The 71,304-nt window shown below is 44.2% G+C and overlaps 1 protein-coding gene across 5 annotated transcripts; it reads left to right on the top strand.

Annotated features, from left to right (window-relative positions):
- The first annotated feature begins 17,871 nt into the window (after nucleotides 1–17,871).
- Nucleotides 17,872–70,835, top strand: TP53BP2 (tumor protein p53 binding protein 2). Of its 5 annotated transcripts, none has more exons than XM_066380896.1 (19): nucleotides 34,869–34,989; nucleotides 35,549–35,611; nucleotides 37,737–37,884; nucleotides 41,780–41,893; nucleotides 45,463–45,545; nucleotides 47,186–47,287; nucleotides 49,156–49,330; nucleotides 50,452–50,633; nucleotides 50,976–51,140; nucleotides 51,760–51,988; nucleotides 53,208–53,315; nucleotides 53,647–53,795; nucleotides 54,517–54,979; nucleotides 56,315–57,066; nucleotides 59,638–59,775; nucleotides 60,457–60,590; nucleotides 63,507–63,673; nucleotides 66,723–66,922; nucleotides 70,043–70,835. In XM_066380896.1, the coding sequence occupies exons 3-19, from the start codon at nucleotides 37,737–37,739 to the stop codon at nucleotides 70,082–70,084; spliced, it is 3,351 nt and encodes a 1,116-aa protein (XP_066236993.1). In that variant the 5' UTR covers nucleotides 34,869–34,989; nucleotides 35,549–35,611; the 3' UTR covers nucleotides 70,085–70,835. The 5 variants fall into 5 exon arrangements, with proteins under 5 accessions (XP_066236972.1, XP_066237013.1, XP_066236993.1 ...); XM_066380885.1 differs by lacking the exon at nucleotides 34,869–34,989 and adding an exon at nucleotides 35,104–35,179; XM_066380875.1 differs by lacking the exons at nucleotides 34,869–34,989; nucleotides 35,549–35,611 and adding an exon at nucleotides 17,872–18,194.
- Nucleotides 70,836–71,304: the final 469 nt, after the last annotated feature.

Genomic DNA, 71,304 nt, shown 5'->3' with positions numbered 1-71,304 from the left:
GGTTAAAACTATTATTATTATTGCTATTAATGATCAATAAAGTTTTAGATTTAGATGTATTACCATATATCACCAATTTCTTTGTTCACTCTTATTTCTCATATTTTATATTTTCCTTTGTTCTTTTCTACTCTTGGGTAAGTGAGAGTACCTGAGCAATAAACTTTCTAAGACATTATATATTTAAAAGAATTTACTTTAAGAAATTGTTTTGTTTTTACTTTTTTCTTTTTTTACAGTGACAGAGTCAGAGAGAGGAATAGATAGGGACAGACAGACAGGAATGGAGAAAGATGAGAAGCATCAATCATTAGTTTTTTGTTGCGACACCTTAGTTGTTCATTGATTGCTTTCCCATATGTGCCTTGACTGCGGGCCTTCAGCAGACCGAGTAACCCCTTGCTGGAGCCAGCAACCTTGGGTCCAAGCTGGTGAGCTTTTGCTCAAACCAGATGAGCCTGCGCTCAAGCTGGCGACCTCGGGGTCTCGAACCTGGGTCCTCCGCATCCCAGTCCAATGCTTTATCCACTGCGCCACCACCTGGTCAGTAGTTTTTACATTTTTCATAACATAAAATTTCAAATATATACAAAAGTAGAGAGATTCTCATATGCCATGATCTCTTCCAGCTTCAACAACTACCTATGAGTGGCCAACATCATTTCATCTGTATCCTCACCCATTTTCTCTTACTTCCAGTGTCCATTGACTATTTGGGGGCAAATTTCACATTATTATCACACTGAAAACAAATAATAATTCTTAAGTATTATCAAATATCCAAGAAGCATTTACATTTCCCAATTCTTTCTCTCAATTCATAGTTTAATAAATTTTAATCATTGCAGTTGGTTATAATAAAATTTACAATAGGCTTATGATATCATAATCTATCCAAAGGACTTATTCTACTTATTATTATTTTTTTTTGACAGAGACTGCGAGAGAGTCAGAGAGAGGGACAGATAGGGACAGACAGACAGGAAGGGAGAGCGATGAGAAGCATCAATTTTTTGTTGCAGCACCTTAGTTGTTCACTGATTGCTTTCTCATATGTGCCTTGACCAGGGGGCTACAGTAGAGCAAGTGACCCCTTGCTCAAGCCAAAGAGCTTGGGCTTCAAGCTAGCGACCTTTGGGCTCAAGCCAGCGACCATGGAGTTATGTGTATGATCTCACGCTTTAGCCAGCGACTTGTGCTCAAGTTGGTGAGCCTATACTCAAGCCGGATGAGCCCGTGCTCAAGCCGGCAACTTCTGGGCTTCAAACCAGGTTCCTCTGCATCCCAATCCAATACTCTATCCACTGAGCCACCACCTGGTCAGGCCAAAGGCCTTATTCTTTTTTGTATTTTTCTGAAGTTGGAAACAGGAAGGCAGTCAGACAGACTCCCGCATGCACCCTACCGGGAACCACCTGGCACACCCACCAGGGGGTGATGCTCTGCCCATCTGGGGCATTGCTCTGTTGTGACCAGAACCACTCTAGTGCCTGAGGCAAAGGCCACAGAGCCATCCCCAGCGCCCGGGCCATCTTTGCTCCAATGGAGCCTCAGCTGCGGGAGGGGAAGAGAGAGACAGAGAAGAAGGAGAGGGGGAGGGGTGGAGAAGCAGATGGGCGCCTCTCCTGTGTGCCCTGGCTGGGAATCGAACCCGGGACTTCCGCACGCCAGGCCGACGCTCTACCACTGAGCCAACCGGCCAGGGCCAAAGGCCTTATTCTTAAGTGATAGTTTGGTTGGGTATATGAACAATTTTTTTGAAATAGTACATGTAGAGACTTTTCTGAGATTTTTTTCTAACTTCAGACACTTAGAAGTAGGCTATAAAGCAGGGCTCAGGAACCTGTGGCTCGCGAGCCAGATGTGGCTCTTTTTTTTCTTTCATTTTTCCGAAGCTGGAAACGGGAGGCAGTCAGACAGACTCCTGCATGCGCCCGACCGGGATCCACCCAGCATACCCACCAGGGGGCGATGCTCTGCCCCTCTGGGGCATCGCTCTGTTGCATCCAGAGCCATTCTAGTGCCTGAGGCAGAGGCCATAGAGCCATCTTCAGCGCCTGGGCAGTCTTTGCTCCAATGGAGCCTTGGCTGCGGGAAGGGAAGAGAGAGACAGAGAGGAAGGAGAGGGGGAAGGGTGGAGAAGCAGATGGGTGCTTCTCCTGTGTGCCCTGGCTGGGAATCGAACCCGGGACTCCCGCACGCCAGGCTGACACTCTACCGCTGAGCCAACCGGCCAGGGCCCAGATGTGGCTCTTTTGATGGCTGCATCTGTCTCGCAGACAAATCTTTAATAAAAAAATAATAACATTAAAAATATAAAATATTCTCATGTATTACAATCCATTCATTTCCTACCGCTCATGTTCACAGTTGCAGTTGGCTGGAGCCAATTACAGCTGTCCTCCAGGACAACATCAAATTTTTTATTTTTAATTTTTATATTTTTTGCATTTTTCTGAAGCTGGAAACAGGGAGAGACAGTCAGACAGACTCCCGCATGCGCCCGACCGGGATCCACCTGGCACACCCACCAGGGGGCGATGCTCTGCCCACCAGGGGGCGATGCTCTGCCCATCCTGGGCATCGCCATGTTGCAACCAGAGCCACTCTAGTGCCTGAGGCAGAGGCCACAGAGCCATCCCCAGCGCCCGGGCCATCTTTGTTCCAATGGAGCCTCAGCTGCGGGAGGGGAAGAGAGAGACAGAGAGGAAGGCGCGGTGGAGGGGTGGAGAAGCAAATGGGCGCTTCTCCTGTGTGCCCTGGCCTGGAATCGAACCTGGGTCCTCCGCACACTAGGGACAACATCAAATTTTTATTGGATAATCCCTAATGTACACGGGTCGTTGTATGGCTCTCATGGAATTGCTTTTTAAAATATGTGGCATTCATGGCTCTCTCAGCCAAAAAGGTTCCCAACCCCTGCTATATAGTTTCACCTCCAAGTTGCATATGTGACAAGTTTTGTGCATATAATTATTGAAACAGGTTCACGTGGCAAGCTGAGGAGTCACGTGTACTTTGGCATCAGATAGAAAACTATATTCAGACTTGCAAAACAATAATGTTAGCATTTAACTCTAATACCTTGATGGAGCTCATAATCGCATAAGATTTTTAATCCAACAGATGTTTATTTTTGCAAATGTTTTATTAAATTATAACTTTGTTTAACTTCTTATAACCAAATGGAAACTATTTGTACGATCGATCTTCCACTCTTTGTGAAGTGTGTTCACACCTGTAGCGGGCATTCCCCTGAGTTCTTCAGTCTCCAGAGGCACTCACACTGTGATATGATAGAAAGGCTGTTATTCCCTGGGGCTGTGTTGTGAGCCACCGGAGTCCTACACATCCCAACCTGCCTCTCGGCTGCCAGGTCTCTGTGGGTTTCTCTGCTTGCCCCAGGTGATTTCAGTATGCAGTTCTGCTAATATTGCTGAGTTGTCTGGGTTGCAAAACCATTTGCCGTTATAACATCTACACCCTGGGATTGTGCCAGCCTTCTCCACGGTCCCTCTGGTGTGGAGGGTACCTGTGCTCTGAGATTCAGGGACTGAGCGCTGGGTGATCTCGTTCCGCAACCTTGTTCACTGCTTGGGTCCTGGTACAGAAGGCCCTATCTTAGCCTTGGGTCATTTTGATCCTTAGGAAACAGGTTCTGTTTCCTTCCTTTGGCCAGTTCTATGGCAGGTGGCCACTTCCTCACGGAATGTGTTCTCTTGCTTGCTCTTTCCAGAAAAGCGTACTTTCATTCCTTCCCGCCTCTTCCAAGAGGCTGGGTCTAGAGCTCAGTTGGTCATTCCAACTGAAGTTTCTCTGTGAGTCCTCACTATACGTATGTAAAAGTATCCAATCCCCATGTGAAGTGAGGAAAGCAGGCATTATTATCCCTATTTAAAGACAAAAACGAAGCTCAGGAAGAGTCTGATAGGGCTTTGAGAAAGCATAAAGTGGTGAGTGAACGACTTGAATCAAAGGTTGCAGTAAGACAAGAGAGCTGCTTTGTGGAATGAAGGACCTTACGTAGACGGTCATGGGGACTTGGGCGTCTGAGTCTGGGGACACTTGGCACCCAGAGAGACATTCAGACTTTCCCAGAGGGCTTGCTCTATATAATCAACAGCAACAGCCCATGGTCCTCAGGGAGGGGTGGTCTGACATTGATACTATGTAATTTTTTTTATTTTTTTTTTACAGAGGCAGAGATAGACAGGGACAGACAGACAGGAATGGAGAGAGATGAGAAGCATCAATCATTAGTTTTTCGTTGCGTGTTGCAACTTCTTAGTTGTTCATCGATTGCTTTCTCATATGTGCCTTGACCGCGGGCCTTCAGCAGACCGAGTAACCCCTCGCTGGAGCCAGCAACCTTGGGTCCAAGCTGGTGAGCTTTTTGCTCAAGCCAGATGAGCCCGCGCTCAAGCTGGCAACCTCGGGGTCTCGAACCTGGGTCCTTCCGCATCCCAGTCCGACGCTCTATCCACTGCGCCATGACCTGGTCAGGTGATACTATGTAAAATTAACTGTAGATTTCCTTCTTAAATGCTTACTAGGGGCCAGGCTCTGACCTAATGTTTTATATAAACCATCTCCCTTAATTCTCACAGTAAGCTGAGAACTAAGTGTTGGTTTTCTTATTTTACAGGTGGAGAAACTGAGGCTTCCAGCGATGTAAATAAATTGTCTAATGCCCCACAACTATTGAGTGGCAGGGGTGACTTCCAGTGGGGTTCCGTGTGATACTGACTCCATACAGTGTAGCCACTTGGCTTCATTTCCTTTCAGACTGAAGTTCTTATATACCAAGTAGGTTTTATTTCAGGGGCAGAGTTAGACAGGTGGACTCGGGCTGTCTCTGGTCAAAGGGACTAATTTTCCCTACTGATGTCTGAGAAGCTATTAGTGACAGAGACTCAGCAGCTCTTTGATCTCAAATCAGTCTGTCATTGCCCTGTAGTTCTTGGTACCCAAGAATGAACATACTCGGGGAGGTTTTCTTCCATCTTGTTGAAAATTCCTTCTATTTATTATTGCCCTCTACCTTAAAAAAATTTTTTTTTAAACTTATTCTCAGACAGATTAATGACTTAGACTGCTAGTATTATCTGGAAGAAGACACTTGTATTATCACAGCCCACCAAGACCTGCAGACATCTCTTGCCATCCTTAGGTTTAACCTAAGAATGGGTTCGCTGGTCCAGCTTGCCACCTGGTGTAGTGTTTAGATTCTGCACATCTCTCCAGCATCCTGTTCTCATAGGCTGTCATCTCTGAATCCACACATGTCTCCAAAGATGATAATGTCAACTTGCGTGCTGCTTCTCAGGGTAGCTGCGAGACTCCACCTCAGTCTCAGCCTTGCCGCCAGAGAGGAGCCAGGCTGTCTCCTGGCTCAGCAGGTTCCATCGGTTCTTCCCAGCCTGGGAAGTCCTGCTTGCTGGGTGCATGGGTGTCCCTGCCAGGATTGCTCAGGCCCACAAGGTATACTCAGGCCCCGCATCACGATGTTATGGTTTATAACCCTCTTCATGGTCACCAAGAACATTGGGTAGACTTAAATTTGAGAGGAAACTTTCTAGTTAGTGGACACCTATGCATTTGTGTCCATATGAAGAATCAGAAAAGCTGACCAAACCTTGTCCAGTCCTCGTGTCATTCTGGGAGATGATGAAACCCTTCTTCTTTAAAATTTTAATTTATTTATTGATTTTAGAGAGAGGAACCGAGAGAGAGACAGAAACATTGATCTGTTTCTGTATGTTTCCTGACTGGGGACCAAACCAGCAACCTTTGAGTATCAGGGTGATGCTCCAACCAACCGAGCTATCCGACCAGGACTGATGAAACCCTTCTTGATGCTTTAATGCATCAACCCTGTCCTAATGGCACACTTCAATTTTCTCAGCCTTGATCACACTGACGAAAGTGACAGACTTCTGTATTGTTGGGAAACCTACAGAGTTGTAGCGGCTACTGTTACTGCCACCATGGTTGCCACTCAGGTGTGTCTCCAAGTTTTCTTTCACTTACGCTTAGAAGCGTAAGAGAAGAACACAGACCTGTCACTACGTTTCACTAATATGTGACCTTACTAGTTACTCATCTCTCCAAGTGAAATTTCTTTATCCATAAACTGGGACTGTTAATAGCATCCACTTCTTAAATTTGCTCTGAGGGTTTTGTTTTTTTTTGTATTTTTCTGAAGCTAGAAACAGGGAGAGACAGTCAGACAGACTCCCACATGCGCCCGACCGGGATCCACCCGGCACGCCCACCAGGGGCGAAGCTCTGCCCACCAGGGGGCGACGCTCTGCCCACCAGGAGGTGATGCTCTGCCCCTCTGGGGCGTCGCTCTGTTGCGACCAGAGCCACTCTAGCGCCTGGGGCAGAGGCCAAGGAGCCATCCCCAGCGCCCGGGCCATCTTTGCTCCAATGGAGCCTTGGCTGCGGGAGGGGAAGAGAGAGACAGAGAGGAAGGAGGGGGGAGGGGTGGAGAAGCAGATGGGCGCTTCTCCTGTGTGCCCTGGCCGGGAATCGAACCCGGGGCTTCTGCACGCCAGGCCGACGCTCTACCACTGAGCCAACTGGCCAGGGAGCTCTGAGGGTTTAATAAGATGTGCTATGTTGTTTCAGGGTCCGGCATGGAGCAGAAAATCAAAGGTAGTTCCTAGTACTGCTCTTCACGGAGTTTTCCTAATCAGATCATTAAAGGATGAGGCTCATGACTCATCTCATTTGTAGAAGAGCTGCCTCTACAGGTCTCAGGTGCACATGCACCTTGGCTCCCCACCCAAAGATCATGCAGGCAGAACATACAAATCACACTCCAAAAAAGCACCTTCATTTATGCCAACTTTGAGTGAGGACATTTAGCTGAACACTTCCTCCCAGAGCTGAGTGGGAGTCTAACACTGTGTGCCTGGAGACAGAGAAGAGGCCCAGCCCTTGAAGATGAAATGAAGTTTCTTTGGGACAGGACTGTGCAGTTCAGTCCAGGCCGACCTGACTTAAAATGGGCTCATCTGACCCAGCGAGGTGTCAGAACAACACGTCTCTCTTAGATTCATGGGTGGTGTTAGGTTTCGCTAAAGTTTTCTGCCCTTCTTGTCTGTGACAGCTTGCCTGGCAACCTGAGCCTGCCCTGCCCACATTTTGGCCCTTTGCCACTTACCTTATGAGTACTAACTCAGTAACAATTCCTCTCTGAGCCTACACCCTCTGCCATATGCACACCATTTAATCACACCTGACCAGCCAACCCTGCACGATCGGTCTCCTGCAGAGCACCTGTCTAGATGCTCCTGCTTGCAGACTGTCTCCCCTGGGAACCTTCAGAAGGAGGGACCGTGCAGTCCAAGTAGTTCTCTGCTGGCACCTGGGAGAAGCTAGCAGCATTTTTTGACATTAAGCTTATCTGAACTCCTCATCTGAAGTATCAGAGCTGCCTTCCATCAGCCCACAAGGGATTTCAGTTGGAGATAAGAATTGAGAATGCCTAATGGGTTGAGGTTGAGGCCAGGGTTAGATGAAGCTGGGTTTGATATGGCTTGTGCAAGACAATGCTTTATTTGTCTTTGTAGTGCCTGTCTTAGGAAAGCTTTTCTGCTTACCAGTCTTTTCTCTGTTTTGACTTTTGGTTCCATGAATCCCTTTTCTTTGGATTTGGCTCAAGTGAATTTAAAAACACAGGAGGTGGTGTTGACATGCAGAATGTTCTCTGTCGCTTAAGGCAGTTTGCTGGGTGGTGGAGCGGGAAGTGGCTGTCAGCTCTGCTGTTAGCTGGGCAATTTGGGGCAAGGGTCCCTGCTCCAGCCACTCCGGCCTCTATCCTGCTCATTGCACATGCCCAGCGACTTCTCCCCTCAGGGTCTTTGAGTGGGTTGTTCCCCCTGCCTGGACCCTCTTTATCCAGATATTCTGAGGATAGTGTCTTCTTGTCATTCAAATCTCAGTTCAAAGGTCCTCTCAGATAGAACCTTCCTGTCCACCATTCTCAATTGCCTACCCACTCCAGTCACTATTGCATCGTCTTTTAAAAATTTCTTCATAAGCATTTGTCCTATTTACTAATCACCTGTCATCCTCAAGTAGAGCCAAAAGCTTCTGGGCAGCAGAGCAGGACCTTTCCCGTCTCTTTGTTCCACTGTATTTATGGAGCGCACTGTCATGCCCAGCATACACAGAGTAAGTTCTTAGGCTTCATTGAATGAATCAATGGGTGAGCATTGCTAAGAATGAGTTTCTCCATCTATAAAGCAGAGATGATGATACCACCCTATTGGGTTAGTGAAGATTTTATGAGAAAATGTTTGTAAAGTGCTTAGCATGATGCTGGGGATATGGCAAGTGTGCTATAAATGGTGGTCTCAGTTATTATTATTTCTACCTGCATCCCTCCCCCTGAATTTATAAGCTCCTTTAGGTTATAGATTATGTCTTTTTTTGTATATTTCATATTGCTGTGCCTGTAGCAATATGAGGATAACAAGAGTACCAACCTCACAATTATTGTGGCAATTATATGTAAGGTTCTTAAAATAGTGTCTTCAATTCTGTGTATGCAGCTCATTTCACATAGATGTGCACAGGAAACTCATAATGGGCATTCATAGTGTTTATTGAATTAAACTGTAAATTGAGATTTTTTTTTTGTAAATAAAAGCATATTTTAAAGGACAGGAAGAACTTGCTAGAGTGGGCATGCTTATCCATGTCTTCAGTGATTGTTTTTTTCCAAGTTTATATTTATTCTATTAGATCTGGTAAATGTGAAGTCTGTTTGAAAATAGATTTTCTCACAAATCAATTTTTAAATACTGTCAGAGAACAAATTACTTAAAGAGGAAAAAAAACTTCAGTGGTCACATCTTGGGGACTCAGTTTGAAGTGAAAATTCTCTCCAACCAGATCATACTCTCCTTTTTCAGTGTCCTAGTTTTCTAAGTTTATTTTCTCTGTGGACCTTTTTAAAGCTTCCTCTGGGTCTTAACTAGAACAGTAAAAACCAAATTCAGCCAAGACTTTTAGAATTGTTATCCTTCCTTAGTCTACCTTGGGCAGCAGTAGGGATGTGATAGACTGTTCTCCCCTATCGGTTAGTAACTAACTTACGTGTTATACGTAATTGTTTCTAGAAGCGCCCTATGGACTCTGAATGGGGTTTAAATGAGGGGGTGGGAAACCTTCTGGTTATATTTTCCTTTTCTACCTGGGAAAACAATTTTTTATAGTTGTAAAATGATTGAATTCATTTAATACTAAATTGACAGAGAAACATTGTATGCTGAGATAAATGGAACATAAGGACCTTTAAGAGCTGGTCCTTTCCCCAAAGGAACTTTGGCTGCATGTCTCTAAAACCCGTGTGTTTCTCACAGTTACTCTTAGAAAATATTTGACTAGATCCCAAATTTAAAGATGGTTTTAAAATTACTAGAGCCCAGTTCATTCTGCTCTAACACGATGTATTTGCACAGAAACCAGGAAGAAATACACGTACAGTCCTCACAGAGGAATATAGTCCCTGTGCAGCTGGAGAACAGGAGCCACAGCAGTGTCTGTGATGGTCGATGACCTTTGTGACATTTCAGGTTTTGAAAATGCCTATTTTAGTATTTTAGGCTAGATTCCTCTCGCTAATAGTAAAACCTCAAGTTAACTTTCAGAAATCTTACCAAGGAGATTTTCTTTCTAAAATGCTGCATAGTAATGCTCAGTCTAGTTCTTTATGGATGGGGACTCATGGGCCAATCATCAGAAGGGCCCTCTTTAGGTTAGTACTCCTGTAGTGGGTTTGAGTTCCATAGAGCCCTTCACCCTGATTCAACAAGAACTTTGTGTAGCCATTTGTGAGGTGGTTTTGGAGGGTAATGAATATAATCTATGGTCATAGGTTTGGGAAAATACACAAAATACTGGCTATTATGAACTGAACCGTGTCCTCCCCACTCCCAAATCCATATGTTGATGCGCTAACCCCTTCCTTCCCGTGCCACGTGATGGTAATTGAAGTTGGGGCCTTTGGGAAATAACTAGGCTTAGATGAGGTCATGAAGGTGGGGCACTCATGATGAGATTAGCACACTTATATGAAGAAACCCCAGAGAGCTTACTTCCTTTTCCCCTCTCTGACACATGAGAATACAATGCAAAGAATGGCAGTCTGCAAGCTAGGAAGACAGTCCTCACTGGGGGACAAAACTGGCTGGCACCTTGATCTTGGACTTACCAGTTCTAGAACTATAAGAAAAATAAATTCCTGCAGCACACACCACCTATTCTATGATGTTTTGTTATGGCAGACCGAGCTGACTAAAGGCACTGTCTTTAACCATATGAGCTACAGAGAAGTGAATAACTCATTTATTTAGTCACTTTTTGTTAATTCATTCTACTACTATGTGCCGGGTCCTAGTTAAGGTACTGAAGGATCAGTGATAAACAAGGATGAGCAGAAGTCCTTACCCTATGGTTTACAGTCTTGCGGGAGAGACAGATATTTATTGATTAACACTAGTAATACGAACTGGTCTAAATATTCAGTGGTGACGTGTGGTGTGAAGGTGAGGACCTTGCAGCAGAGGAGGGATGCATAGAGGGCAAAAAGGATGGAAAAAAAAATGGTATGTCTGAGTGTCAGAAGGAGAATGTAGTACCTGAGGAAGACTAGAGGATGGGCAGGGGCAGATATTCAGGGGCTTGGATGCAGTGTTAGGGGGGACTTTAAGCAAGGACGTCTGTGATCAGACTTGTGAGAGTCAATGGCAGCTTGAACAGGGTGGTTGTGGTGATAGAAGAAGGGGTCTTTAAAGAAATAGTTAAGACAGGAAGCACAGAACTTGAGTAGATGTCAGAGATGAAGGAAAAATAAAGTCAAGCATGATTCCTAGATTTCTGGCTTGAGAACAAGGATGAACACTTGTGCCTTTCATTGAGCTAGGAAATACTGGAAGAAGACCAGGGCTTGGAAGAAAGACTATGTATTTGGTTTTATACAAGTTGAGTTTGTAATACTTTGAGACAGCCAAGAGGAATGTAAAACAGGCAGTTGGACGTGACCAGATATGGATGTCTAACACTGTTCAACAGAACTTTCTGTGATGATGGAAATATTTAATATTTTAGCCTCTATTCACATGTGGCCATTTACATTTAAATTAATTCAATTACATTTTTAGTTTGTCAGTTGCACTAGCCACATTTCAAATGCTTGGTAGCTATACGTGGCTAGTGACTTTTGCATGAGATGGTGCAGTTCTAGAGCCCAGAAAAGCATCTGGGTTGGAAATATAAAAATTTCAGCCCTGTGTTATGATATTTAAGACTGTGGATAAGACCATCAAGGAAGAAGGTTGTCATGAGGAGAGGAGATGGTTAGAATGGAGCCTGAGGACCCAGTGTGTACAGGCTGGTGAGGAAGAGGAGGGGCATTCGGAGAGGTAGTGAGGTAGGAGAACCCGGCAGCATCATCTGCAACATCAGGGGAAAGGAGTGTTTTGAGAAGGAGGAAATAGGCAACAGTTCAGTGCCACTGGGAGGTCAGAGAAGATGAGGACTGAGCCTGTTGATTGCATCAGTGAAGGAGAGGTTACTGGTGACTTTAGTCAGGACTCTTTTGGGGGGGAGTTGGGCTGAAAGGCAGCCCGGATAGGTCAGAGGGAGGTGAGGTAATGGAGAGAGAACTGGCGACAGAAGACAGGAACTCATGAGCTGCTTGTTTCAGTAAATCGGGGAACGGCTTAAACCAAATCAAGGTATAGCCAAGAGCATACATAGATGTCTTCAAAGCCCTAGATTTATCCTGCGATGTCACCACTTTTAGATCTTTTGTCATGAATATGGGGAGGTCCACATCACTGTTGCCCTTCCTATCTATCTTGGAAAGTAGATATCAACTGGACCAAGTGGGGGCTTGGAGGCCATGTCAACAGCATGGTATCCTAACATAAATAGAAAGAAGTTGAAAGCATTTCTTTTTATTTTAGTTCTTTTAAAAACATTAACTAGAATTAGAGCAAACACAAGGAGACCGAAAAGTATAATAAAACCTCCAGGTACTACTCATCACCGGGCCCCTATGCGCTTCAACCTCCAAGCTGGCCCATGGCTGTGCCCACCCACTTTCACCAAAGAGTTCTCAGCATGGGTTTGCTTCTATTTCTTCGAAGACTATCTGCTGCTAAGCAGAGCAGGAGTCAGCAAACTTCCTCTTTAAAGGGCCAGAGAGTAGGCTTTGCAGGCCATACAGTCTCTATTACAGCTACTCAACCCTGCTGCTATTGTGTGAAAGCGCCAGAGACCACAGGTACACAGGCGTGTCTGTGTTCCAATAAAACTTTACTTACAGACACTGAAATTTAAATTTCACATAATTTTTATGTGTTTCCAAAATAGTCTTTTTCTTCAGGTTTTTCTTCTCCCCAACCATTAAAAAGTGTAAACATTATTTTTGTTCATAGGCAATACAAAAACAGGATAAGAGCCCCATTTGGCCAGGAGTTCCCCAACCTGTAGGTGGAAAAAAATCAGGAGGAGCAAAGGAAGAAGCACTGAGCCCTGCCTGAGGCTGTTACCTAAACCTCCCTGGACTAGCAAAGAGAAAAGAGAGCATGCTCAGCATTTGTGAGTACCATCAAGTCTACATTTCTTGGGATCCTACTATGTCCTAGGCATGATGTTAAGGCTGAAGATACACAAATAATGAATAACACCTAGGTTTTGGCATAGGGTCCAGTTGGGGAGACAGAATTTTTTTTTTCTGTATTGTATGCTAAGTGGAACAATAATTAAGTTATATATATGACTGTGGAATATAGATATTAATATTCTTTGAGGAACATGAAACAAGACTTCTAAGAATGACAATTAGGTAGTGTTGGGGAACAGCTGTGTTAGGCTTGCTCACTTGTACTTTGCCTGATTAAGTTCATGAGCACAGGGCAGCGCCACGTGTGTCTAGTCTGTGTAAGGCTATGGGTGCTTGCTCTCAGGGCAGAGGGCCAATGGCGGATTGCCTGCCTGCCACTGTGAGGGGCCATTTTTGCTGAGAAGTGGTTTTCGCTGCCTGTTCGCTCATCTGCCGTTGGGAGGCTCTATTAAACAGGAACAGCCCAACACTTTCTGGCTCCATAGTTCTTCGACCATTTTCCTGAATCCAATGTGGGCCTGCCTAACCTTGGCCACCGGCATTACAGGTAGGCACTTTAAAAATGAGTAGAAGCTTATCATTCAGGGGAAGTGGGAAGGTATTCAAGGCAAACTCTAGTTTCTGCCCAGTTTCTCTTTCTTTGATTACTGCTCACTGGGGGGTGATGCAGGAGAGAACTCAATGAGTTTGTAGGCTAAGAGACCTGTGAAAATGGAGTAGCTGAGGTTTCCAGGGGCGGGATAATTGGTGGAACATTAAATGGTCCTATGTGATGCAGGTCCTGGCTATATCTCTCATCCCTCTTACACATCCCCTCCTTATTCACTCAGCTGCAGCCACACTGGCTCTGCTGTTATTTTTAAAATGTCCTTGCTGTTCCCCCAGCCTACAGTCTAGAGTCCAGAGTCTGTTCCTGACTTTACTTCAGTGCTCTGGCACCTTCTCTGTCCACTCTATCTTACACAGACATTACTCTCTTAGGTTTTCCTAGTTGTCTCCCCACCACTCCATCGTATTTATTATTATCTCATACATTTGTTTGTTTTCTAGCTCCCCCGCACTAGAATACAGATTACATGGAAGCAGAGTCTTTGTTTTGTTGTATTTTCTAGAGCAGGGGTCTCAAACTCAACTCAGCATGTGGGCCGCAGAGCAAGATCACAGCCGGGCTGCACTAGGTCTACAAAAGGCAACTGTTACGCAACACTTTTCTCACTGCAGTTGAAAACAAAAAAAATCAGTACAACAAGCACAATCGTACATGCAGTTTACTCAATGTCACAAAATGACCAGAAACTGTAGTTCGCATCACAACTGCTGTTAACTAAGCTAATATCTAGCTAGGATGCTAGAGAAATGAAAAATACAAGTAGGCCCCTAGGCTTACTTAATTTTATCCAAAATATTTTGAACTTCGTGGATTAGTCTGCGGGCCGCACAAAATTGTTCAGCGGGCCGCATGCGGGGGCCGTGAGTTTGAGACCCCTGTTCTAGAGTCTAGAACAGTGCCTGGCAAAATATAGACATATAAGAGCAGAGGCAGATTAAGGTCAGTTGAGGCCCCGGGCGGGCACAGAAGAACACATTGGGCCCCTTGTCATTAGAAAAAGGTGTAATGTTGGGGTTTTGCGGGGCCCTTCAGAAGTCAGGGCCCAGGGTGCGCACCCAGTGCACCTGCCGTTAAATCCGCCTCTGTACAAGAGGATTAGTGAAATAGGTCCGTGGGAAGAAAGTAGAGAAGGAGGCATGGCGGGCTGGAGGTGGGGGGAATAAGCTGCAGGAGTGTAAGCCCCCTCAGCCTCTATTTATTGTCTAAGGAAGGTAGGAGTTGATCTTTTGGAAGGGGAGAGGGTCACGGGGTTTGGAACATCTGTGGGAAATGGAGAGAAAGTTGGGAATGTAAACGTCTGAACTCAAGCTAAACAGATAATTGTATGTGCCCAGGGGTGAGGTGAGGTCCAAAGAGAAGACAGCTCCGCACCCAGCTGGTGGTAATTTGACTTCTCTTTCTTGGGGTTGGATACAGAATTATAGAGAGTAGGGAGAAGCAAGAAGAGGCTCTAGACAGACTAGGCCGTTGGGGTGGGGGGAGTGAAGGAGGAGAGTGAAGCTTGGAAGAGAGAAACAACCTATCTGAGAGCCTTTTGTGAATGGCACATTTAAGAAATGAAACCAGAGCTTAGGGTCTGTTGTGTGTGTGGTTTTTTTGTTTGTTTGTTTCATACTTCTATGATTTAAAAAAGAAAAGGGAGAAGAAAAGAAAACAAAAGCCTCAACATAAACATATCTGCAATTTGGCAGCAGGGAATTCTCAATTGGCCGGAAGTGGGTTTCGGGACAGAGTGCCAGCTGTTGTCCTTTTCCCTTCCCTCTTCTCCGGCAGGTCATTTGTGATACAGGAAGTAAAGAAATAGAATGGGACCATCTTATTCCAGTTCCTCCCTCCTTGCTTCTATTTCCATCATACTTGTTTTATTAATAAGCCAGGGCTGCCAACACTCATGCTAGATTTCATTTACTATTGTGTGTGATGATTTCAGTCCTCGGGTGGTAAAGAGATATGTTTTTTTCATTGTTGAGAATTGGGGGCTTAGTGACCAATATCCAGAATTCTTTTTCTGGATGAATGTAGATCATGATATTTAAGTTTCTGAGATTTCCTTGTATGCAAGAAAATAATGAAAACCAGTGGAATACGAAGTTTGTTTTTGGTGCTCAATAGTCCCTTGATGAGCTGCAGTTTGTTGAAAAAAGATTTTTGCTTTCTGCAAATGTGCTAAATTTTAGGATAAGAGTTTCTTTGATTTTTATTAAGATTCTCCAATTTAACACGATCTCCTTATCCCAGCACTTTGCTTCACTCCTTATAACTATACTTGGTAGTTTATGTAATTATTAGTTATTAATATACCTAGTTATTGGTTTTATTGTCCATCTGGTTTTTGTTTGGTTCAGGACTGTATCTCCAACACTTAGAGGAACATCCAGCATAGGGTAGGTATTTGATGAATAGTTACTGAACCAATGAAGGGATAAATTCCCTTTACTTAACTCAGGACAATTCTCTTAAACTAGCTAGACTTTATTTTTATTTTTTATTTTTATTTATTTATTTATTTATTTAGTATTTTTCTGAAGTTGGAAACGGGGAGGCAGTCAGACAGACTCCCGCATGCGCCCGACTGGGATCCACCCGGCATGCCCACCAGGGGGCGACGCTCTGCCCATCTGGGGCATCGCTCTGCCGCAATCAGAGCCATTCTAGCTCCTGAGGCAGAGCCCACAGAGTCATCCTCAGCGCCCGGGCAAACTTTGCTCCAATGGCTGCGGGAGGGGAAGAGAGAGACAGAAAGGAAGGAGAGGGGGAGAGGTGGAGAAGCAGATGGGTGCTCCTCCTGTGTGCCCTGGCCTGGGAATTGAACCCGGGACTCCTGCACGCCAGGCCGACGCTCTACCACTGAGTCAACCGGCCAGGGCCTTTATTATTTTTTTTAAAGATTGTATTTATTCATTTGAGAGAGGAGAGAGAGCAAGAGAAGGGGGGAGAAGCAGGGAGCATCAACTCTCATATGTGCCTTGACCCAGCAAGCTCGAGGTTTTGAACCAGTGACCTCAGCATTTCAGGTTGATACTTTACCCACTATGCCACTACAGGTCAGGCATAACTAGACTTTAAACTAGAGTTTTGGAGAACTTTGAAGCCTAAGTGATTTAGCCATAGATGCATATTTCCAGATATGTAGCTGGGAAGGTACAGTATTGAGTTTGATGGAGATTCTGTTGAGGGGTTTGTTGATCTAAGAAAAGCATTGTTCCTTCTTGAAGCTAGATCAGTCCAGGGGCTTCTCCTCCACTTTTTTTTTTTTTAGTTCAGTTTTATGGAACTAGCAGGTTTGTTCTTTTAGATTTTATTATTCATTTTTCAGAGAGAGAGGAGACACACAGAGAGAGAAGGGGGGAGGAGCAGGAAGCATCAACTCCCATATGTGTCTTGACCAGGCAAGCCCAGGGTTTCGAACTGGCGACCTCAGAATTCCAGGTCGAGGCTTTATCCACCGCACCACCACAAGTCAGGTCTTCTCCTCCACCTTTTAGACTCTTATTGAAAAGTGATTGTGAGTAAACCTGCAGGAACTTCACCAGAAGGAAAACTCCTGGAGTTAGGTTCCTCGAGCCTCCTCCCTGGAAGGTGGCAGAGGGTGCCAGGACCAGCTCTGATACTCTTTCCAGGTGAGCCACTGCACTTTTCCGGCGTTGCTGTTCTCCCTGCCAGGAGGGAGGACAGTAGGAATTCCAACATATTCTTGAGCAGCAAAGAAGCTTCTTAGAATGCTGCTTTACACATTTTTAACTTTTTCTGGTGGGGCTTTATTTTTACTGTGGTAAAATATACATAAAATTTTACCATCTGAGTCATTTTAAAGCACTTTTTGCAAGTTACAGAAAGTTACATATGAGTTTGAAATTGGAATTTGGGCTCCCTGACCTGTGGTGGCATGGTGGATAAAGTGTCCACCTCCCATGCTGAGGTCGCCAGTTCGAAACCCCAGGCTTGTCGGGTCAAGGCACATAGAAGTGATCAATGAACAACTAAAATAAAACAACTACAATCTCGCTCTCTCTCTGCCTCCTTCACTCTCTAAAACCAATAAATAGAACATTTAAAAAGAAATTGGAATTTGGGCCACTGCCTCCTAACCCAGAAATGTGCCGTGGGCTGAACCACTACCACAAATCTCCATTTTGTTGGGGCCCGGAGGTCCTTCTGGCCTCCAAGCAGATTGATCCTCCCTGTGCCCAGTAGGTCCTCCCAGGAGGGCCGTCTTCTGACTTTGCGGAGCCCAGCTGCCGAGGAGTAGACTTAATCCAGGCACCTGAAGCTCGGCCCGGGATCCCTGGGATCCCCAATGCCAAGTGTTCATCCTCTTGCACAGTTGGATGCTACAGCGGAGTTATTGTCCTTTGCTCCTTGGGTGTCTTTAGTTACTGTTTATCTTCCGGGGGCCCCCGCTCCCGGAGCCACAGACTTCGCCAGGAGGTGCGCGCTCCAGTCGCCTCCTGCGCGTCCCCGGCCACTCATCTTCCGCAGGAAAGAAAAGGGTGACGGCTCCCGCCTGGCGAGTGCCCGCTGCCCCGCCTCCCACTCCCCGCGGCCAGCGCAGGCGCGCGCTCCCCTGCCCGAGCCTCCCCTCCCCCAGGCCCGCCCCGCGTGGGGGCGGAGCCGGCGCAGGCTTGGCGGGGGCCAGGCTAGGGATTAGTTGGTTTAGGAGTGGTGAAGGGAGCCCGGCCATCGGCCATCGAGCGCAGAGGAGACAAAGCCGCGTTCGGGCCCCGCGGGGGTTGGACCCGGGGCTCAGAGGCGCCCCAACCCGAAGGGAGGGCTGAACGGACCTGCGCGCCGCCTTGCAACAGGTCCGCAGCCTCCGGGGTGGCCTCGCTCTGTGTTCCCCTCCCCCGCACCCCGCGACCCCCGGGGCGCCGCTGCCCCTTGGCTCCGGGCTACCGTGAGCCACCCGCTTCGATGCGGTTCGGGTCCAATATGATGCCGGTAAGTGGGCTGGAGAACTGGGGCCGGGACGTCGGGTCCGGAAGTGTGCGGGGTCGCGGGCGGGGTCCGGTCTGCGTCCACAGAAGGGTCCCGCGCCAATCCAGGGGCCTGAGCCCGCCGTGGGGCATGTAGCGAACCTCTGGGAAGCGGCCGCGGCTCCAGGCTCCGGGTTCCCACCGCGAGCCCAGGAGGGCGTGCGGAAGCCGGAGACCCTGCACCAGAGGAGGGTACCAGCAACTGCTCCGTAGCTACCACTCAAACTTTTCTTTTTCTCTCTGGCTGGGTCCTGACTTTGCAGTGTGAAGGTCAAGAACAGAACAGGGAAACCGGGAATCTTATTACTTTGTCTTAAAAACAAAAACCAAAACAAACCAAAAAACCCAAACAGCTTTCCGTTGGAGTGAAATATATTTATACATACTGAAAAGAGTGCCCTGGCTTTCTTTTTAATTGAATTCCGATCTTGGTATCTGCAGTAGCAGCCAAACTGCCCTATCTCTTTCTGGAAAACTGGTTTTAGTAAATGCAATCGCAAAGTTTTTGATCGCAGTAAAACGTCTGCGCCTTTTCGCTCTGAGAGGATTAATTAGTGAGTGAGTTCTTCCTGGGCTCCTCGGGCTTCCGACGTGGCCTCCAGGCCACAGGTGTATGGCAGGTTTGAAAACATTTTTGAAATGCCTCTTTCTTTCGACGGTCGGTCGCACAATCTGGAGAGTTGCAGTGGCTTATGCAGACTTGATCACAGTGTGTTTTCTCGAGGAAATTGTCTTTGTACCTCTCCTGCTGAAGAAGGATCATCTTGTAGTCACCCGATGTTTTCTCATGGCTTCATTTGTTCAAACAAAATAAAAACTTTTACTTTTATTCAGTCTGTGCCTTGAAGTGAGGACACATTTTGTTTATGTGCAGTCACAGATGCAGGGTATAATCATTTTGTCCCCTGCCTGGCCTCTTCTACTTGTGTCTTAAACTTTCATGTAGGGGACAAACTGAATTTATTGGACTTGATAATTGAGTATAGATGGTTTGGGATATTTTGTCCTGCCAGGAGTCAAGGAATTGAAAGTGTCAATAGCAGTATGCGTCCTATTTTAGTTCGATACCTGGTTATGAAGTTAGGTTTGTGATGCGAATGCTCAATAAATACAGACAACGGAGAAGGGGAAAGGCTTTTACTCTTAAAATGCTTATTCCTGGGATTTATCAATACATTTCTTTATCTAGAAATAACTCTTCCTGGCTATCTGGATTTTTCCTAAAAATAGGAGAGTACAGTTGGTTGTTGCAATATGATTTCTTCCTTAAAGATCAGTTTTGTTGAAGTATCCTTTGGGTTTTCTTCACACTTGTTTCCTCCTCTCAACTGCATACCCAATCATAAGAATTTGTAAAAAGTTACACAGCTCTTGAGACTATATTTGATTTATTAGCATGGTTCCTCTGGTTCTCTTTCTAATATCAGAGTAGAATTTTAGCAGAGAGATTGGCATTGTGATGTGGTGGCATGAGTACCACCTTTGAAGCCAGACTGACCCTTAGTACTTGCTCAGCTACTACCGCCGTGACCATAGGCTTTTTTCTTTTTTAAGGATTTGTCCCTCAGTTTCATCATCTGTAAAATGGGGTTAATAATAGTACTGAGCCCTTAGGGTGGTTGTAAGGATTAGTTTACTGTTCAGTGCCTAGCTTGGAATAGATGCTGGTTAAGAGCTTTTCCTGAATTTATGATATTGGTTAAACTGAGGTTCTTATCCTTGCAATATATAAACGTATAAAAACAGATTTATTTTTCTTTTTTTGCGAGGAGAAAGAGAGGGAGAGAGAGAGAGAGAAAGAGGAACACATAGGGACAGACAGACAGGAAGGGAGAGAGGTGAGAAGTATCAACTTTGTTGTTCATTGATTGCTTTCTCATATGTGCCTTGATGGGGGGGCCTGCAGGGAGGGGGCTCCAGCTGAGCCAGTGACCCCTTGCTCAAGCCAGCGACCATGTGCTTCAAGTCAGTGAGTGACCTTTGGGCTAAGCCAATGACCATGGGGTCATGTCTATGATCCCGTGCTCAAGTTGGTGACCCCATTCTCTAGCTGGTGAACCCACACTTAAGGCAGATGAGCCCACGCTCAAGCCGGCAACCTCTGGGTTTCAATCCTGGGTCTTCAGAATCCCAGGCCAATGCTTTCTTCCCGCTGCACTATTGCCTGGTCAGGCTGAAACAGATTTTCATTTACTAACCTCATGCTATATGTATCTTTATGCTGTAATGTTTGGGGTATTGCACATAAGACTTAAATATGTTTCTCATCTCCAGCTTTTAATATGGACTTTATTCTAGCATTTAGTGAGGTTTTGAATTTACTTTGAAAAATCTAACCAACTTACCAGGAAAAGCATTATGCTTACTGCAGAAATATGGACAGTCTTAGAATGTGGGCAGTTGCCTTGAGATGCTTTTTTGTTGTGGCGGTGACGTGAACATAATACCAAAATGACCATTTTAACTGTTTTTAAGTGTCCAGTTCTGGGGCATTAAGAGTATGTTTCTTAGATTGCTTTTAAAGGCATTCTAAAGGTCACAATTTGCTGTGTAGACAGCATTATATTAAAAATGTGCAAATAAATTGTATTCATGTGTTTTCTCACCCAGTGGTAAAGCATCAAGTGATTTTCTTTCATGAGGGACTTGAAGTGATAATTGGCCCAAAACCAGGATGGGAAGGTTCATTTTAGTAGACTAGTAAAAATAAGTAGACAGTGTTGAGAATCACAATAGAGGTAATGATGAGGTACTGCAGAAATGGGTGTGCTAATTTCACTCATTTTCAGATACTTGCTGCAGTCAGTATCTCCAGTTCTATGATATTTCTGCAACTTGGCCAAGAGAAACTGATTAATCATTCATTCACACTTGACACCTTGTTTTTCATCATTAAACAAGGATTCATTTGCAGTTTGAAAGCATGGCTTTTTAGTGAGCTGCTCTCATTGTATTTGATTATAAAAGAGAAATTATTAAAAGCAAAATTTCTCAGCTGTTTAAATCATACCAGGTATCTTTCTTCGTTACTGTCATTTCATGAAGTGTTATAGTCCAACACTTTTGTGTGTGTGTGTGTGTGTGTGTGTGTGTGTGTGACAGAGACAGAGAGAGGGACAGATAGGGACAGACAGGAAGGGAGACAGATGGGAAGCATCAATTCTTTGTTGTGGCACCTTAGTTGTTCATTGATTGCTTTCTCATATGTGCCATGACCAGGGGGGCTATAGCAGAGTGAGTGACCCCATGGTCAAGCCAGCAACCTTGGGCTTCAAGCCAGTGACCTTTGGGCTCAAGCCAGTGACCATGGGGTCATGTCTATGATCCCACGCTCAAGCCATTGACCCCACACTCAAGCTGATGAGCCCTCGCTCAAGCTGGCAATTTTGGGGTTTCAAACCTGGGTCCTCTGTGTCCCAGTCTGATGCTCTATCCACTGCGCCCAGTCAGGCCGGATTGATATATTTCTAAAGATAACTGTGCAGCCTATTCAGCTCCATGGACCAAGAAGCTTCACTTCTGCTTAAATAGTATATTAGTGTCATGTAAAAGTCTGGTTTTATTGTACATATTTTACAAACTGAAATTGTGTTTTGAGATTAAAAAGCTTTCAAGTATAGCTTTGCGATATTGTATTTATATGACTACCATTTGCTGAAAGAATTCCTTTTTGTAGTGGAGTAGTATTATAGCAAGTTAGCTTAGGTTTGTTCCAGAATAAAGTTTAAGGTGGGTTCTCTATAGAATTGTAATTCCCAAAGGCTGCTAAACAAAGCATGTGTTTAAAAAAAATGTGTGAAATGTCTCACATTTCATGCGCTATAGAGAAATTTGTTGCCTTGGGATTTCTGTATTAATTACAAGCCAAAAAGCATTTAAAATTTTGTGAGGTTTTAACTATTTCAGGAAAAAACAAAATTAAACTTTATAAAGAAACAGCATAAATGCACAGTTGCTTATATTTTAAAAGTTAACTTAGAACAATGGGGGGCATGGAGGGTCATTCGCTCAGACACTGCTTCTAGGTGAAACTGTTTCTCTCCCCCTCATGGTCCCTGCTCCCCAACAGCAGACAGTAAAAACAATAAAACCTCTCTTTTCTGGAGCTTTTAAGGAACACTGTAGACCTCTATCTCCTAGTTATCCACCATAGTGTGTGGCACTCTTTAAAAAGTCTTTCTAAAGCTAATTGAACACTGAGCCCTTCAGCTCAAATAGGGTAACTACATACAGGTGCACGATAGAATTTACCATATGTATTATAAACCGCTCACCAATCTTCTCTACTAAGGATCTCAAAGAAGAGTGGGATGCATGAGTTAGGAATCCAGAGGGTTCTATCAGCTCATGCCATTTCAAGTCAGACATTACTGAAATACTTCTTTTTTGATGCCATGTTAGGTACTGAAGAGAACATTCTTCTGTAATCAGAAGTCATTGAGAAAAGAAAACAGATGACAGACTGGGTATGAAATGTATACTTATGTTGGAGTGGTAGGTGTGACATTAAAATTCTACATCTCATTGGGGAGAGCCAAGAAATTTTAGTCATTAATAACTCTTTTTTTTTTTTGTATTTTTCTGAGGTTGGAAACGGGGAGGCACTCAGACAGACTCCCGCATGCGCCCGACCGGGATCCACCCGGCATGCCCACCAGGGGGCGATGTTCTGCCCCTCTGGGGCGTCGCTCTGTTGCATCCAGAGCCATTCTAGCGCCTGAGGCAGAGGCCACAGAGCCATCCCCAGCGCCTGGGTCATCTTTGCTCCAGTGGAGCCTCGGCTTCGGGAGGGGAAGAGAGAGACAGAGAAGAAGGAGAGGGGGAGGGGTGGAGAAGCAAATGGGCGCTTCTCCTGTGTGCCCAGGCCGGGAATCGAACCCGGGACTCCTGCACGCCAGGCTGATGCTCTGCCGCTGAGCCAACCGGCCAGGGCTCATTAATAACTCTTAAAACACTTCATATACTTGTCTTATCAAAAAAAAATTATCAAAGAAATGCAAATTCTAAACATGATTAGATCGAGTAAAGGAAAAGTAGTTTCATTAACTCAGCAACCGTGGTCACTTTTAGCTTTTTTTTTTCCTACATAAAGTTTATACAAAAACAAGATTACTCATTTAGATGATAACAGAGCCAGATTTTCATTGAAAATGTTCATTTGGCCACCCAGTCCTGAACTTTCACTTTTGAAATACAGACTTCAGTTATTTTTCTAGTGTCAAATTGATAATTAGGACGACTTTACTTAAAACCCAAAAATTTCAACTAAAAATCTCTAAGGCACAAGTTTAGAAAGATGGTGGAAAACCTGACTGACTGAACCATTACAGAATATGAGTTTCAACTACTAGTGGTAATTTAATGATAAAACATGGTTTGTACGGTTTGCTGACCTTGCACAGTGGAACAAACCATTTCTGTGTGAACCAGTGGGGCTGACAGACCTGTGTGCTGATTTCCTGCCCAGAGAAGGTGTGGAAGCATCGCCTGAGAACACTTTCTGTGCCCAGTGATTTAAGTTGGTCATCCCATCTAAGCCCTTTATGACCCTGTGATGTGAATCTTCTCATTTGGCAGATAAGGAATCTGAACCCCGGGGGGTCTCTAATTTGCTCCTGGTCACTCCGCATCAATGAGATATGAATCCAGGTCCTCCTGCAAACAAATGATCTTGGAGAATGCAGTGCCTCTATTAGAATTATTTTTATTTATTTATTTATTTATTTTTACTTTTTTATTTATTCATTTTTAGAGAGGAGAGAGAGAGGTAGAGAGACACACACAGAGAGAGAGAAGGGGGGAGGAGCTGGAAGCATCAACCCCCATATGTGCCTTGACCAGGCAAGCACAGGGTTTTGAACCGGCAACCTCAGCATTTCCAGGTCGACACTTTATCCACTGCGCCACCACAGGTCAGGCTCGATTAGAATTCTTTTATGTACTACTGGACAGGAGAGACTACGGTGATGATGACCTTTTGACTAATGATTACTTTAAATTCTGCTTTCTAGAGTATAACTGTAATTATTCTTGAAGTAGTAAAAGGAAAACAGAGATATCTTTCCATATATTAATCCAAATGGGAGGAGATGATTGGTAAATGGTTCTCTTACCAGGTTTCGAGTGATACGGTGGAGATTAGCTCACCCCTGCAATGGAAGCATCTTAGTGACTATTTTTTTTCCTACCCTAACACTTCCCTAGACTCCTCAGCTCTTCTGCCTCTGCAGGGAAAGAGAAGAAGTGTAGTAATTACCTTTTGAATGAGGGGTGTTGGATAGTCTTTCAACAGGGCTTGAAGGTGGCTATGTAGGAAAGAATCTCAGAGGTGGAATAGTTGTGTTGGGAGACGTGGAGGAGAGGGCATCATAAAGCACTGTGTGAGGTTGCTATCATCATTCCTCAGCTTTTTCCAGAGGCTTGAATGGTGCAGCAGTGACCCAAAGGAATGCCCACTGCTGGTGGGATGTCAAGATGGGGGTGCCATGCCATGGTCTCCACTTGCCGCTTCAGGGGTTGTCTGTGCGGTGGGGGTAGGGGTTGGGGTAGTTCCCTTTAGTCAGATGCATTTTTTGGAAATAAACTAGGAACTGATGCTGAATGAAATCACATTGAATCATTGTTCTTCATTCTTCTTAACCTGTTGATTATTATTATTTTTGTAGAGACAGAGAGAGAGTCAGAGAGAGGGACAAATAGGGACAGGAAGGGAGAGAGATGAGAAGCATCAATTCTTTGTTGCAGCTCCTTAGTTGTTCAGTGATTGCTTTCTCATATGTGCCTTGATGGGCGGTGGGGGGAGGGCTACAGCAGAGTGAGTGACCCCTTTCTCAAGCCAGTGACCTTTGGGCTCAAGCCAGTGACCTTGGGATCATGTCTATGATCCCACGCTCAAGCCAGCGACCCTGCGCTCAAGCTGGTGAGCCCATGATCAAGCCAGCAACGTCAGGGTTTCGAACCTGGGTCCTCCGTGTACCAGTCTGATGCTCTGTCCACTGCGGCACTGCCTGGTAAGGCTTTGGATGGCCTTTTTGGGACAATATCTGTAACATCTGTTCAACAAGTATTTGTAAACATCCAGTATATTCCAAGTACTTTCTAAGTGCCACAAACATAGGAAAGATAAGACAGATTTTATGGCCCTTACCTTTCCTGGAACTTAGTGGGGGGCTGATGGGAGGTGGGAAATAAGGAAACATGAGAGTCAGGTTGAGGTGGGATAATGCAACTGGGTGGCCAGGGAAGTGACAGTCCAGCTAAGACCTGAATGACCCGAAGGAGCTGGGTCTGTGATTTGTTGAGTGGAGCATTTCAAGTAGGCTGAATTCCTAGGGCCTATGCAGGCCTGGAGGCTGCTTTGGAGGCCACGAGGCTGGGCTTAGTGGTGGGAGTGGGGGGATGGAGGGTAGGGGTCCGGAGTGAGGGGAAGAGGGGAAGAGCACAAGAGCTGAGGTGAAGGGAGGTAGGCAGGCTGGCTCTCCGGCCGGGGTGGGGAGTTGAAGTGTCATAGGAAGGGATGTGGTGGCCACGGGAAGAGCTTGAAGCAGTAACTGACATGATCTGCCTGGAACGGGTCACTGTTGCTGTGGAGAGTGGGATTGTGGATGTGACAGATGGAAGGAGCTGGGAAGATGGGAAGCCCAGGGAAGACAGAACCACTGAAAGTGAATAAAAGTGTTCCTCAATCACACCAGGGGCCCAGCTGATGGCATGAACTGGTTGTGAACTCAGCACAGTTTGTCACAGGTTCTAAACATCCAGAAGCCCCAAGGGTGAGAGAAGAGACAGTCATACCTACTCTGGGGTTGGGGGGGGGAATCAAGAGGGGCTAGGGGAAGACAACTCCCATGGCTGCAAGCTCCTAACTGTGGGCTAGCAGTGGTCGGCAAACTCATTAGTCAGCAGAGCCAAATGTCAACAGTACAACAATGGAAATTTCTTTTGAGAGCCAAATTTTTTATTTTTATTTTTATTTTTATTTTTTTGAGAGCCAAATTTTTTAAACTTAAACTATATAGGTAGGTACATTGTTATTAACTTAATTAGGGTACTCCTAAACTGGCCTTTGCTAAAACTGTCCTCAATCTGATTGAGCCGCATGCGGCTCGGCAGCCGTGGTTTGCCGACCACTGGGCTAGGGAGAAGCCAGACTTGTTATATCATCAGAGAGCGCGGAGGGGCTTGGGGAGCTGCCTCTCTTCTGCCACTGGGGTTCTTTTCACTGAGCAGAGTGTGTCAGGTTTCTTAAGCCATAACCTTAATGCTTTACACCGACATACTTGTGACCACATGACCGCACTGCCTGGGGGAGCTTCTGATGCTTTCACCTAGAAGTTCCTTACCCTTTTATAAAATCAGAGCTACAAAGTAGCCCGTAATTAGGATACTTAAGAGAGAGCTGACGTTAATTCTAGAAAGGGTCTCCTCCAGCCAGTGTTTTTCTGTATCACAACAAGACCTAGATGATAACTGCGAGCTAGTTTGTGACATGTAGGTCATTTTTGGGATAATAGGTTGATTTCCTGAAAATGGAGCTAGCTATTTAAGACAGCACTTTATGCTAAAGGGAGGCAGGGTTCTTCGCTGGCAGGTGTGCTTGTTGCTTTCAGCTGCCGCACTGCCCTCCCCTTCTTCCATTTCTCCCATAGCTTCCATCACTGTGTCAAGGTCCCTCCTCTCTGGGCCTTGGCTGCCTCTTCTGCTTTACCCCTCTCTCGCCCAGGCTGTTGTAATCCTCCCTTTAGTTATTATCTTACCTTTACGGTTCTCAGCCCCTTTAGTCCATTCATGGTTGGTCTTTCTGAAGTAGAAATTTGTTTCTTTCCTCTCCAGAATTCTTCCAGATTGGCTTGTTACATTATTATGGCATGCAATGCAGACTCCCTAGTTAGATAGAAAGTGTCTTTATTGTCTAGCTCCATGGATTTTTGACTTTTTATGCCAGCGATATACTTTCATTATTTAGCTGCACAGTGGAAGTGATTGAAAGACTCAGAACACCAAATAAGCCGGCATTTCAAACACAGTGTCCCCCATGGGAAAGGAGTAAGGAGAGCAAGTGCTTCACTGGGACGAACGTTCCAATGGGTGGGGAGAGCATCCCCCTCCCCACTGCTCAAGTGGCCTCTGTCTGGAGCTGCCTCACACCTACACAGAAATGCCATCAGGACTGTTTGGGGGCTTGAGGTTGTGTTTTTCTTTTGCTCCCTGAAAGTTGTACCTTGTGTTATGTTGCTGTCTGTGACCTGCCTTTTGCTATCTGATTCCGTGTCTATGTGTAAACAGGAGTTACACACTGAACATTTTTAGCACACCTGCAGTTTGAGATGAGCCTGCCCTTTCTTTCTTGTCCCACCTTGCCCCCACCTTCACGTTTCAGCAATTTCAGGGTTACAGTTTGACAGCATGCCAGTTTTCCCGTGCCCCTGTGCCTTCATGTGTGATGTCTTTCCGCCTGGACGGTCCCCTTGCTGTTTTGTCTTGCTCATCCTCGGGTGCTCAGCTTAGCTGTACTCCCTGAAAGGGGTCGGCATTCTTTCTTCTCCTCACCAGCCTTCATGGCCTTCCATGAGGAAGTTGTCACCTCTGTGTGTTTGTTTGCCTTGTCCCACGTTGTTCGTGTGCTCTCAGGGGCACAGACCGTATCTTTCATCTTGGAAAGGTTTTGGGCACTCAGCACGGTGTTTGACGTGAGGTCAGATTTAATCAATATTGTGTTAGTGAATGAATGTTCTTAGTTTTGATTTTCTTATGGTGGAGGTAGTTCTCGCTCACTTAAATTTAGGTCCATTATTGCCTTTTGAGTTTTCTTAAAGATTTTCGGAGATGAAATCTTTGACAATGGAGAAACACTTCCAAAGCAAAGTTCAAGGCAGAAAGGGAACAGCTAGAAGCTAGATATTGCTTGTGGTCATGGCATCATAGATGGAGCTAAAAAATGTGCTTAATGATTAAAAGTAAAAATAGAATGGAATATGTAATGATGTCTTGATGTAAAATAGGACTCATGCCCCAAAACAACAATGCTCAGTTTAGCAGAAAGCATGTCAACATTAAACATATGGAACAGTTGGGCTCAAGGTAGGAATTATCTGGTTTAATATATATTCCTAGTTTTTTTAAACCTTGTTTGTTGCTTATGATAGCTATTGAAAGCAAAGTAGCTAAAGTGAGTTGCTTTGAAGTATATATTCAGAATTTGACATCTAAGTCAAGCTTCAGACATAGTTGAGGAGAAAAAGATTTCTTAATTTATCCTAGCATAAACTTTGCTTTCTTCATTTGGGATGTTGTCTTGGCTTTTCACGTTGAAATTTTATACCATATATTCATCTAGAAACGTTTCTAGATGCCTAGTGATGCGAATATCCTCTTTGTCAAGTTCTGCTGTCCTGTTAACCGTCCCATCTGCCATGGAACTTCGAATCTCTGACCCATGGTTCAGTTGAACAAACGCAGATCTGCTTTGTGTAAAACCCTGGGACAGCCAGTCTTTCTTGGGGAGGAGGGAAACTGGGAGAAAGCATGGAAGGACCAAAACCTTTGTCTTAAAGGAATTTATAGACCATTAGGGCAGATAAGATAGGGATACAGACAGCTGTGGTGTAACTTGAGTTAGGGAAGCAAAGAGGAAATTTGCTTCTGGCTGGAGGGGTGTGGGGTGTGAGGGAGGGGATTGAAGGCAGTTTCCTGGTCTTTGAATTATTCTGAAAGGATAGAAGTGACTTTGACACTAAGGGACAGGATGTAGGGAGAGGAGTGAGGGAAAGTGTAGGTTTCTTAGATTTCTCGTTTGGTGATTTGAGGCTGTGACTGTGGAGCAGATAAATTAAAATAAGTCTTAGGTCTTAATATTTCTTATAATGAAATTATATTTCTTAAATTCCCTGAAATCTAAAATATACAAAGATAAATATTAGTATATATGAACCTGTGATGTTTTGATACTGTTATTGGGTTAACTGTTGTTGGTGGTGTTGCCAGTATATACTGGACAGGTTAATAGGCACTGCTGTTAATTTTTTAGTGAAACAACTAATGGGGTTCATTATTTACAGCAGACTACGTGGGAACCAAGCTTTATGGCACTTCCGAGCTTATAACCATCCCCCAAGTGCAATAGTTTTCGAAGTTTAGTGAGACGGCAGGCCCCACCCACTCCAGGGCTTTCTGATTCAGGAGTTCTGGGGGCGGGGCTGAGGCTTTCTATGTCTTACGGGTTCCCAGGTGAGGCTGACGCTGTTGTTCTGGGGACCACACTTGGAGAACTATTCTAGTGACTGTTGCCTTGCTTGGAAGCCTGCACGTCTTATTCCTGACCCCTCAGGCCCTGTGTGATCGAGCCCCCGTTTACCTCTCTGCCCTCCTTCGCCCAGACCGGCACTGCTGAGAGACTGACCTTTCTGGTCACAGAACAGACCAACTTGGGCCTCTGCAGGCAGTGGGGCTGACTCTCAGGTGCTCCTGCCCCGGGACACCTCCCCTGCCATGATTAAACCTCTTCCTGGTCGCCTCCCTCACTCTCTGTCATGTCACTTTATGTAACTTGCTCATTTGTTTATTATGTCTCTTCTTCCCTGCCCCCCCCCCCCCCAACATGAGCTTTCCCGTCACTGTTGTCCCTGTGCCCAAAGTGTGCTTGCAGTGTCAGTGCTCGATAACCCTGCTGGGTGAGTGAGTGTACGGGAGATGGTGTCAGTGAGGGGCTGGGATCCAGAGGAATGCAGAGAGTTAGCTTTAGAGGGCCTGATGCTGGTGGGATGTTACTCCTCTGAGTTTCAGGAGAGGTAACTGTCATCTGTTTACGTATATCAAGTGGTTATGTCATCAGACATGTAAGATCAGCGTGCAACTTCTGGAGAGGACACGATTTTTCAGTATGTAATGGATTTTCCCCTCAATTCAAGTAACCACTTCATATTTTCTGTGTCACTCCCCCCCAAATGGTTATTATCTCAGAAAATGACGTACTCCAGATGATATTGAATGAACAGCTAGGGTGTTTCATGTGTGATGAACATTTTCAACAGCACAGGTCACGTTGGTGTGGAGACTTCTTAGAAAAGTGAACTAATCGTAATTCATATTTCTCTCACGGAGGGACAGTTAACCACAGAATCATTTAGGCTTTTCTCCAATCTCACTTCTAGCATCACTGCCTGGCTGTCCCTAGGGCAGGTCTCCTGTGACTTGTAAGATTTGGGGAGGATTTATGTCACTCTTCTTATCGATTCTTCATTTTGCTCTAAAGGACAATTGTTTTCCCTCTCATATTCCTTTTTCTCTGATTATCACCAAAGGATTTGAGTTTTTATAAGTCACAACTCTGAAGGTCATATTGCAAAGCTTAATTTCTTTTCTGTGACTGACACCCAGTTCCATTTTTTCTTTCTCTGGAACATCATATGGTAAATGCCAATTTTTTTTCTTTTTCATAACTTTTCTTGGAAAAGTCTTCCACATTTTAATCTGAAATACTGCTCCTTTGAAAATGAATCATTCTTATTAATAGCCTAACATTATAGTTCCAAGGAACATATGTACTGTAAAAATGGAACTGGTAAAAAAAAAAATCTGTGACCCATTCTTTTTAAATGATAATGGTCTGTGACTTTGGGTTTTTGGAAGGGCAAGTCTTCATTGGGACAAGACTTGGGCATGAATCACTGTGCAGTTTGTGGAGGTTGCTTGGCTCAACTTTGTACAAATAGTTTTATATCTTTTCCAGCATCCTCTTTTTCTTCTGATTGAATACTTGAAGAAGCAGAAACAAATAATCATTTTTTATGACACATTTCCACATTCTTTTATATATTTTCTCAGTTTACGTGTGTGTGTGTGTGTGTGTGTATGTGTGTATGTATGTATGTGTATATATATATATATAATTTTTTGGGGGGTATTTTTCTGAAGTTGGAAATGGGGAGGCAGTCAGACAGACTCCCGCATGCGCCTGACCGGGATCCACCTGGCACACCCACCAGGGGGCGATGCTCTGCCCATCTGGGGCGTTGCTCTGTTGCAACAAGAGCCATTCTAGCACCTGAGGCGAAGGCCATGGAGCCATCCTCAGCGCCTGGGCCAACTTTGCTCCAATAGAGCTTTGGGTGCGGGAGGAGAAGAGAGAGATAGAGAGAAAGGAGAAGGGGAGGAGTGGAGAAGCAGATGGGCGCTTCTCCTGTGTGCCCTGACCGGGAATTGAACCGGGACTTCCACATGCCAGGCGGACGCTCTGCCGCTGAGCCAACCTGCCAGGACCTCTCAGTTTATATATAATGTCAAGTATATTTTCAAATTTAAGTTATTGTAAAAATGTGTTAATGTTGAGATTTTAAAAATTTAAGTGACATCTCTCCTGATGCCACTGATTTCATTTGTGTGTTTTATACAAATCAGTTCATATGGACATATATTTTAAATGGTTATAATCTACAACTTCTTATTCTGTGCCGTACCTGTATTTTCCTATTTTTCTAACACCATGCTTGCAGCAGTTGGTAGCTGGGTCAGAGCCCTTTCAGCAGATGTATTTTAACTTACTTTTCCATGGCTGGGCATTGTTTTCTGTCTTACTTTTCATAGATCTAACACTGGAGTGAAAATCTTCAGGCATCTAGAGTTTTTATTTATTTCAATTATTTCTTTGGCATAAATTCCCAGAAGGAAGGTTATGAGGTGTCCATAATTTTATGGCTTTTGATACTGACTCATTTTACTTTCCAGTTGGGATTTTAAACAATATATCACCATCATGTTCTTGAATGAAGCACTCTCTTACAATCTCATCTCTGTTGGAGCTTATCTTTTAATTGAAAGCTAATTTCTTAGTTGTAAGTGATACCACATTGTTTTCATTTACAATTATTCTCCACTGAGGGTTTTTTGTTTGTTTGTTTGTTTTTTAAGTGAGAGGAGGGGAGATAATGATCCTGCGCCACAACCAGTATCCACCTGGCAACCCCTACCTGGGGCCGATGCTCAAATGAACTGAGCTGTTTATAGCACCTGAGGCTCACACTCAGACCAAATGAACCACTAGCTGTGAGAGGGGAAGAAAGAAAGAAGGGGAGGGGGAAGAGAAGTAGATGGTTGCTTCTCTTGTGTGCCCTGACTGGGGATCAAACCTGGGATGTCCATATGCTGGGCTGATACTCTAGTCACCGGCCAGGGCTCCCTACTCAGGTTTTATCATTTATATTATCTTTTATGATCTTTCTGTTGTATCCTTCAGTTTACTCCATGATTTATTTATTTATTTATTTTTGGTGACAGACAGAGGGACAGATAGGGACAGACAGACAGGAAGGGAGAGAGATGAGAAGCATCTGTTCTTCATTGTGGCACCTTAGTTTCTCATTGATTGCTTTCTTATATGTGTCTTGACCAGGGGGCTACAGCAGACTGAGTGACCCCTTGCTTGAGCCAGCGACCTGGGATCCAGGCTGGTGTGCCTTGCTCAAACCAGAGGAGCCCGCGCTCAAGCTGGTGACCTTGGTATTTCGAACCTGGGTCCTCCACATCCCAGTCTGACACTGTATCCAGTGTGCCACCACCTGGTCAGGCTATGATTTATTGGTTGATCTCTTCTCCTGCAGTTTATACTAGAAGAAAATGAAGTTCCTGGTTTATAAGTTGGAAGGAAGTCGATGTGTCAGGGTCACTGAGAAGGGCTGAACTGCAGCACATGTCTAACACGGGAAGAGAAGCCCTCTGCCCGGTTGCTAGATGTTGTGAGCGTTTCCAGATACCCAGCTATAACTGTCCTCCTAGTATCCTGTAATCTGTACAGGCTGAGGTGTTGTTTTGACCTGATTATTGCCGCACTCTTTATGATGGGAATAATTTCGCTCAGAAGTTCCCAGGAACACATTTGTAGCTTGAGTCAGAGAGAAGAGTCAAGTTTCTCACAGCAGTTTCCAGGGGGAGGTGCCTCTAGGGAAACCACTGGGCTGCTTCTGTGTGGGGCAGAAGCGAATGAAGTCATCTCTCTTTTCTTGAAATAGGATGTTTTGTGGTGTATTAAAAAAATATTAAGTCTCAGGAAAAGATGACATTTTGGAAGTAAGGTTACTGTAGATTATTTTTATGCTTTCCATCAATTTGTGCCTCTCTGCTGAAACATCAGTCTGTCTCAGATCACATTCGTTTTTTACCTCCCATTGCTGGTCTGCAAAAGAGTTAACCACCCTGATTGGCTGAATGAGAAACTGCGGCTGGGGCCTAGCGTCGATGATGAACAGTCCTGTCCACAGCACAGTTGAGGATCTGGGGCTGTGAAGTCTTGCATGATCTGGCCTCTTTGAATTAATGTCATTATAATCCTTTTCCTTTGTTCCCTCTATAGTGACCTTCCTCTCGCACAGATGTGACCAACTTGATCCTTCCTCGAGGTCTTTCCTTTTGCCTTTCCTCTGCTCGGGACATTAGCTGGGCTGTGTCCTCATTCTGTCGAGTTCATTGTGCAGGAGCGCTCTGACCCCACTGAGGGTGCGTGTGCAGAGGGGGACTGCTTGCCCTCCGATTCACTCTCGTCCTTCCCCACCCTGCTCTGGGGATTTATTGCTGTGACTTCCTCCCTGGGGGCTCCTCCTTGGGGGCTGGCTGCGTCCTCACCCACAAGTCTCTGACGCTCAAATTTTGTGCTGTGTTCTGACTTAGCTATTCAGTAAAGATTAGTTCTACATTAGAACTCAGGTCATAAAATAGACCGTATAATTGAGGCCTGTAAATACGGAATGAATGGAAGAATGTTGATACAGAAGTGGGGTGACCGTGGCATGATAGAGGCTGAGGAGGCAGGCAGGACATGCCGGCCTCTCTGTCTCTAGCCGTGCTCCATGCTGTGCCCTTTACATTGCCTGAATGGAAAGTGTCTGACGATAAATCAGAGGTAGGTCTGTAACATGCAGTAACAGCTACAAAATTTATTCACCAGAAACACTTATGTTTGCTTGTTACATACGAGGCACATTCATGGTGCTGCGGACGTGGCTAAAACTGGACTGTTCTGGTAGGGGAGATGGATAATAAAAACCAGTTAAATAAATGTAATAGTTAAGTAAATGTAACGTGTCAGTGAGTGTGCCAAGAGGGGATAGAAAGCAGGGGAGTGTGTGTGCACGCACCCATGTATGAGGTTGCTGTTGGAATTTTAGGGAGGGTGGCCACGGAAGGTCTCACTGAAATGGTGACATTTGAGTAGAGACCTAAAGGAGCCGGGGGGCCAGCTCTGGTGGCCTGCAGGGAAGAGCATTGCAGACTGAGGACCAGCGAGAACATGGGCTCCGAGTGGGGAACGTGCCTGGCATGTGAGGAACAGCCAGCAGGATGCTGAGGGAACAGAGAGTGCAGGGGGTTAGGAGGTGAGGGATGGCAAGGGAACAAGGCACAGGTCTTGGGTGGGCAGAGTCAGGCAGCTGGTCCAAACCAAACTGTCTCCCCTCCCCTCCCCTTCCTGACCAATCACAATCACAAAACAAAGCAACCTGGTTTTCTTCCTGAGTTTACTTTCTCATTAATCATTGAATTGTTCAGTTCCCACATACCCCTTAGCCCCCACCCTCACTTAGTCACCACATCCTGGCCTTCATACTGAATCTTTACTCATTGCCACTGCCTTCATTCAGGTCTTCACTTCATGCCTGAATTGCTGACATCCAACTTGTAGGCCGTTATAAAGAGGTTGGCTTTTACTCTGACACCGAATACACACCCAAAATAAAGGGTGGCTCTTGGGGAACTTAAAGACTCTTATTTTGAAGGTAAGGAGGCTAAGATTCAGGAAGGTGACATTACTTCCCTAAGCTAGTCTAACTAATTATTAACAAATCTGGGGTTAGGACCCAGATCTCCTGCCTGGGAATCTGCGGCAATGTCACATTGCTGGCCCAGCATTGAGGACTTCAGGACAGTTACTAAAATGATCACAGAGCTGATCTTCATACAGGACAGGTAGAAATGGGGTCTACTCATGTAATTGCCATTCATACCAGTATTAATTCTGGGGCTTTTGGAGGGAGTAGTAATCTTAAACAGAACATATCTCTCATCATTCTTATTTGTAATGATACTTTTAAGTAAACAAAGCTGTTGTTTTCCAGTAAGTAAAAGACCAGATATCTGTTCAAGTTGGGTTGCTGTGGGTCAGTGGAGCATTTCCTAGTACGTATTTTTCTGCTGTAAGGGGCAGCTTAAAGGGTAGAGGATGGACCAGAAGAAGATAGTTGTATCCTGACGCTCCCCTTTAGTAGCCAAGTAGATCGCTTCTCTGAGTCCTTTTTTGAAAAATATATAAAGAGAAAATAATACCTGTTCCACCAGAGAGTTGCTGTAAGTTTCTGAGATGATACGTGTGAACGCACTCTGAAAGATGACATTGACAAGGTAAGGTGCTATTATCTTATGTAATGATAGCTTTTTATTTGTTGATACAGTGTGTTCAGTAGGCAGACTGTATATTAAATATTTCTGTATTTAGTAAACACCTCTAAGTCTCATATTTACTGTAAAAACAGTTACTAATCTCCAAGTGTTCAACTTCAAAGACAGTTTTGTTGTGAGTGGGGCATATGGAGGAAAGATGTACTCTTGCACACTAAAGTATGAATGATTTGTCTCTGTCATTGATTATGCTGTATATTTTGCTATAGCAGCAGGTGAAATTCTGTGAGCTTAGTTAATCTTCCTTATTTTTTCTTAATGCCTTACAATTTTTGTGTAACAGTTTTAAAGTGCTGCCTTGTTGGCCAAGTGGAGGCCCAGAACTAGGGGTCTTTACGTAGGCCTAGAACTATTTATCAGAATGTGCAAAACATGACATCATTGGCTGGAAAGATTCTGGCCTCATACCGGTAAACACAGGACAATACCCCCCCCCCCCCATTCATTTTATTTATTGTTTCAACAGAATCAACTGTTGTAACTTTTCTGGATTACCCTCTCATTGTGATGGGTTATATCTTCTATGCTTTCTAGTTTTCTGGGTTACTTTCTATGTTATACACATTTATGGGGATTAAGAGCTTTGTTTGCAAGAAGTGCAGACTTAGATTCCCTTAAGAAAAGACAGTTTTATTGCAAGGAGGAGCCAGAAAGCTTCCAGGGCTGAGCCTGGCCCCTCCTTTCTCTTGTGCACATCTCCTTCTACTCTGACATCTTTGAGACACCTAGCCTGTTGTCTTAGCTGGTTTCCAACATAATTCCTAAACAGATGCTGCCTTCTTTACAAAGAAGAGCCTAATGCAGCTCCCTCAGTTCTGGGGTAATGGGCAGAGAAGTGTAAGCTGGACAGGAAAGAAATTGTGTGACTGTTGTAGGGTGTTCTTATGTCGTGACCACAGGGCACATCTCACTCATTCTGGTTTGTATAGCCTTAAAACCCAAGCTTTCCCCGAGCTTTGCCAGTCTCAGAAATTGTTTTTACAGAATGGACCATACTGGTCCATCCTCTTATGTTCTAAAGCTTTGCATTCTCGTTATTTGATCAAAATGATTTTCACGGGATAAGGTCTCACAGTGGGATTACTCTTTCAAATGGTTGGTTGTTCTGCCCTGATGCACAATGATCTGTGCCAAGCAGGTTCTCACTGAGTTGAAGGGACTGTGGGGTTTACTGACGGGCATCGCCAGCAACAGTTGGCCGTTTTACTCCATTTCTTCAGCACTGGGAATTAACAACAGCTTTTTTTTTTCTTTTTGTAATTTAATAGGTATGAAAACTTGAATTCTTTAGTAGCAGTGTTTTTAAGATACAGTGTCTATTTTTACAGGGAAAAAGATTGTTAATGAGCGTTAGATTTAAATCATCTCTGCGAGTGTGAATGTTTATCTATAAATAGGTCAGCTATATTGTCGCATAGCAGCTGATCATTTCTATTTATACCTGGTTGATGAAGACATGCTTTAAAGAAGGTATATAACTTGATTAAAACATTTTAGGTTTAAAAAGAAAGTTTTTTGAATAGGTAATATATGCACATACTATAAATATATATTAGATTTCCCTCCACGTTCTGTAGTGTTTCCCATCCTCACCTTCAGAAGTACATGTTATGTTCAAATGTATCCTTCCAAAAGAAGGCAGTGCGAAACTGTATGCATATGGTATCCTGGACCACCTCTGCAGGATTGGTAGGAAGGACCTGTACGTGGTTTGAGCTCACCACATACTAAGAGCTAGATAAGTATTCGGTAGTCGTATCACATAAATACGATGTCAGAGAATGACTTAATTTGACCTTTCCTGTGAACTGCTCTGACTGGCTTTCCAGGCCCCCCCAGGGTCTGGGCCCTGCCCTGGATGGGGCAGGGAGGGGGCAGGGAGAGAATTCGGTAGGCGGAGCGCCAGGTCCCTCCCCTTAGTTGGGCTAGGGTCAGCCAGGCTATTCCGTTGCACATTTGCACTTGACTGAGACTCTGGGGAAAGGAGTTGAAGGTGAACAAAGAGTGGGCAGTGCCTGTGTGGACAGTGCCGCTAACTGTTTGTTGTGTTTTCTCTTTTGGTTTCCAGATGTTTCTTACAGTGTATCTCAGCAACAATGAGCAGCACTTCACAGAAGTCCCAGTCACCCCAGAAACCATATGCCGAGATGTGGTGGACCTGTGCAAAGAGCCCGGCGAGAGCGACTGCCATTTGGCTGAAGTGTGGTGTGGCACAGGTACGGGGGCCAGGCCACCCTGGGCTTTGGTTACGTGTCTCGCGTTGTCACTGGTTTTGGACGTGGGTGACATGCATGTATATCCACAGAGAAACTAGAAGAGCATGCCTGCCAGGGGACAGTGCTCTCAGTCAGCCTTGTTGTGGCATACAAAGTCTTTTCTGCTCTTTTTTTCTACAATACCGTGAAGATACCACAGTAGGAAAGGTCAAAAGGGCAGGCAGCTGTGGAAGCTTCTGGTATGGTGTTCATAAGTACTTTTGTATGCTGAGACTTTGTATTACCAGATTGCCCTCAACAGAGGCCAGCTAAAAGTTCACAGTCCTTCCAGTTATTTCTAAAAGTATCCCTCCTCAACAATTGATACAATAATATGTTAATTTTTGCAAAGCTGGTACTACCCATTTAAAATGTATTAATTGGCCCTTTGGGATTCCACTTTTTAAGAATTGTTTTCATGACCTTTGCCCAGGTTTACTTTGGCTTTTGCCTTTTAATGTAGGCATTAAAACAAACAAACAAACAAAATTACTCTATTGTTGACCTCCCTCCTATTTGTGGGAAAATTTTTTCCTTATTCCAAGACTGTAAACATGTTCTTCTGATATTTCATTGCCAAAAGTTTTAGGACTTTTCCTTTCCTTCCCTTCCCATTCTCCCCCTTCCTTTCTCCCCCCTCCCCCTCCTTGTTAATTTTTGTGGCAAGTGTGAATTAGGGATTTAACTTTCTTTCTAAGTGAATAGTGAATCTTCCTAAGGTGCCTTGCTGAGCAGTTTTCTAACTTACTAATACGACATGTCACTTCACATCCTGTGTTCTGTCTCATATGAGGTGTTGTTTCTCTAAACTTTAGCCAGTTCCTCTTATTCTTCTACTTTAGAACAGAAGCAGTTTTAATTACTGTAGTTTTATAATACGTTGGGCATCTGTAAGGCAAGTGCTTATTTCATTCTTCGGCTTTTTCAAAATATATGTGAGCTGTGCTGGTCTATTTTCTTTTTTGGATATATTCTGGAATTACTTTGAAAGGCACCATGAAAAAGTCTGTTGCGATTTTGAACGGTTGCAGTGAGTTCATAATTAATTTGAGGGTTGTTTATATGGCATGATTAAGAGTGAGGTCTTGGATATCAAAAGTTTGTCATTGACTAGCTTTGTAATTGAAGGCAAGCTACTCAGTTTCTGTGATCTTCTAAGTTTTATCTATAGAACTGGGATAGTAATTGATTGTGTGAGGATTCCAGGAAAGAATACTTAGCAGAGCCCCGGTACATTTAATACTAGCTCTAGTAATAATAATTATGTCTTACCCCCCCCCCCCTTTTTTCTATAACTTGTCTAAAGTGTCCCCATTTTAAAAATAGTAAATGTGTTATTTTGATTTTGTTAGCTTTTTGGGTTTCTTATTTTTTTCCACTGACAATCTTTTTAAAAGATTTTTATTTGCCATCTCCATTTCCTTACTACCCACTGAACTGTTTGTGTAGAGAACATTTCTTGGATCCCTATTTTGGGCTTGGAGCCGTGCTCTCTTGGGAGGGGTAGAGATAAAAGTTCCCTGCCTTCATCGAGAGCAGGTTTCAGCAGACATTTATAACAGTGTGATGAGTGCAGTAACGGATGGACCTGCTCCACGTGCAGAAGGCGAAAAGCGTGCTGGGGATGATTGTCAGTGTGAGGAGTGGCGTGTTCAAAGTTGCAGAGGCACGGATGATGTGACCAGGGGATAGGTGTGGTTGGAGCATGGTGTGGGAGAGGGGCCCTTGGCGACCTTTGCAGTGTATTTCACCATGTGCAGGCCCCAGCCTGACCTGCTGTCGTCATCGGCCGCAGCTCCGAGGCCTTACAGGAAGGTTCGTGTCCTTATGAGATAGATAGATAGATAGATAGATAGATAGATAGATAGATAGATAGATAGATAGATGGTCTCACCCAGCAGGGACTTGGAGTTGCTTCAGTTCCTTTGAGCTCTCTTTGTTTCTGGAATCTGGGGGTTTTATTTTTTTCCGAAATAAACATTGTGTGTGTGTGTGTGTGTGTGTGTGTGTGTGTGTGTGTGTGGTGAGGAGGTAAAGGTTCTACTCAGTTTTTTTTTGTGTGTGACAGAGACAGAGAGAAGGACAGATAGGGACAGACAGACAGGAAGGGAGAGAGATGAGAAGCATCAATTCTTTGTTGAGGCACCTTAGTTGTTCATTGATTACTTTCTCCTATGTGCTTTGACCGGGGGACTACAGCAGAGCAAGTGACCCCTTGCTCAAGCCAGTGACCTTAGGCTCAAGCCAGCAACTTTTGGGCTCATGCCAGCGACAATGGAGTCATGTCTATGATCCCATGCTCAAGCCAGAGACCCCGTACTCAAGCTGGTGAGCCCACGCTCACGCTGGATGAGCTCACGCTCAAGCCAGCAACCTTGGGGTTTCAAACCTGGGTCCTCTGCATCCCAGTTTGATGCTCTATCCAAGGCTCCACCGCCTAGTCAGGCCTCTACTCAGTTTCTTTTGAGGGATTGTCTACTCATCTGTGGATGCTCCCTTTTGGGTTGAGGGTCTTAGAATTTCTGTGTTTTATAGTAGAAAGGAAGTCTGTGTCAATTCTGTGTGTTACTGTAAATAGAACCACTTTGTTGCAACCAGGCTGGTTAAGTTTGGGGTCAGTTCATAAAACTGGCTGCTGGATGCCGACTGCTTGCTCATCTGCCTGTGCTTCTCCTTTACAGCACTTAGAGTCGTGTCTTTGATTACTGACGAGTAAGTTGAGTTTTCTTAGGCCATTTCAACCATCTTATATTAAAAATGAAGTTTTTGATTTTAAGCAGTTGCAATCCTCAAATAGTATGTTTGGTTTTTATGTCCAGGTCCCTTGAGACTGGAAGATATTTTGAGGGGAGTGCAAGATACATTGTTTCTCCTGAAGTTGCCCTCTATTAGGGTATTTTGTCTCTAGAAAAGTTCTGACAGGCCCTGGCCGGTTGGCTCACGGTAGAGTGTCGGCCTGGTGTGTGGGGGACCCTGGTTCGATTCCCGGCCAGGGCACATAGGAGAAGCGCCCATTTGCTTCTCCACCCCCCCCTTCCTCTCTGTCTCTTTCTTCCCCTCCCGCAGCCAAGGCTCCATTGGAGCAAAGATGGCCCAGGTGCTGGGGATGGCTCCTTGGCCTCTGCCCCAAGCGCTAGAGTGGCTCTGGTCGCAACATGGCGACGCCCCGGAGGGGCAGAGCATCGCCCCCTGGTGGGCAGAGCATCGCCCTGGTGGGCGTGCCGGGTGGATCCCGGTCGGGCGCATGCGGGAGTCTGTCTGACTGTCTCTCCCTGTTTCCAGCTTCAGGAAAAAAAAAAAAAAAAAAAAGTTCTGACAAAGGGAAGTTTCACTGGAAGGGCCAAACAGGTGTATTTTCAGTACAGTAAATAGCCTTTTGTTTGGAAATGGATACATCTAATTTTTTTAGCATAGTTTTAAAAATTATAATTGAAAATATAGAAGTAGATCATAAGACTAGGCTATTTAGAAAGTTTAAAAATTTTTTGGTTTATGTTTTAGAGGATCCTAGAACCAGTAGAGTTAGAGGGATGGCCCTCCAAGACCATCCTGTGTTGTAGGTGACGAGCCATGGGGACTTTTGAAACCTGTGGGGTTAAGTGGCAGGTGGATGGCCAGTGGGGGGCCCATGGGGCAGGCATCTCGAGCTCCTTCCTGCGGGCCCAGATCCAGTGTCTTTTCCAGTTCTCCACCTGGTGTGACACTGGTTACATGTGTGGGAAATCAGTGATACTCCATTTTCTGAGGGTTCCTTTAGTGAAAACAAATGCTCTAAGATGCTGAGCATTTCCTACATTCCCAGTGCATGATTTGCAGGAGGGAGAGACAACGTGACGTGTCTTATCTATCTTTCTAGAACGTCCAGTTGCAGATAACGAGCGAATGTTTGATGTTCTGCAAAGATTTGGAAGTCAGAGGAATGATGTGCGGTTCTTCCTGCGTCACGAACACCCCCCTGGCAGGGACATGGGTAGGTAGCATTCTGTGAGTCATAACAAAGATCTGAACTGTGATTGCTTGCATTGGAATGGCCTAAGGTCACTTGAGGGTGAATGAGAGGTAAGTGGAAATAGTGAGGAGAGACCACTCCTAAGACCTGACTCTCAGGCAGACATGGGGATGGTTTTACTTGTTTTATTTTGTTTGAAGATGGGGAAATTCTATGGCAGTTTTTCATGCAGGAGGGGAGGAGGTTGCAATCCGTGAAGGAAAGGAATGGCCAGTGGGTGTCCCTCAGCCCTGGCGGAGAGATTGTCGTAGGCAGGGGAGGGAGCTTTCCCGTAGTGACGGAACAGAAGGGAAGCTGTTGCAGGTGAAGTCGGTGCACGTGTCTGTGGGAGCAAGACGAGGAGCTTCTCTTCAGCAAACATGTTTTCTCTGAAGTGGGAGGCACTCATCTGAGTGATATTGGACATGGTGTCTGCTGTGAAGAATAGGAGAGAGCCCCACAGGGAACGTAGGTGGCCAGACACTGTGGAGGCTGGCTGACCTCCATGAGAGAGCGTGGAGGCCGTGAGGCCGTGTGTGACGGTTCTCCAGCCCCAAGGGTTGTAGGGACGAGGGTAGGTGGTTGAATTGACCCAAGGTTGTGGTTAAGCTAGACCAGTCCAGTGGCAGGTCAGTGGGACAGGGACAAAGAGGGTATTGGCAAGATAAATCTGAGTTGGATGAGGAAGAAGTACAGATAGGAGGGGAAAGGGCTGATGGTCAGAGTGACAAGTCTGAGATTAATGAAGGGGTGTGGTGAGAGGATTGTGGTCAGAAAGTAGAAGGTGTGAATGTAAGGTTCAGAGGTGGGGAGGGCTGCTGGGTGATGTGGTTTCAGGTTGGTTGTGAGAGGAGCCTGGATTAGAGGGGAGACAAAGAGGCCACAGAGCCAAGAGCCCAGCTTTTGGGTGGGAAAGCCATCAGGAATGAAGGCGGGACTTGGAGTGGAGAGAACGCGGGAGTCAGATGGTCAACATCTAGTGATGAGGGTTATGACCAGAGTTAATAGATGACAGACACTGAGGAGATGGGAGAAGGCCATACATGATAATGGAGAAATCATGGGCTGAAAGCATGTCTAGACATTGAGGACAAAGCCATCCCTGGGACCCTGGAGGTCTCGCAAGATGGGGGAGAAGAAGCACTTTCAGATCTGAGATCTGTGGGTAGCTCTGCTCATGGGGGAAAGCTACTGGTTGAGGTGGACGATGAGGTATTTCTGAAAATATTGGAATTTCTCAAATGGAAAATTGAGTGTTTGTGGCTTCCATATATAATTCTTGGAAGTAAGAATGTAGATAACAGGTTAATTATTGAATGTTAAACAATCTCAATTTTATCACTTTCAAAAAAATGTCCAAGCCCTGGCCGGTTGGCTCAGTGGTAAAGCATCAGCCTGACGTGTGGATGTCCCGGGTTTGATTCCCGGTCAGGACACACAGGAGAAGCACCCATCTGCTTATCCATCTCTCCCCCTCTCACTTTTCTCTCTCTCTCTCTTCCCCTCCTGCAGCCATGGTTCGATTGAGTATAGCATGTTGACTGTGGGCGCTGAGGATGGCTCTGTGGAGCCTTTGCCTCAGGCGCTAAAAATAGCTTGGTTGTAAGCATGGCTCCAGATGGGCAGAGCATCAGTCCCACATGGGGGTTGCCGGGTGGATCCTGGTTGGGGCGCATGCAAGACTCTGTCTCTCTAGCTCTCCTCCTCTCATCTAGAAAGGAAGAAACAAACAAAAAACCAAATATCCGTATGGTACCCAACAATTAGAAATTATTAAATGTAGACTGGGGGGGACTCCATAGTTGACTTGTCCGATCTCTTCCACTCTACAGATGAGAAATGCTGATACTCTGGGGTTAAATGACTTGTCAGAGGCCACACACCTGGAGGCAGAACCAGGAGTGGAACTTGAATCACCTGAACCAGGCTTGCTGACGTGCCTTTCAGTGTTACTGGTGCCTGTGGTGGTTTTTCCCCCCCAAGCCTACTTTTTTTGTAGTTTCAAATTGGTATCTGCATCTCATTTTAAGTTTGTTCCTTATTTTCATTGCTGCTTGCACCCTCCTCTAATAAATGGTTGAATTTTGCCCGTTCAACTGCCAGTTCAGATGTCTTCCCGTGTAGCCCTGGGTGAATTATTGAAGAGCCTCTCAGTAGTGCCATGTGCAGTTTCAGCGTGTCTGTAAGGTGAGAAACATCTGAAGATAAAGGAGCTGTTTGCACATCATCACCAAAAAAACACCACTGCCACATAGTGTTTAAATTGGGGTAAAACAGGGTTGCTTGTCAGTGTGCCTGCATGCCGTATCATTAACCATTCTGGTGAAGACATCTAGAATACGGACTTAGGAGACTGCCACCGTGCTCTTTCTCCAGTTCTGCGAGGACCTTGGGCCCAGAATGGATGTGAATTTACTTTTAAAGCTCCTGCCTTGGCCTCTAATGGTGTATGTAGGTGGACCTGCCGAGGAGAAGCCAGCCATGTGCTCTCTTTCAGGCGGCAAAGAAAGCAATTATTCTTGAAGGGTAGATTGGCTTTTCTTGCAGAGATATTGTGACAGATTACGGGAGCACTTTTGTCAGAGAATAGAACAGCGTTTTTAAAGTAAAGCTAACATGTTAGAGTTAGGTATAAGTATAATACCTGGCTCTGAGGATATTGTATTTATTCGTATGAGAATTTGTGCTAAGTCTCAAGGTATACACAGTGGACATTTGATTCCAAAGACATTCTAATCTAAAATTTCTTGAGATAATTTAATAATTCTTCTAATTTCTGGAAGTGCAAATGTAAGTTAAAATTTCATGTATTTAAAAAATTCTCTCTGTTGATACACTATTTGTTTCTTATAAGGTATCAGTTTAAATTAAGACTATTTCCCCCTTACGGTGCATTAAGTGATACTGCGAGACCCATATATTTTGGTTTGAAACATTACTTTTAGCCAAAAAAAGCAGAATACAGTGTTTTCTAGTTAGTTATGTTTCCAGATTAAGAAAATGGAAGTTTTTTTACTTAAATAAATAGGGAAGTACTTCATTACCACAAAATGTCATCAATAAGCCAAGTATTCAAGACAGCACTTGTTCTATTCTCAGTTGCCTCCTTCCCATATATGTTACAAAACACTGTTACTGGCACAGGGATGGATTAATATTCACTTAATTCTTTCAATGAAACTATTCCTGGTTTTACTACTGAGTAGCTAAATGGGAACTAGGAAGAGTTCCTATAAGTAAATGGTGTGAATTACTCATAGTCAGAAGTACATTTAGTTTGTTACTTTTTCCTCCTCTGGTCTCGGAATCACGCAGCTTTCCTAGGGAATATAACGATGGTATTTTCTGAAGCTCACTAGTCACTGTTCCAAGTAAGGTTTTGTAAAAACAGGCTGAGTTATGAGAGTTTAATGTCATTACTGTTAGAAAATATTTTTTTATTTTCAACTTAAAATTTCAAAGGGCAGGAATTACAGAATTAAGAAATGAACTGATACTTCGGATATCTGTCAACTCTGGTTTAATACAGAGTTTTTGAATTTTGTGCTTAGTGAGTGGACCAAGGTCTCAGGATCCAACTTTAAAAAGAAATGGTGTCAAAGGTCCTGTTGACCATCGACGGAAGGAGAACGGGGTAAGTGATCGTTTTTATAAGTGCCGAGTGTATCATTGTTACTTTGTTATTCAATGGGTTATTAAGGGTGGCCATTTTTTAAAAGGTTATATTTACTTCATTGAAACAATTTTAATGGTCTCTACAACACTGACTATTGAAAGAAGTTAGATGCTGAATATACCACAGATTCAGAACAAAACAAATGTAGACCATGTGTGAGGAAGTATTTGTTTTTGAGTCATTTTATTTGTTGCTGTAATGCTTCAAGAAAAATGGAAAATTATATATTTGTGCTTTTGCTCTTGCATATGAATGTTATCCAGAGTCTGTGGGATACCTTTACACCACTTGGAGTTAACATTTGCATGTGGTATGAGAGTTCATTTTTTTTTATATATATATATATGGCTCTCCAGTTGTATAAGCTGTTTGTTGAAAGACTATTCTTTCTCCACCCATTGTCACCTTTGTCTAAAATAAATTGCCCCTCATGTGTGGGTCTATTTCTGTACTCTTCTGTTCCATTGATCTGTTTATCTTGATGTCAGCACCACAGCATACAAAACATTTTAAGTCTTAAAGTTGGGTAGTCTTGTTAGAGTTGTTTTGGCTATTCTAGATTCTTTGTATTTTCATATGGAATTTTAGAATACGCTAAAAAAAAGCGTATATAAAAAAAAGCCTGCTGGAATATTGGTTGGGATTCTGTTGAATCTATAGGTCAGTTTGGGAAGAATTGCAGTCTTGACAGTATTGGGCTTTTCAATTCATGACACCAGGATGTATCTCTTCATTTGTTTAGGTCTTTTTCTCAGCAGTGATTTGAAGTTTTCAGTCTATGGGCCTTGCATATCTTCTGTTAAATTTATTCCTAACTACTTTATATTTTTTATGCCATTGTAAGTGGTATTTACATTTTTTTTAATTTCTAGTTTTGCTAATATATAGAAATATGATTGATTTTTTTTTTTTGCATGTTGATTTTTTTTATCCTGCAATATTGTTAAGTAATTTATTGTTCTGGTAGTTTTTTGTTTTTTTTTACACAGATTCCATACAATTTTCTTCCTAGATGGTTATGTTGTCTCTAAGTGAATGACAGCTTAACTTCTTCCTTTCCAATCTGGATATAATTTTATTTTCTTGTTGTATTGCATTGGCTAGTATGTCTAATTCCATGTTAAATAGATGTTTGGAGAGTGGATATCTTGCTTTTTGTTCCTGATGACCTAGTGTATATTGAATTTTTTTAATGCTAGTGTCATTTTTAATGGCTGTCCTGCTGACTGTATTTTAGGTTTGCTACCAGTGCCTCACTGCCATGTTTAGTGTGATCAGACACTACTTTCCTGATATAAATTAAGTAAAGGACAGGGTATTTCTAAAATTTTCCATTTATGTCATTGACATAAATTTCAGTTTACCACTTAAAAGTGCATTGGTCAGTATATTAGTATGTTTAACATCTTAACTGAATGAGTCAACATGGGGGTGTTGATATAAAAGTCAATGGTCTCTTTAATATTACAGGAGAGAAATGGCTAGTTTTGACCAGATTGGTTCAGATGAAGCTCATATTTAGCTTTCATAGACCTCCGAGGGAGACGTCCCCGTGGTCATTTTAGAGTCAGTGGAGGGTTTGTGTTTTCCGTTTGCAGGTTAATAGCCCAAGGATGGATCTGACTCTTGCTGAACTTCAGGAGATGGCATCTCGCCAGCAGCAGCAGATTGAGGCCCAGCAGCAGATGCTGGCTACCAAGGTACTGTCTGTTTGAGGAGGCTGACAGGCACTGCGGTCAGTGGGGGTGCAGAGCTGCCTGCATGCACCCTTGGTATCAAGCCGCTTGTACCTCCCAGACAGGAATGTGTCCTCTGTACCCCAGACTCGCTTGGTTTGGGGTTCTTCCTTTCCTTTATCGCATTTTGTAGAAACCCTGAAAATATCCCAAGATCTTCCTGACCCCTGATTCTTATCAAGTGACCAAGCTGTGTTGGGTATCAGCAAAAGAGGGAAGGTATAAAGAGCTCTTGAACTTGGCTGGTAGGAACTTCTCTGGGCTAATCTGGTCCTGAATCATGGCTTCAGCAAGAGGAACTTTAAATCTGCTCATGCTAACACTGTCCCCTTCTGTCTCAACAAGCTGCATGCCTTTATTTGGGGATATTCTCTACCCACAAACTAATCCCAATCCCGACCTTGAACAAGCGAGATACAAGAAGCTTCTCCGTGACTATCAGAACCAGTCTCATTGCTGCCTTTCCGCCAGCCACAGGCTTCTAGTGTGGACCAGATGCCAGCAGAGTTCCTCTGGGTAGGGTTGGGGAGTGAATCTTCCGGTCTTTGCAGGTTGTGCCATCTCAACTCGGCAGTGGTAGCAAGAAAGCAGTCGTGGGAGCGGGCCAGCCAGTGGGTGTGGCTGCAGGCCCGTGGAGCTGTACTTAGGCATATAGGAACTGGGCTTCGCCTGCGGGCTGTAGTTTGCCAGCCTCTTGGTCTAAACCTCAGTATGTGCAACTGAGCTGTCCTTCAGTGACTGTAAGTTCACTGGAGCAGGAGTCAACTCTTGCTGGTTTGACCTCAAGTTACCCAGCAGGGCTTTGAAGTAACAGCCAGGATTCTGGAAGGCCCTTCTCCACAAGCCTCGTGCCTTCCGTGGGGACTTCCTTAGCCTTCCTCTGCACGCAGGCAAAGATTGTCAAAATCACATGTCTTGTTGCTTCTCAGACCTTAATGTGCACACAGATCACCAACGACTTCAGTAAATCTGGGTTTCTCAAGCTCCCAGGCCACGCTGTGAGGGTCTCAGTCCTTGAACAGAGACATAAATAAAATAACAAGATTAACAGAAGAAAGCACCAGCCTTAGGGTCTTATTTTGAAACCATTTCTGTGTTATATATGTTTGAGACATGTTATTTTGAGAAGTTTACTCTTTTAATAAATCATGTATACTTCTACCTCTCAGTTTTACTTGAAATTTTTAATGTAAAAGAAATGAAATTTTAAGTTGCATAATGCAGTTTTCTAAAGGTGGCAAATAATGCTCTGGCCCTTTTCTAAGTGCATTCCCTGAGTGCATGTTAACTCTGAGGTACAGAGAGAGTCACATTTCATTTAATACTCACGTGGCCCCCTGAGTAGTGATTATTGATCATACATTTTCTAGCTAAAGACATATATCGGTGTAATCTGAGAGCTTATGTAAGTCGCCCAAAGTCTCATCTCCGAAAAGTTGCAGAGCTCAGGTCTGACTCCCAGTTTGACTCCAAAGCTTATCCTTTAACAACTTTCTTAGACTGCCTCCCATCTCTTTATGAGCTCCTTCTTAAAATTGTAGCCGCACTTCATGAAAACTGGTTCACGGTTCTCTGATTGCTTGCTGCATAAGAGCCACTTGAACTAAAAATACCTATTTCTGGATCTTAGCCCTAAGAGATTCTGGGGTTGGGCCCAGCAGCGCCTGTTTTTAACAAGCCTCCAAGGTGGTTCTGATGTCCATGTCGAGGACACAGAACAGGGCAGCCGGTGCACCTCAACTTCGGCATCTCGGGGTTCTGGTTTGATCAGTTTTGGGTCAGTGGGCTCCCTGCTCAAAATGGTAGCCCCTGATGATGGCTTTTATCTCTAGGAGCAGCGCTTAAAGTTTCTGAAACAGCAAGATCAGCGTCAACAGCAACAGGCAGCCGAGCAGGAGAAGCTTAAGAGGCTCAAAGAAATAGCCGAGAATCAGGAAGCAAAGCTGAAAAAAGTGAGAGCCCTTAAAGGCCACGTGGAGCAGAAGAGACTCAGCAATGGGAAGCTCGGTGAGTCGTCCGTTTGTCTCAGTGCTGAAGGCTGCACGAATGCTGGGGTGTGAGGAAGCATTTATGTAGATTCCTCCGTGAAGTAGGAGGTTTATGTAGATTCCTAGTAAGGAAGAATAAGACGAGACTTTGTTTTTTTTTTTGTTTGTTTGTTTTTTGTAATTTTCTGAAGCTGGAAACGGGGAGAGACAGTCAGACAGACTCCCGCATGCGCCAGACCGGGATCCACCTGGCATGCCCACCAGGGGGCGACGCTCTGCCCACCAGGGGGCGATGCTCTGCCCCGCCGGGGCATTGCTCTGTTGCGACCAGAGCCACTCTAGCGCCTGGGGCAGAGGCCAAGGAGCCATCCCCAGCGCCTGGGCCATCTTTGCTCCAGTGGAGCCTTGGCTGCGGGAGGGGAAGAGAGAGACAGAGAGGAAGGAGAGGGGGAGGGGTGGAGAAGCAGATGGGCGCTTCTCCTGTGTGCCCTGGCCGGGAATCGAACCCGGGACTTCTGCACGCCAGGCCGACGCTCTACCACTGAGCCAACCGGCCAGGGCCTAAGACGAGACTTTGTATGTCAATAACTTTAAAAGAATTTTTTGCAAGTATAAGTCACTGTAGTTTCAGTGCTGCTGGTTTCCCTGAGTGGAATTCAGCCGTTGAATGTTTAGACAAGGTTCTAAAGTTACCTTTGGAAAAGGTAATAGTAGTTTGTTTTCTCTCCGAAATATATTTTGACTGAGAAGTAAATGAAGGCAGGGGTTTCTAGTCATATAACAGCCCCATCTATTATTATAAGTTCATTTAAATTTAAATTTTAGTGACTTAATAGCTTTGTCCACCACTATAAAACTGAGGTTTAAGACATCTAAAAAAAATGGAGTTTAATGTTTATATTCGTCATATAATTTTTGCTAAAAGTCCATTCAGAATGAGGCACAGATAATGTAGAGATGTCCCTGTTGATTTCAGTTGCTCCCAAAAGAAATAGGTTGGCTCTAGGACATGCCTGGAAGATTCTTGTACTTTTCACGAGTAAGTTCATTGTGAAGCCTGGTTGCCTGGGAAGTCACCTGGAAAGTGGCCTGTCCTCAGTGTTCTTTTCAGTGACTGCAGCTTTCCCCTTCTTGCCCTAGTGGAGGAGATTGAGCAGATGAACAGTCTGTTCCAGCAGAAGCAGAGGGAGCTCGTCCTGGCTGTGTCCAAAGTGGAGGAGCTTACACGGCAGCTCGAGATGCTCAAGAATGGCCGGATCGACGGTTACCATGACAACCAGTCCGCCGTGGCTGAGCTCGATCGGCTGTACAAGGAGCTGCAAGTACGCCAGGGGTCCCCCATTCCCAGGAGTGCAGAGCTGTCCTTCTAAGTGGCAGGAAGTGCTGGGTTTTGTGTCTTTCCCTTAAAGGGCGTGGAGGGGAGGGAGACCTACACCTCAAAACATCCAGAATAAACTTCATAGTCCCTTGCACAGGAAATCCGTGGCATTCCTCAGAACCACGGCTGGTGGTCTAACACTTAACTTTAAACCTTGCGACAGGAAGTGAGGAGGGACTGTACCCTTTTAGAAATTATATAGTAGTTCACCATGTGACTCTGTATGTGAGAATTTTTTTTCCCTCCTCCCTGGCTACCTTTTTTTGTTTCCCCATGTTTTATTCAGTTAAGAAACAAACTGAATCAGGAGCAGAATGCCAAGCTGCAACAACAGAGGGAGTGTTTGAATAAGCGCAATTCAGAGGTGGCGGTCATGGATAAGCGTGTGAATGAACTGAGGGACCGGCTGTGGAAGAAGAAGGCAGCCCTGCAGCAGAAGGAGAACCTTCCAGTGAGTGGGCTGCTCTGTCCCAGGCGGGGTGGGGGGGTGGGGGGAGGTGTCCTGCCCAGCTAGGCCAGAACCTTCCAGTGAGTGGGCTGCTCTGTCCTGGCCGGGATAGGGGGGGTGTGGTGTGGGGGTGTGTGGGAGTGGGGGTGTGTGGGAGTGGGGGTGTGTGGGAGTGGGGGTGTGTGGGAGTGGGGGGGTGGGGGGGGTGGGGGGAGGTGCCCCGCCCAGTGAGGCCAGAACCTTCCAATGAGTGGGCTGCTCTGTCGGGGGCGGGGGCGGGGGGCGGGCGGGGGGCGGGGGGGGGCGGGGGGGGGGGCGGGGGGGGGGAGTGCCCCGCCCAGCGAGGCCAGTTATATCGTAGCAGTGTCTTCCCAGTCAGTCCCCAGCAGTGTCTTCCCAGTCAGTCCCCAGCGTGTCCTCTGTAGAGAAACAGTGCTCATAGCTGCTCAGGGATGATCCACTGTTCTGCTTGTTAATGTTATTACCTATGTGGCTCTGGTTTTCTTTCTAATACTTATGATGAAGTATGGGGGAGAGTTCGTTGTTTTTGTTTGGGATGTTTCTAGTAGATTGTATGGCTAGAGCTGACTTGTAATACTAACGCTCTGTGCTTTCTCCTGAGGTCTCACCTGATGGGAACCTGCCTCAGCCAGGTGCGTCGGCACCGAGTCGCGTGGCGGCCGTCGGTCCCTACATCCAGTCGTCTACCATGCCCCGGATGCCCTCCAGACCTGAGCTTCTGGTGAAGCCAGCTCTGCCCGATGGGACCTTGACCATGCAGCCTGCGGAGGTGCCCATGAAAGTGCACACACTGCCCAACATGAGATCCGGGGCTGCTTCACAAACTAAAGGTGAAAACAAGTCATGTTCGTGTCCTTCCGCAGCATCGTTCCTTTGTCCTCACCATTGTGTTTTTCCAAGTTTGGGGTTTAAAAAAATGTCTTTCTATCCCGGTTCATATTTAAATTCTAAGAGTCTCCTTGTATTCTTCATTAGCACAGTAAGTTTCTTAACACTAAGTAATTTCTATTCTGGAAGTGTAATAGAATGTAATATTTTTGCAGATCTGAAAATTGTTTTTGAATTCCTTCTGTGAATAAGCAGTTGTGATCAGATGTTAGTAACTTGAGCCCTTTTCTTTTTTGTGTAAAAACACTGTATGTGTGGTTAATGGTGTCGTCTTTGCAGGGCATGTGGCAGTGAGTCCACTCTGTTGATAAGTGATATTTATATTCAGATGTGCTTATGCTTGAGACTTTGCCGGCTGGTAATTTTTAGAATAAAGGTAAACATGTTGGGAGATAAAGTGAGACCAGCAGAGACTCCTGTGTTAGTGGTCTTTGCATTCTGGGTCGTCCTCAGATGCATGCAGAGGTGCAAGCTGGAGTCTTGTAATAGGAGTAAAAATGAAGGGAGAAATGTAGGAAAAGCAGGGTGGGAACATTCTTCTGACACATGGAAGAGAAAAATAACAGCCAGTATTGTTTTTTCCCTAACCACTATCATGTGCAAACATTTGTTGACTCTAAAATGATTATTTTGCTGTAATTAGCACTGTGAAGCAATGTAGAGGTGCCTTTGTTTCTGTAAGGAAAAATAAAAGCTTTGAAACTGAAATATTAGTGTAGAAAAAACTCGAATACACTGATCTGGGCAAGACTAGTTGAAGTCATGGGTTAATTTCTGTGTTTTTGCCAGTTGTCTTTTTGTAGTGCATGCATACTTACAGTGTTGTTATGTAAGGCACACCTTACAGTCCAGCCCTTGGTCTGCTAAATTAGAAATCATTTTCTGTATGTGAGGGTGACACTTTCTTACCTAGCGAAGAGTAATGTGTCCTTATTGGCAGACTTTCTGTTTGCCACCATTAGTTTTAAGTTGTTTGAGGAAGGGGGGGAATCTTAAATTAGAAATAAGAAATCTAGTATTCTCCAAATAACTTCATTGGGATGGTTGTGAATCTGAAATGTGAAGCTGTTATTTTAGACATTACACTTTTGAGCAGCAAAATGAATCATGAAAACTCTCTTCAGAATGCTGGGTTATTGTAGCCGCTTTTCTGCGTCCTAGGCTCTAAAATCCATTCACTTGGCCCCGATTGGAGTCCGAATGCAGATCTTTTTCCGAGCCAAGCCTCCGCCTCCGGGCCAAAAAGCTCTGGGGCTGTCCCAGACCAAGGTGAGGGTTGTTCCTGTTGCTCCCGAACGTTCTGTTCTGATTGTCTAAGAGGAGCGTGTATTCTTCTTTTTCAGATTGTTTTCTAGTGTGTTAAAACCAGGGACTTTATTTATTTGCATAGCATAGCACCTTTAGTTAGCCAGGGAATTAAAGTAGTCCCAGCACTGTTGTATTAGGGTTCCTCTTTAATCAACTTAATTTAAAAATAGGAAAATGTTTAGTGGGTACAGGGTTTTGAAAGGATTGAGGAGAGAAAAACTTATGCGTGCATAAGAAATTCTGTTGCAAACAGTTGGGATATCAGTGTGGGTTTTATTTCTTTCTTGTTCAGCCGACGATGGGGAGGTTCCACTGAGGGAGAAGGAGAAGAAAGTCCGTCCCTTTTCGATGTTTGACACGGTGGATCAGGCCACCGCCCCGCCCCCCTTTGGGGTGCTGAGGAAGAACCAGAGCAGTGAAGACATCTTGCGGGATGCCCAGGTACGGGGTAGGGTCCAGTCCTAAAATTCACTGGTCTTTCTAAATGTGTTGTTTTAGAAGACTTAAAGTATGATGTGGGGGAGGGCAGGAAAAAGGCTAAATATACATCTGGAAGGTTATATAACATCATTCAGTTGTTTTGAGTTCTGGTTCACACAGTATTGGGGAATGACTGACATACTTGCTTTAAGTAGTTTGTGTAATTTCCTAACAGTATGAGTGCATCGAAGGACATCGAATGTGTGCTTCTCCTTATTCCTTGTTCCTTCAAAATCTGGGGCTGAGTTTATGTCAGATGATTTGATGGTGACTCTCCTGTTAGGTTTGCAGCCTTTGACAACCAGGTTATGAGCACATGCTCCAAGATAGGTGTTTCTGAACCACAGTGGCCTATACTGCATGTTCCAGTGAATAAGAATGGTTTTCTGGATTGATGCCCTCCGTGAACATGGGAAGGCAGTGAGAAATTCGCCCGTGGGTGCTGAGAGCTGCCCGGATAGGAGGTTGTAGCGTGCAGGGTGGGGATTGTACTGTGGTATTGAAGGCCCTGGGAAGTGGGATTCAGTTTAGAGATTTAAAACTGAAATTCGAATGATTTAAAAATGCAGGGCTGGCATTTTCAGTGTTTGCTCACATTTGTGCAATTAGGTTGTCTAGAACATCACATATACGCAGTTATATAATATTTTTTACTGGCTTTTTGTATGTGTGTGTTTTACAGGCTGCAAACAAAAATGTGGTGAAAGTACCACCTCCCGTTCCATCAAAACCCAAACAGATTAATTTGCCTTATTTTGGACAAATGAATCAGTCCCTGTCAGATGTTAAGCCTGATGGAAATCCTCAGCAGTTGTCGACAGCTGTTGCAGCCATGGGAAATAAACCCAAAACAGCAGGTCCTCAGCAGAGGGTCCTGCTGGCTCCCGGCCTGCCATCGGGGGGCCCAGACCAAACCTTCAATCCAGGTTCTAAGCAAGAAAGTCCACCTGCTGCCGCGGTCCGGCCCTTCACTCCGCAGCCGTCCAAAGACGCCCTCCTCCCCGCCTTCAGGAAGCCCCAGACCGTGGCAGCCAGCTCCATCTACTCCATGTACACCCAGCAACAGGCCCCCGGGAAGAACTTCCAGCAGGCAGTGCAGAGTGCCTTGACCAAGACGCATCCCAGAGGGCCGTACTTCTCGAGTGGTGAGGTTCTTCGTCTCATTTTCACCCTCATAGATGATGTCCCCACCAGCGCTGGCATCTGTTGGTAACCCAAATGACTTGTTCCCATGTGATGCTTTTGTTCCGAGAGTTTTGTTTAATTGTGGCTTCTGGTCTTAATTGACAGTTTAAAATTTGAGTTCTGCTAAATGTCAGCTGCTGCAGTGAGCACCAACAATAATAGATGAAAATTGAAATACTGTGATAAAATCAGTGAATGAAATAGAGTAGTGAGACTGATAGGAAAGAGATAATCTTCCGCCCTTGTAGTTTCCTGTGGCACCTGTATCCAGGGTCTCATGAGCTTCAGAGCCGAGATGCAGGAGCTCTGGGGGACTGGGACATGGAGGCCCACAGCTAATAGCACGCAGAAGGCTGTGTTTATAGGTTTGACCAGGTGTTTTCTTAGTGTCTGGACGATTGGACAGCTGCTGAAGGGGAGGTGATTTTTAAGAAATAACCTTCTCAAAAAAAAAAAAAAAAACCTTCTCTACTATATTTTAAGTTGTTCTAATGGCACAACCACTAAATATAAACACACACACAGATGACTTTGTTAAACATACATAATCGGGTCATTTGTTGGTTCTTTCTGAGAGTCATTCAATAGTTGGTAAGATTGGAGTGAAATTCACCATGTTTGAATGGAAAGAAAATGGCCTTTTAGTTGTGAAAGAAGCATGGAATTGTGGCCTAAATGTCATAGTTAATAGCAAAGATTAATATATGTGCTACATCTTATTCTTGCTATGGGTCTTAGTGAAAACGGCTAGTATAGTAATTTTGGGGATAGTTGGATTAGATAATTTTGATATAATCGGAATGTTAAGGGGAATAGTTTTGGTAAATGTAAGTGTTCTTAATAATTTTGTAAGCCAAATTTGATTTCTCACATGGATTTACTTTTGAAAATTATGAAAAATGGTATAGTACATGTTTTGTTTTAATTTGGGCATGTGAAAGAATTCCCAGTTTGTCATTGCTGTCAATTTCTTTTACATTTTGGCATTTTAAATTTGGATGCTACAGTCAGTGATTTCTTACAATGATTATTGGTAGCATTTTCTTTCTTTTTGGTGAATAAAATAATGGTGCATGTTACCATTTTAGGAGGGATTTTGATTCTGTGAATAAGTTTATTCGGCAAAGATGTAGCCTTGTTTTGCCATTTGTTATTTTAAAAAATTAGTTGTAGTAAAGGGTATTACATAGTAATTCTGAAGTTAAGAGAGGCTTTGGTTATTGTTAGCTCTGTCTGTTACCTGCCAGTTTTGTTTAGTTAATATTAATCAGAGCCTTTTTCCCACTTCCAACTAGTCTATGGCAAGCCTGTGATCGCCACTGCCCAGAACCTGCAGCAGCAGCACCCAGACAACATTTATTCCGGCGGTCCAGAGCCGGAAGCAGAGCCCGTTCCTTCCGTGCAGGAGAGCCACGAACACGAGAGGATTCCGCGGCCGCTCAGCCCGACCAAACTGCTGCCGTTCCTGTCACATCCGTACCGAAACCAGAGTGACGCTGACCTGGAGGCTCTGCGGAAGAAGCTGTCTAATGCTCCGCGGCCGCTGAAGAAGCGGAGCTCCATTACGGAGCCGGAGGGCCCCAACGGGCCGAACATCCAGAAACTTTTGTATCAGAGGACCACCATTGCTGCCATGGAGACCATCACTGTGCCATCCTACCCATCCAAGTCGGCCCCCGTGCCTGCCGGCTCAGAAAGCCCAATGGAGATCCAGAATCCGTATGAACATGCGGAGCCAGAGCAGGAGGTGGTTCCGGAGCCGGTGCCGCCAGAGGAAGCTGAGAATGCCGGCGCAGAGAACAGCGACGTGCCAGTCACTGCTCCTGACCCCGACTATGTGCCTGAAGGCATCCTGGACACCAGCCCGAATTTCCAGACTAATGTGGAAGAACCAAACCCAGAGGCTCCCCACCTGCTGGAAATGTACCTGGAGGAGTATCCCCCCTACCCGCCGCCGCCCTACCCCTCAGGGGAGCCCGAGGGGCCAGGGGAAGACTCCGGGAGCATGCGTCCTCCTGAGATCACTGGGCAGGGCTCTCTGCCTCCGGTGAGTAATGTGCTGTCTCAGGATCAGTTTACAGGCCTTGTCATGCTTCTAGGTGGTTGATTGTCAGAACTCAGTGAAACACCAGCAAATACTTACAGCCATTTGTAAAGGAAGATTTGTGTTTAAATTGCCTATTATAGTTAATGTGTCCTGCAGTTTGCTTTTTTATTTTATACTTTCTTCAGCACAGAGTAGATCTTATAAATGTCAAAATTTAATATGCTTGATATGAAGTACATTTTTGGTTTTTCAGAAGAACCTCCCCCCCCCCCCTTTTTTTTTGTGAAGGAAACAGTTTTGTTCTTACCTGTAAACACTGTATTTGCTGTTTCTTCTCCTGGCAATGTCGTGTACTGGTGAAGCAGCACTCGGCTATCAATGAGAAAGAAGTTCTAAATTTGAAACTTCCGGTCACTAGGGTAGCTCTGTGAAATCAGGCAGATGGTTCAGCTTCTGTCGTTGGTGATAGCACTCTTTCAGACTTTTCTTTTTCTAATGATGAAGTTGATTTTTAACGCAACGTGCAGGCAGACCTTCAAACTTCTAACACTGATAAAATTGGAGGGCTTCTGGGTGAAATGAGTGCAGGCTGGGTGGACACCTCCATAGCCTCTTCTTCACCTTCAACATAGTGTGAAGTACATCATCCCTAAGGTTTTCAAGCTATTCCAAAGCTGTGTGTTTTGACTAAGACATGTGTCCACACGCCTTCCAAATGCAGCTTTTGTTTTGGAAGTGTATCACGTCACTTTGAAGCAGATAAGAAAAGATAAAAATCCCAGATTATCTGTAAATAAGGTTGTCTTTTTCAAAGTGTAATTTGAAGTCATTTTGTTTCAATAGATTGCCAAGCTATGAATTTTTAAAACCTGGTCAAAAGCAAAATAGCATATTGTAAGGATTTTTGAAAAAGGGCTATGTATGTTTGATTCCTATTACATTTTTTATATGTGATTCAAAGACAGTAATTATCCAGAGTTGCTGAATTTAGCTCCTGGTTACAGTAAACATTTGCTTAAAAGTTTTATATAGTAAACATTGGAGTCTAGGAAAAAAACATTCTGAAGTAGAGGTTAACACTTTTTATACAGCTCTATGCCTTTTAAGTCCTGAGGTTTGATTGTCTGCATTTGAGTGTTAAATATGAGAAAAGAAGAAAGAAGTTTTAACATCTATTTTTATTTCCCCTCTTTTTGTTGTTGTGTCAAAATAATTTATACTTTCAAAGAGGAGAAAGGAAAGAATTCATACTTTTTAATTTTTTAATTAAGTTTTAGAGAGAGAGGAAGAGAGAAATATAGAGACAGACAGAAAAAACATTGATTTGCTATTCCACTTCTTCATGCTGTCATTGGTTGATTCTTGTATGTGCCTTGACTGGGGATGGAACCCACAACCTTGGCACTGTGCTCTGAGCTACCAGGCCAGGGCCCAAAACTCATACTTTCTTTTTAAGATTCTGTTATTCTCTTGCTAGGAAGGTGACTTACTTTTTCCTTTTTAGTGTAAGTAAAATAGAAGCCACTGCCACACACTTTATTTGAAAATGGGTGTGCGGGGTGTCCTGAGTTGTATTGTCACAGCTGCGTCATGTTTATACTTCTTTTTTCCAATGAACATTTTAGCCATTGCACATCTGTGAGGTATATTGATTACTACTTCCTATTTTTCAGAACTCAGTCGTTTCCCATCTGAAATGAAATAGAATATGTGTAGTATGTCATGCCTGAGGAAACATTTCTACTTTGTTGGATGTGTTTAAGAAGCCTGTTTTATAGGTTGTTAGATCTAGTCTTAACAATTTTGCCTTGTTTTTTAAAGCCTGATGTAAAAATGTAGAAAGACTTGATTCATTTACTTATGTTTTTAGAGTATAGGTAAAGTTTTAATATAAAATATTTATAACACTAAGCTGGCAGGATTTCTCCTTGGTGTATATAAGACAGACTAATCTTTATTATTTACCTTAATTATATGTTTTCCCTACAAAGGATGCAATATGTTGTGAAATAGCTAAAAGGAAGGATTTCAGAGCAGCCAGATTACTTAAATTTGAATTTCACCTCTGCTGTTTACTGACATGTATCCTAATTTTCTTATCTATAAGATAGGATAATAGTGTTTTTGTGAGGAAAAATGAATAATCAGTCAGTAAATGTTAGCTGTTACAATTCTGAATTGTGCTGTTGCTCAATTTAACCACGGGGGTTTGCTCTGCTATATTAGGTAGGTTATTTGAAGACCAGTCTTGGCTAGTTTTGATACCTGTTAGAAAACTAGCCTACAGGTCATTGGAGAGTGTCCTCTTGGCTCAGTCATACTATAATGGAAGGCCAGATGTATTTCACTAGGTTTCAAAAAATTAAGTTCTTTCCACTTTGTTAAATGGGTATATTTATTAAGCTATTATGATTTATATACTTTTCTAAACATTATACTTTAATAGAAAGCACTTAAATGTATATTTTTCAAATGTCTTTTACCAACTCAGCTGAGATATTATTCCTCCCCTTTTGTTGTTAGTCTCTTGCTTAGACAAGGGTCCTAATTTTCCATCCATTTCTTCTGCAGGGCAAAAGGACAAACCTACGTAAAACTGGTTCTGAGCGAATTGCTCATGGAATGAGGGTGAAGTTCAACCCCCTCGCTTTACTTCTAGATTCATCTTTGGAGGGAGAATTTGACCTCGTGCAGAGGATTATTTATGAGGTATAATCGAATTAGTCAGTTTTTTAAACACGACCTTGGTATTATAGTTTGTTTTGAATCTCTAATCAGAAGGCTATAATAGAGAAATTGTATTTTTAAATTTTCTCTTGGGGGAGGTGGGGTTGTGGAGGGAAACTCATGAGCTTGCTCCAGAACAGACTGCTGTTCTAACGTTGTGACTGTAAAATTTTTGATAACGGAGAAGGTCAGTTTTCTCTGGGGTCCTCTCTCAGGGAGATCATTACTCTTCTTTAACAATTGCTCATGTAGGGATTTACACTAGATAGTGTTAAATTACAAATGTCCCTACTTTAAGAAGCTTGCTATTTAAAATATTTTTAGTTGACCTTTCCATGGAAAATGTCACTTCTACTTAGACACTAATTTGTGGTGGGATGTTGGAGGATAAACAAAAGTGAATATAACGATATAGTTTCTGGTTCTTCAATTTTTAAAAAACCTTTTTATAGTAAGTGTCTACTTAATGTGGCTATTTCATCTGTCTTATTTCTAAAATTGCTCTAGATATAGTTTCCTTGGCTCCTGTAGGTTTTAATTATGATTTAAAAAAACAAACCACAAGTCTATTTCTGTTCTCATGGTCCCAAAGAGCGAGTAAACAGTGACAGTTCAGGTGTCAGGGAACTTGGGTAACGATCTTCCTTCTTATTGGTGTTCTAGGTGGATGACCCAAGCCTGCCTAATGATGAAGGCATCACAGCCCTCCACAACGCCGTGTGTGCTGGTCACACGGAAATAGTGAAGTTCCTGGTGCAGTTCGGGGTGAATGTAAATGCTGCTGACAGTGACGGGTGGTAAGATGCCCTTGACGCGCCACTCACACTTGAACTGTGCTGCGGCGTGGGCAGGAAGAGAGCGTGCGGTCCACCCTTGGGAGGGAGAGTGTTGTGTGTCCTCACACCACCTGTTACCCAGAGGGAGAACATGGGGCGTGCTTTTGAGGAAATGACATGTCCTCATGTAACAGGCATCTCACTCCCATTCTGGAAGCAGGTGAAGTTTGAAAAGTTTAGTATTTAAATAATAAAAATAAGTGCCACAAAGTGGTGCGTAGATAATTAGCACACTTCAGCAAATTGGAAAAATGCTGATTTAAGCAAGGTCTCTCTCCCCCACGACCAATCCCTGAAATTTCTCTGAGTCTTCAATATACTGAAGTCCCTGTGTGTCTCCAAGTGGGGACAAATCATACTTTATAATCCTTTCCTAATCTATTTGACCATGGAATCTATTTTTCATGGAGCATTTTGTGGAACTGCTGTGGGCATAAAACACAGGGGTTATTAGTGATGAATATTATTGTTCATAGGATAATGGGTCATTATTAAAGAATAACAATAGAGACCAAAATAAGTTACTGTTACCCCTAAAACTGTAATAGAATGGATAGTTTTATATATATATATTTTTTTCAGAGACAGAGAGTGAGTCAGAGAGAGGGACAGATAGGGACAGACAGACAGGAATGGAGAGAGATAAGAAGCATCAATCATCAGTTTCCTGTTGGGACACCTTAGTTGTTTATTGATTACTTTCTCATATGTGCCTTGACCGCGGGCCTTCAGTAGACCAAGTAACCCCTTGTTCGAGCCAGCGACCTTGGGCTCAAGCTGGTGAGTTTTGCTCAAACCAGATGAGCCCGCACTCAAGCTGGCGACCTCGGGGTCTCGAACTTGGGTCTTCCACATCTCAGTCCGACGCTCTATCCACTGTGCCACTGCCTGGTCAGGCTATATTTTTTTTGAAAATTTTAAATAATATGCTTTTCGGGGAGAAGAATACAAAAAATTTAGGTTTTGCTATATAGGAATTTTTAAAATGTAATCACACTATATTTATTGAAGTATTTTAATTTTACAATCTTTCTTTTGTTAATACGGAAAGCAGTTAAGCTCTAATAGCAAATCTACATGTGTACACACGTGTCAGACACATATCTGCATACATGTAAAATAGCCTCCTATTCTATAACTGTTGTGCTCATGTGTTGTAACTGTCCCTCTTGTTAAACATTTAGATTGTTTTTCAATTTTTTTTTGGTTTGTTATAAGCAATACTTGCAGAGGCATTTTGGTTGTAATTTTAAAAAATATTTATAAAAGAAATGATGCCCATGGTGGAGAAGGGACAGAACAGAGAATCAGAGGAGACCAGCTGTACCCACAGAGGGCATTTCCTTCAAGCTCATACATATAGGGATATTTTAGTCTAATTCTGTGATTTAACTTGCTCAACAAATTTTTTTAAAATTCTTATTTATTGATTTAGTGAGAGAGGAAGGGAGAGAGAGAGAGAGGAACATCAATCTGTTCCTGTTGTGTCCTGATTGGGGATTGAACCGGCAACCTCTGTGCTAAGGGTTGATGCTCTGACCAACTGAGCAATCTGGCCAGGGTGCAAAACAAATTCTTAATGTGTCATAATGTCCTTACTTCCCTAATATTGGGAACTTAGATTATATATTATTTTCCACTATTATAAAGCCATACAATTTTAAAACTTTGTAGTAATATTCACCAAACTATTAATAATAGTGTTCTGGATTGGGGATGGGGAGTTTTTTTTTTTTTTAAAGCTCTGTACCCAAGGGGAATTAAATGAAGTGGGGAGGGAAGAAAGGATAAAGAAATGAAATCTTACGTACTCTAGGGCCTGGTGAAAATCCTCAAGCTCGTCTTCCAAGTTTGGGCGGCAGGACTGGCCCTCCGTCCACGTTTATTACTAATCTGGGGTTGTTTGTAACACATAATAAACATTGGAGATGCTGGAGAGAGTCTCACAATGGTATTAGTGAGTCCCTGCTCACCTGTTGCCAGATTAAAATGTGTGTATTTTGTATTAATCTGGGGTTATTTCTAATACATCGTAAAACATTTGAGAAGCTGAAGAGCATTGGTAACGGCATTAACATTTCCCGCTGAGCAGTGGCCTAACACAGATGAAGGGTGTGTATTTCACGCTCATTTTTCTGGTCTGAATTTAATTGATAAAAAATTTTAAAATTAAATTTAAAGAGGGAAATGGAGTATGGGGAGAGATGGAAGAGGATAAAAGGGGGATAAATGGTGAGGGAAGGAGTCTTGACTTGGGGTGGCAAACACAAGGTAGTATACCAATGATGTATTAGAGGATTCTACAGCTGCAACCTGTATAATTTTATTAACCAATGGCATCCCAAGAAATTCAATTAAAAATAATAAATAAAAAATATTAACATTTTTAAAAAGAATGATAATATAAATTTTATTTAGATTTTCAAAAAATGTTAACTAAAGGTAGTTCTCTATGCGCAGCTTGATTCCGTCCCAGTTGGTGATGATATTGGGTATTTGAAGGCGCATGTTCTGAGTGAAGATCTTTAATTGAAAGGCCGTTGTCCTCTCTGGCAGAAGTAACTAGGCTGGGTGCTTCAGAATGTCGAACTAAATACCCTGTCCTGTTGTGGATTATTGCCCAAATCTCATGTCCTTTCCCCTCATTTCCTCGACCCCCGCCCCCACCGCCAAAGCCCCATGTGGTCCAGTACTCTTCTCTGATGGGCTCAAATGTCTGTGTGTAACTGACTTAAAAACGAACTGTGAAGAGGTACTTCAGAAGAAAGGGCTTTGTAATGATAGACTGAAGAACTTCCTTCACGGATACCTCATCATAGCAGGTGCCGTTCTATTTAAAAAGAGCATTTCTAGTCTGTGCTGTGTCTCGCCCCACAGGACCCCACTGCACTGCGCCGCCTCCTGTAACAATGTCCAGGTGTGTAAGTTCCTGGTGGAGTCGGGCGCCGCCGTGTTTGCCATGACCTACAGCGACATGCAGACCGCTGCGGACAAGTGTGAGGAGATGGAGGAGGGCTACACCCAGTGTTCTCAGTTTCTGTACGGTGCGTGGTCTTGATTTACATGTAGCGCTCACACCATCAATTTACCCTGCATCTCTAGTGTATAAATTGAGAAGTATTTTTATTATTTGGAAAACCTTTTTTGTGTTCTGCACAGTCTTGAGCATTGAAAATAGGGCCACCTTGGATCACAGTCGTGACTGCAGCTTTCATGAGTGTACCTGGCAACAGCTGTTGTCGGGGACATCTTCCACCACATGGGACAGTGGTGCCAGGTCTGATTTGGTGGTTTCATGGCTTTTGATCTTCAAAAGATTCTCCACTAAGACTTTACTGTGGAACCCCCGTCCCATGATGATCCAGGGAAATACAGTGCTGTAAGAGCCTAGCGGACCCGAGTTTTCCTGCTAAATCACACTTATCACAAAGTAAAAAAAAAGGCAGCACATATGTTAGAGCTGATTTTTAGGCTCTTTTATTTCCTTGATTTTAAGTGAGACCATCAGCTCTGTGCCTGGAGAAGAAAGGACTGGAAGTTTTAGGTGGGTAGAGGTTGGATGGCTCTTTTATTTACAAGGAACATTTTTTCATTTACAGAGCTTAGAAGTTGAGGTTCATTTTTCTTTTTAGTTTCGCATAAGAGGAATTAAGATGGGGAGAGAGCGTTGGAGAGGTCCTGGATGCCACAGCCCTCAGGCACTCGGAGAGGCTGACATTTAGGACTAGGTCTGTTCTCCATCAGTAACTGTTCCCTCTGTCCCGCGGGGTCTGTGTCACTGTGTCAGGCTTGGGCGAGAACGAGGGATCAGAGGAAGACCCACAACCCTCCAGGGCTCTCATCTCAGCCGTCAGTTTCTATGGTTGATGTCTACCATTACTTTTTGTTCATGTTCTGAACTCTGGATCAGAGAATAACTTTTTGATATGTTCACATTTTTAAAAATTAATGTGATATGTTAATGTGTATTCTGTTACATTAAATGCAGTGGACCCTTTGAGGTTTATTTAAGTATGGAATATGATTTTTAGAAACACTTAGGGACATCTGATCAGAAATTTTTGAATTTGTGAAATAATGGTTGATACCGGGAGTGCTGCTGACATAGACATGCAGTTTAAACGTAATGACAATAGGTTGACAGTAGTGAAGACTGTGTGTCCAGCTTAGTACACAGAACGTTATGTTGGAATACTCTTCTGCTGCGATGTGGGTCCCACCCTGATGTAGGCCCTGTGTCTGTGGTGGCTGCTACCTTGAATTTTATTTTTCCCATCCCCTTTTTAAAAATAGTTATATCACCTGTACATGCATCCTGTAATCCTGTTTAGTTTTGCCTGTTTTGACTTTTCTATGAAATAAATCCTACCAGGGTTTGTGGCGGCCTTTCCATTCCCCTCGGTTTTGAGATTGATCCGTGTTGTTGCGTGTCACTGCAGCTCCTTCTTCCCCTGTGCTTGTGCTGTTTCATTTTATGACTCAACCACGTTTATCTTTCCATTCTACCCTTGACGGCCAGCGGGCTGTGTGTGTGTTCATTCAGTGGTAAACGCTGTTCCTGTGGCTGTTTCTGTGCGTATCTGCTGGTGTCTGCCTGGAAGTGGAGCCACCAGGGCACAGGGACGCGCACCCCAGGGTTCCTTCTGCTCCGTGGCTCTCTGATCCGCAGTGGATTTGGGATGGTCCTTTACTGTGGCTTTAATTGGCGTGTCCCAAATGACCAGCGATACTGAGTGCATTTTCTTGAAAGCAGTAATTTGTCAACTCTTAGTTTGGTAAATATCATAGCAAAGTGATGAGAAATTTTCTTCCACCCCTAATGATTTCTTGGAAATGAGGCTCAAGTTGTTGTTTTGAGAAGACTGAGGTATCTAGAATTTCTCACCTGCCCCCTTCCCATTCCTAGCCCAAGCAGAGGATGAGTCAGGCCAGCATTAACACTGTGGAATTGTAGTTATATTGAGTCTCATTGTCCATGTGAGTCTAGCTGTCATGCTTTGCATGCATGTCATACTTAAACAGGAAAGTTGGACATTTACTTGTCCCTGTTAGCAGAAACCTGACCTGTTAGATTGGCAGTGCCTCCTTTTTGAAAAGAACAATTTCATTTGTTTTATTTTTGCCCCAAATGAGAGATAAGTCAGTGTGTTACTGCGTATTAATTGATATCGGAATAATAATATTCTAATGAGTAGGTTAGTGGTCACATAAGATGAACAAATCTTTCTATTCTAAAGCAAGCAGCTGTCTTCCCAGCTTTGCTAAAACCATGCAGGTAAGAATAATAGTAAAGTCCGTATCATTCGGGACCTTCTTCCCTTATTCCTTTCCTCGACCACCTGCCCCTCTGTGCCTGCCCGATGAGGACCCCTGTTCCTCCTTAGTGCCCTGTGGGGGAAAGGCGGAGATGGAGGAAGGTGACACTAGGCAATATTAACTCCGCTGAAAAGTGAACTTGGGAGGGTTTTCCCACTCCCTGGTTTGTGGATTTCATTACCTTTTAGAATTAGGATTCTCATTATTTCAGAGTTGACTGTATATAGACTTTTTATCATGTTTAAAATACTTAACCATATTCTGCATTCTAGTGTATATTTTTTTCTTTTATCCTTCCCCACTTGGAAATCGATAGAGACCACCTTAATAGACACAGACCTCTGCTTTTCTCTCTGAGTTTTAGGGAAAGAATGAATGTTTCCAGAGTTCCGTGTTGTTATGCCTGAGAGTAGGTTGAACATTGATGGGTATGTCACTCTTTTAATGCCCTAGACTCGAGCGGTTCTTTTCTTATTCCTGGGCTTGCGGTGGTTTGTGCACCGGGTCAGACTCATCTTGAGAGGTGCCCTGGTGTTTGCTGGCCGAGCTCCTTTAGAGCTGGGAGCACAGGGTGACTCGTCTTCCGGTGTCTCCTCTGCTCTCCGGCCGCCGCCCTTTCCCTGCCCGGGAAACTGTGTGTGGGGTGTTTCGTGGAGTGAGTTCTAACGTTCCGGTGTGTACCCCTGTACCCTCCTTTGGTTCTGTATACTAAACATACTCAAGGCGGTATACTCCGAGTTACATACTTGCTGCTCTTTCTTGTCATCCTGATTTTAGGAGTTCAGGAGAAAATGGGCATCATGAATAAAGGAGTCATTTATGCCCTTTGGGATTACGAACCTCAGAATGATGACGAGCTGCTCATGAAGGAAGGAGACTGCATGACCGTCACCCGCAGGGAGGACGAGGATGAGATCGAGTGGTGGTGGGTGCGCCTGAACGAGAAGGAGGGCTACGTCCCGCGCAACCTGCTGGGGGTACGTTCTCCCGACACCGCGGTTCCACACGTATCGGGGGCTTTGCGAGAACTGCTGAGGGTGTGGGCACAGGGCAGCTGACTGTCCGTTGTTAATGAGAGGTGGAATTGAACAATTTTGATGGCCTTAGGTTTAGACTAATAGCCACATTTTCAGTGATTTCTGTTTATGACTAATAGCACATTTCTGTGTTTGCCAGGCCCTGGAGGCCAGGGCTCCTGTCTCCATTTACGAGTAGACGGGCGTTGAGCTTATGACATTTGTGATGTCGAATTTGTTTTCATCAAGATTTGCACATCTGGTCATGAGCTTGAACAGGGCCCTGAAGCCAGGATTCTTTGTTCTTTCTCCACTGATTTTAAGTTTCATAAAAACCAAGAAAATAGTATCACAGAAGTGCCTATTATAAACTGTTAACACACGAAGGGAGGGCTGTCATCAGATGCGGATTCTCAGGAGTATGGGTGTGGTTGGACGGAGGAGAGGAATGGAGAAACATCCTTCTAGGCTCTGCCTGGGCCTCTTTGCCGTGTGTGTGCAGAGGGGCTGTGGCACGTTGGATGTGTGAGAGGGGGAGGGAGCGATATGGTTGATTGAGGAACTGAGATAACCCCGTAAAGCAGGGGTCTCAAACTCAACTCAGCATGTGGGCTGCAGAGCAAGATCACAGCCGTTCGGTGGGCCGCACTAGGTCTACAAAAGGCAACTGTTACGCAACACTTTTCTCACTGCAGTTGAAAACAAAAAAAAATCAGTACAACAAGCACAATCGTACATGCAGTTTACTCAGTGTCACAAAACGACCAGAAACTGTAGTTCGCATCACAACTGCTGTTAACTAAGCTAATATCTAGCTAGGATGCTAGAGAAATGAAAAATACAAGTAGGCCCCTAGGCTTACTTAATTTTATCCAAAATATTTTGAACTTCGTGGATTAGTCTGTGGGCTGCACAAAATTGTTCGGCGGGCCGCGAGTTTGAGACCCCTGCCGTAAAGGGACAGTGCTCGCACAGCCTGTTGGCCAGAAGGAAGTAAGGCGAATCCGCGGGTGGGCACAGCACGCAGGTTCAGGTACAGAGAGCTGGCTCCCACGTCGTCCACGTGCCCTGCAGCCTGGGACCCGCGTAGCCAGGGCAGCAGAAGGAGGTGGGGAGGCTGGAGAAGATCCCTCCTAAGATTGAGGGGAAGCAGGTGCTTGGTATACAGCGGGGAGATGGGTCTGTTGTATTTCATCAGCTTTTGGACAGACATGCCTGTGCCCACTTAAAGCTTCTCCCTGGCCCCAAGGCCACGAGTCAGGCTCTGTATGAGAGCTTTCTGCCGAGCTGGTTAAAATGACTCCAGTGTCGGGCCTGCTGCCGGGATCGTGACCAGCGTCTTCCCCTCCTGACTCTCCCTTCTCCATTGTTGTCTGTCCAGTGTGCAGCGGCAGTGACCTCACCCGCCCGGACTCCGCCTGCGCGAGAGCAGATTTATTACTAGACAGGAGTCGGGGTCTAGGCAGTGTTCCTTCGCGTGATGACCATGTCAGTTCTAGGGACTGATGAAAGGGGAGGATCAGGCCACGGAGCCCTTTCGTACATTACTGGGTGCAGCAGAAACACGAGGCTGTTCTCACACCTTGTGCCGGGCTGCGTCTTTAGCACCAGAGAGACGTTGAGTCTGTGCAGCCACTTTCTGTCCCCAGCGAACATCAAACACCTGGACTTTTACAGGCTCTTATCTGAGGAAAGCTCTACCTGAGAACTACATAGTTGCTCATTTGAGTCTTAGTTCTTTAACAGAGGGGCCCCGAGTGTGAATGCAGTTGGCAAAGGACTCAGAGCCACCTCACAAGGGTGGCTCAGAGGTTCCAAAATCAATGGGCTGGACCGAAGATTTTAATTTCAATCCAGTGTTTAAATATCCTTAGTCCTTTGGAAATCTTTTCTGGATAGAAGCAGCCTCTATGCAACATTTTTTTGTGTTTGTTTGAAATTAAAAAAGAGATTGCATAAATGTTGCATTTTTAGTCAGAGGTTTAGGTATGAGTTTAGAAAATTGCATTGGCTAAATATTGTTCCTCAGAGGGAAAATAATCCTTTATATCAGTGGTCCCCAACCCCTGGGCCACAGAGAAAGAATAAATAACTTACATTATTTCCGTTTTATTTATATTTAAGTCTGAACGACGTTTTATTTTTTAAAAATGACCAGATTCCCTCTGTTACATCCATCTAAGATTCATTCTTGACGCTTGTCTTGGTCACGTGATACATTTATCCGTCCCACCCTAAAGGCTGGTCTGTGAAAATATTTTCTGACATTAAACCGGTCTGTGGCCCAAAAAAGGTTGGGGACCACTGCTTTATATAACATTTATCCTCCAGTAAATTTTTCAGTTTTGGCTGGAGGTCTGACTGCCTTCTTTTAGTAAAACCTTTTTCCCTTTGTGAGAAGAGGGGTGGGGGGAGGAGGGCTTTTGTTCAGTTTGCCAGTTGAGTTACTAGTTGGACTTGCTCTTGGCTTCAGGACTGGAGATCTTGTGACTTTCACGTCCACCCCTCCCCTCCAGCTCTTGTTATGGAAAACACAAACCCACAGTCTTAAACAAAGCAACTACACTTATCCTTCCTTAAATCTGTAGACTGGTAGTCTGTGGCATTTTGTCCTGACAGCCCCAGTCCCATGACACGGTGTTACATCCACTGTGAATCAGGTTGAAAGAGACTTGGATCTCTTACCGCTTCCCTCGAGAGGGGAGATTTGCCTGTGGAAGTACAGCGCATTGCAGTGACCTTAAGCAGCCTGTGTTGCTTGCTAGACATAGTTTGCAGTTCAGCAAGCTGGGCAGAAGGGGTTCATGCTCAGAGCATCTGGATTTCTGTGGCTCTGCACCTGGTAGTGTCCCTGTTAGGGACCCTATGGCTTTTGAGTGTCCTTGCAGGAGAGCTGATCAGGAGAGTTGCTGAATGTGAATCTGTGTCCTCAGGCAGCGCTGGCTGCATCACGGGCTGAAGGAGTCTTTCCCTTAATTTCTTTCCTGTCCCATCAGTCCCCTGCCCCCAAATATTTTTTGAGATTTTGTTATACTCCCCCGTGTTTGTACATATGTAAATATTTTATAAACTCTCTTACAGCTATACCCAAGAATTAAACCAAGACAGAGGAGCTTGGCCTGACACTTTATAGAATTGTAGTCAGTGAAGAATTAATCTGTTATCACTCAGAAGAAGTAAAATGATTGTTGTGAGCACAACTTTGACCAGACTCTTTAATGACAATGTCACTTGAAAGCCATGAAGAATGTGCTCTGGAGAGAATGAAGGATGAAGACGTCACTGTCAGTGGGGGACGTTCAGCACGTTCAGGAGCTTCTAAATTAGCTGACCTCACTGCACCAGGCGAAGAGGGTTCCAGGTGGCACTCAGAAAGAGGCACAGTGACAATCTGCTTTCTGCAAGAAACAGGACCATTGTTGGGCACCTGGGAAACCAGCTTCATGCCCTGCCTGGTTGGAGTGTTTCTGCACCTGCCCCTGCACTTGTCTTCCCACTAGAAAGGATTATTGCCATCACGGTGCCACCTCCGTCCCCCGGCACCAGTAGGCCCTCAGGCCACGCACGATGGGTCGAAGGCGCTGCACACTTGTGCATTGTCCGTGCAGAATGGTTAGTTGGCAGTCACTGAGCAGGGACCTTATTGTATGACTTCCTGTAGCATTTTAAGAATTATACATATATTTGAAATATTGAAACCAAGCTACACTATGGATAAATGAATTTAGAATCTTATTTTTAGGCTGAATTGGATTCTATATTTATTGCCTTTTGTATCTCAGAAATTAGACTTGTTATACACTTACCCATAATATTTGTCAAGATCATAGCTGTTTAAAAACAATTGTAATAAAATTAAACTTTTTGACACTAAGCTCTTTTCTGGTTTTCATTTTTCATATTATACACAAATGGCCTTGTTCAAGGTTCACAAACCATTGAGATCTCTTACCCAGTTGAGAAATAAGATTTCTTATCAGCCATGTGACTCAGTGTAGGAAGTATTTCTTTTCTTACAGAAAGTCCTTAGTTTTGCAATTCATGAGTTTTGTGATGGCCTTTGATACAGAATTGTGGGGTTTTTTTTTAAGATCTTGGAGACCATGGTGATAGAATACACTGTGTCATTTGTTTTGCATTTCTTCATAGTTATATACATTAATTTATGGAATGGAAACTTACAGTCTCCACACTGTTTTAGTACGTTATCAAGTTTGTGAATTGTTTTGGAACCCATTTTGTTTTACTGAATAGAAGATACAAATGAAAAAAACTAATGGCCACTTTTCCTTATCCATTTTTTTTTTTTTTGTATTTTTCTGCAGCTGGAAACAGGGAGAGAC

Source organism: Saccopteryx leptura, chromosome 1 (genome assembly GCF_036850995.1).
Source record: "Saccopteryx leptura isolate mSacLep1 chromosome 1, mSacLep1_pri_phased_curated, whole genome shotgun sequence".
NCBI lineage: Eukaryota > Metazoa > Chordata > Mammalia > Chiroptera > Emballonuridae > Saccopteryx > Saccopteryx leptura.
Note: the sequence above shows the minus strand (reverse complement) of the source record. Positions and strands in the feature narration are given on the sequence as shown.

Coding starts and splice junctions, on each gene's coding strand:
- TP53BP2 (XM_066380875.1), top strand. CDS start 18,168: ATGCGGTTCGGGTCCAATATGATGCCG. Junction 41,894..45,462: donor CCCCCCTGGCAGGGACATGG/GTAGGTAGCATT, acceptor TTTTGTGCTTAG/TGAGTGGACCAAGGTCTCAG. Junction 51,989..53,207: donor GGCTGCTTCACAAACTAAAG/GTGAAAACAAGT, acceptor TCTGCGTCCTAG/GCTCTAAAATCCATTCACTT.